Raw genomic sequence first — 72,089 nt, 5'->3', positions numbered from 1 at the left:
TTACAACACTTCATTGTAGTCTACCACAGCATGGTTAATATTTGTAAAATATAAAAATAATTGTATTACCAAGACATGCATGTCAGTGTGAGCAAGTATGGTCTAATCATGTACTTTTGAGTTCTAAAAAAGTATAGTGGATCTGTGCATAAGTGCCATTTAAGTGCTATTGTTACTATTGGCTCACCAGTATCCAGATTCGCATATGGCTTGGGTCATGCCCTGATCCCACTCCCCTTCACACATCGCTGCTAAGGAAGAGGAAGTATTTATAATATTGATTATACTCTAATTGAACAGTAATCTGAATCAGACGTACCTTCACAATTTATGCTGGCCACAGCCCTGCACACAGCATTTTACACAGGCCTTATATGTGTGCTTTAAAAGTGTGCATTGACTATTTGCCTTTCTATTCACACATAAAACTTTCATTTGACATATTAATGCTGCTGAGTGGATTAATGTGCGAGGCGCAGGGAGCTGGTTGGCAGAGGCGCCCTAACAGACACTGGAAGTGAAAAGCTGTCTCATGGTTGATTGGTTCTAACCTCCCCACAAGCTCACGCAACCTGGCAGAGTGAACTCTGACCCCCGTCTGCGCCTAAGCCGTAGTGACACGGTCAAGGTGACGCCGCAGAGTGGAGCTGACTGCGGTAAAGGCTGTGCGGTGGTCTGTATCCCAACTTGGTCACATTAACGGTCCACCAGTAAATAATTCAGACCAAGCAGTCGGAACAATGCAAACATGTTATTATTAGTGTTCCATTTCAATATTTATAGCTTGGAGTAGGGCTTAGGATGTGGAAATGTGGTTGACGGAGAGTACTGATGCGTTTATACATGTGTGGTCTGTATGCTTCTTTATGTGTGTTGAAATGGGGTGTGGGAGGGTTATGGTGTCAGGCCTTGTTCTTCACATCCACCATAACCCAGTTTAACATTAAACTGTGCTAACAATTACAAAATAAATACAATTCAGATGCAATTCTTATTATTTCTGGGCTCTAAATATGAACAGAGCTTGGTAACACATTCATCTGCTAAGCTGTTGCCAAGCCGCTTAGTGAGCACTACAAAACCATATACAATGTGTTCTTCAACTTAAATATTTTGAAAGGAATAATCTCTCCCAGATAAAGATACAGGACATCTCCGATATAGATTAGGGAGTGTTTCTTATGATGAAACTATAGATACATTCATGAGCACTGCTATGAACGAATTTTTTTCTTAACAGCGGTACAAGCTGGTTTGTCTCTCCACCCTCCCCATCCATCTATTCCCCCCACGTAAGTCTCAATCAAACTTGCTCTCTGCTTTATTTTTTAATACAAGTCTCGGCAGATTAATCCGGTTGCTTAACTGAGCATCAGCAGCTGCTCCTTATCCTAATCATTGCCGTAGCGACAGGCCAGCCGTCGGCCCGCAGAATCCTGCAGGGACCTGAATTAATACTCGGCATAATTCCACACAATCCCAGGAAAAAATCTAGTCCTGCTGCCAGGCCACTTGACTTTTGTGTTCCAATGAGCCCTGGATGGCACCAGCAATCCCTGTAATCGGTGACTAAGCCCCATGCGCTGCTCAGTTCAACTGCTTCTCTAGGGCATGTGGACGAAAAGAGCAGAGTTGCGATGCATATTATCTGTCGTGTGTGTTTATACTGTTCTGTAATTAAAATCCATATGTTCACATGCTGAGATTTACGTGTGCACCACCGTCAGCACCCAAAATGAGATGGTTGGTGTGGATTTAGTATCTTTGAAAACACTTTTTTGTCATAAAATGGGGAAAGAATATATTCATTTATACAGTATATAAAATATTATATTAAATATATATTAACATTCTCTAACAGTGTTTCCAGCCATTTTTGTCATATATACCCCTAGCATCCTCAGTAAGGCTTTCATCGACATCAAGCAATATGTTTGCCAGCAGAAGAACAAGTAAGACAAATATTTAAGTACATATATTGGGAGTTATTAACATTTGAATGAAATAGGCTTTGCTTTTCCCAAGCATTTGGATGTGATTGGACAAATGTAAAATGTGTGTTTGTTACATTTGCTCCAAAATTGGTGTCTGTGGTCACTTGGCAAGTGAGATTGTTGCAGTATTTGTTTCCAAGTCAATTTTTTTCATGGGCTATTTTACAAAATGCTTCTGATCAAAGCATCAGAGGACAAAAAATACTTAGAATAAATATAGATACAGAAACATTATGATATCATTTAAAGTATTCATTTAATCAGCATTTATAGGTATATTGTGACAAAATCAAGTCTGACAGCATAACAAGACAACTTTTTCTAAATAGATGTACATATATTACTGTTGTTATTGCTTGAAAGTGAATATGAACTTGTTTTCTTTGCAGAAGTTGAGGTTGAAAAAATAAAGAGTGTCTTTTCTGTTATTTTGAACAGTTTTCTTCATTTTCAATAGAACTTTTTTAATCTCAAATTTGGGTGAAATCTTTCCAAAAACCACCTGACGTATCCTTTGTTCAAGGATCATTGCTCTAAAGTACATTCATATTTCTTTGCTGACCCTGGTTTTGTACAGTACATTGGAGCTTTGACTTCCATTTCCTTAAGACAGTCATTTTGCTATTACTTATGCTAAACCATCAGATACATAAACCTTTTTTTCAGAAACAAAAGAAGATCTTCTGTTTACAGTCCATGAAGAAATATTATATTTTTCATCAGTACTCTGCAGTGTTTATGTGAATCAGGCGGCATATTTTTTATGTTAGGCGGCAGGTCTATAGCATTGTAAGCGGGGGGAAACAGACTGTAAATATTTGACCTCAATGTATATGTTGTGGTCTGTAAGAAGTGAAAATCAGAGTGTGGCTTTGTGTCTCGTCTCCGCTGGGACATAATCAAGCTCCAGATTTATGAGCAACCAGATCCCTCTTGAAGCTTAGTGATGTAAACAACTCAGATCAGGCCACAGATTTAAGAACATGTACCACTTGCACTTGGTACTTGGTCAAAGAAGATTAGACATGACAATTTTTAATTTGTCCCTGAATCCGTTTTATAAGACGATAATGCCTTTGCTGTCTTTTTTTAGCAGTCTGATATTCTTATGAGAAGAAGCCAAATCAGGGTTCGAGCAATCAGAGGGATGAGAAACACAGAGATGAGGATCATGGGAATCACTGGCACTTTACAAATTAAACTGGTGAGTATTCACGAATCATTCAAAGTTGTTGCTCTGTGCTCAGAAGATCAGAGAGGGTTGATCAAATTTAGGAAGTTGAATATGTCTCACTTTATATTGTTTGCCTTGCAGATAATGTATTATGGAAGAAACTAAAGCCATCTTTCCTTTCCCATTCAACCCAAAATAGAAATCTGCACCAGATCTGTAATTGTGTTTTTGTCAGCCTCACAGTATCTGGTGCAAAATGGTAACGTCTCGACAGTTTTATTTGATTGCCAGGCAGTGGACAAAAACATTCCTAACAACTATTCAGAACTGCAATAAGAGGTTTGAGGCCTTATACACGTCATTTGATATTTTAATTATGTTTTTCTCCCAGGGCTCAAACATGTCAGATGTCAGTTAAATATAAAAAGCTAAATTTGCCAAAACACTTTTAATACCTTCTTTTCATTCTCCAGGACACACTTTTCCTTTTGCAACCCATGTTTATAATTTGAAACGCTGGTGAAACTGTTTAAATGAGAAACACTTTATTTCTTATTATAGAGTTTAATTGTTGAACAGCATTTAGCAGTTTTGTGTGTATGTGTGTGCTTTAGATCCTCACAATGTGCAGCTGGGATTACATTCTTGTCACCTCAAGATTATTCCCCTCGCCTTATCCTTGCTGAAATATGATTATTATTGTCATAGTCATTTTTTGTTATTCCTGTTTATGCTCCGATTAAGTCCAGTCTTATTAATGAAAAACTCATCGGATATCAGCTCTTGCTCATGTGGGATAAGAAAATGTTGATGAGACGGGGGTGAGGCTTGGGAAGGTCCCTGAGAGATTTGCGACGTTTAAATACGTGCCAGGCCTGAATAATTTCCTCTGCATGGATCACAGATTCAATTTTACAAGATAAGCTATCATGGTCGTCTCAGGACAGGGCAGTACAGGCTGTAACCTCACTTCTGCAGCTCATGTGCTCTGTTTTTGCTGTGGGATTTTGTCATTACACATCAAAGAGAAGAAAAATGAAAAAATGACTTATACATCTCTAAGGTTAAGCGGTGTATGTTTAAGTATTAGATACGTAAACTGCACTTATATAAATATACATGAATGTAATATAATACTGTGACAAAGTATTAAAGTGGCAAGTCGGAAGGTATTTGAATGCTTAAGGAATCGATATACTTTTTCAAAAATAGGACGAAAGTAGAACTACTTTATAAAAGTACTTTATTTGTATAAATCAATGACAAAAAAATATATATATATATATACAAGTCTAGAATGCTTTGTTTGTAGATGCTTTGTTGGTTATTATTGAAGTCCCCAAATACTTAGTTCAATTTTAATACAGTATTTATGTTTGTTATTCTCACAAATTTTCCTGTATACAGAAATGTGACTAACCATTTAATATGAACGGTGATGTTTACGGGGGTAATTCTATATACTGAAAAAATTTAATTTTACAGAATTTTCTGTAATTCTTTTGCAGATTGTCCACATATAATGTAAAAAAAATATTTTTATGGAATTTTTCAGTTTTTACAGATTTTTCATGCATTTATAAAATTTGCAAAAAAAGTAAATTACAAGGGAAAAAAACGCAAATTTACAAGAAAACAGGAAATTTTAATTTTACGGAGAATCTTTTTTATTTTACAGTTTATCCCTGCTGCTGGTAAATTTCTTTTCTCTGATACAGTTTATTTGAATATTTTTTACAGTTTATTCGTAAAATGACAGGAAAAACAGGGATTTGTAAAGGGAATGTAATTTTACAGGAAACATTTTTTTTAACAGGATGTACATTAAAGAAAAAAAATTCTGAACTTTCAGACGAATCATGTTCTCATGCTTTGTTTCGCCTATATCAAGCGGAATATTTCAAAATAGTGAATGTATTTCACAAAACAGTTCCCATCAACCCAAGCAAATCCTTGAATGAAGATGAGATTATGATGGAGATCATTTGCATGCTGTAACAGGCACTGTTTTATGGTGAGGAGTGGCACGCTCTCTCGCTTTTTCATTCCCATCTATTATGCAAATGAAGGATGGCTTCTTTTCCCTTGTAAACAATGAGAGCAGGCACGGAGGGGGGCATCATCTGGGTCATGCTGGGTTTTCCAGCTCTCTTTTGTTTGGTGTTTGGCACAGTGTTACTCTATCGTAGGGTCATTAAACAGTAAAGTAGGACATGCCAGAGTCGAGAAGGATGAGCGGAGCGAACAAGGTTAGCTGGAGCTCTGCCCGGGTGGTTGAGTGGATGGTTAGAGATCACTCAATTAGCACATGTAGAATTGCATTTAAATCAGTGCAGACATTATCGAAGAGAGCGGCACAGGATGGCTTGTATGCAACCCTGTGAGCTGAATGGGTGACAATGTGTGCGATTCTGATGTCTGGAGGTGGCAGAAACGGCGATGGAGGTCGAACGGACTCTGATGCTATTAACCCTCGGCCTCTGGGTTCACAGGCTGCCGCTGACTGGACCCATCTCTGTGTATGTACATAAACCCCCACACACAAACACGCCCAGTGAGGCACATTAAACAAGGGTGACAGGTCTGCTGGTCGGAAGCCAGTCTAATGGCTATGTCGCCTGAGAACATAATGCTTTGGCTCTATGCAGTGTGTGAAATGCTCAAAACGTTCTTCCATTACTGTCTTATTGAGTAGCAGTCATACAGAAGTGTTAAGACTGCCGGGCAGAGCAACGCGGAACACAATGCAAACATAATTTTGGAATAAAAACCTACAATTTAATATGATTTTCTCATGTCATGTTACTTATACCGGAATGTCTGTTTTTAAATGTAATTCAGTTTCACTGAAACAGCCTATTTAAAGTGAGTATGGAATATACACAGGCAAAAATGTAAAAGGGATATTTCGGGTTCATAGTCAAGGTAACTGTCTCCTATAATACATGAACGAGTTTAAGATTTTATCTTTTGTATTTTTTTATGTTTAGACCTTCAATATTCAGTAGCCAATTAGTTGGATGTTGTGAGAGACGTCTTCAGCAGAACTCTAGAAGCAAGAGAGACGAAAACAAAGGTGTAGTTCTATCAATCTCATTTATTTCCTCAAAGTGATCAGTTCATATAGTTCAACAGGGCATCCTCAAACCACTTTACGCAATCACCTTGATTTAATCACAGAGAGCATTTGATTCAATTACAGAGAGAATAAACATCCTTTGTTACAGTCCAATAGAACAATCTGATACCCCCCTGTCAATCTGGGTAGGTAACATTCCAATATCATATATTACAGAGTTCAGCACGTTCTACAACATGGCAACCTCAACAGCAGTTTTCCATAGGCATTATGGGGAACTGAATAATCAGTCAATGAGTGTGTCAGTCAATCTTACTCCGATTATGGTCAACAAGGTGATAAGTTATATAGGCGAATCCTGCCAAATTAAAATAAATAAATTAAACGATGAAAATGAAAACCAGATTAACAATTGCATTATACGCACAATATGTGCCAAAATGAAATATAAAATGAAAATATTTTATTTTCATTTAAATTTTTACACTGACAATGCGTTGTCCCTGTCAAATTGAAAACTTTGACTTTTGATTGATTGATGATTTGACATTTCATTTTCACTTAACTCTCTAGGCAAGACTACCAATATGAAAATGAAAAGGCAAATGTGAAAAAACGTTTTTACAAAGGTTTTAATGTTCTGTCATGATCCTGCCTCTCCTTGTCTTGGTTTTCGAGTCTTGTGGCAGGATCATGTCAGTCCCATGTGTTTTGTGTGGAGAAAGAGCATTGTTTTGGTTTAAGAAGCGATGCTCTCTCTGTCGCGTCCTTTAGTCCCGCCCCCTTGTTTCCCCGGTTAGCGGTCCATTAGTGTTAGTCTTGTCTCCAGCCCTGATCCATCTTTCCCTTAGTGTTTCAGTCCCCTCACCTGCCTCGTGCAATCCTCCTGTTAGCTTTCCCTTAGTGTTTCATCCATGTCACCTGCCGCCACTCTCCCTGTGTCATCAGTCCTTGTTAGTGTTTCCCCTTATCAAGCCCCAGTTTCCCTCTGTCTCTTATCGGTTCATTTTGCATTTTGCTCACTTTTGCACATTTACCCTAGTCTGTCTGGATTACCCGTGTTCCTGTTCCTGTTCAAAGTTTGTGGATTATTGATTTATTATTCTAAGGACTTGGTTTGTTTTGTCCCCTTGAGGGAGGCTTTTGTTTACTGTCTTGTTTTAGTTCATGTTTTCCCCATCGAGGGTCTTTTGTTTTAATAAAGTTTTGTGATTTATATCAAGTCTGGCTGCGCTTGGGTTCTGTCCACACACCCTGACATGTTCACGCAATAATACTGCTTACAAGCATGTCAAGCATGAGAGGACAGCATGTTTAACATTATAAAGAAGTCAGAATGCATTAAACACTGTTGCACATCCCCTTTTTAAAGAATCATAAACTGTTTTTTTTATTGTGCTATCATGTTTTGAGCTATTATTACTTCAAATAAACCGCAATTTGAGTTACTTTTTCTTTACTAATTTGGTATTACTTGGCACCATAATAAACATTTTTGAAAATGTTTAAATAAAATCTTCATATAAGAGGTCTTCACGCAGGACCCGATCTACATTTTACTGGTTAGCCAGGTCCGGGTCGGTCCAAATCCTATTACTTCGGGTCCTGGGTCTATATAATATGTTTTATAATGCCTGAGTCAATTAAAATTCAGCACTGTGTGTTAGTTTCAACTAGTAAATTTAGTTTAAAAAAACACGAGCGAGCTCAGTCAGCAGCAGCTGTCACCGTCAGACTCAGAAATCAGCACAGCTATGGCAAACGGAGCTCAAGGAGTGACAACGTGGCTTTAACAATTGGCTCTTTTATTTAGAAGGCCGGACTTATTCCAATAACAGCCTGTAGACGTCTCCTATAGCCACAGACAAGTCCCTGAAGTCTGGCAGGTGGTATTTTGGCCCATTCCTCCATACAAAACACTGCTGAAAAATTCAACACCAACATAGCTTCAGCTTTGTGACTGACTCTTGAACATTCTTTTCAAGAATCTGATGATACTGAGAGGAATTCATGTGGCCCTCAACTGTTAAAAGGTTTCCATTACCTGTGCTAGCCATGCAGCCCCATAACATGATGGACCCCCCACCAAATTTCACAGTAGGCAATAAGTTCTTCTCATGGAATTCAGTGTTTTTTTTCGCAATGCATACCACCTCTTGTTCTGACCAAATAACTATCTTAGTCTCATCTGACCACAGTATTTTTTACACCATCAGCAGCCAGATGTTCTTGTAGTTCTCTGGAGGTGGTCTGTGGCTTGTCTGTGACCATTCTAACCATCCTTCGCCTGTTCCTTTCCTGTTTTTTTCCAGCCTACCACATATTTCCTTCACAAGGACTGTGGCCTTCCATTTCTGCACTACATTTCTGACTGTGGAGACGGACAGTCCAAACCTTCCAGATAATTTATTGTACCCTTCTCCTAATTCATAATTATGAATGATCTTTGTTTTTAGGTCAGTGGAGAGTTGTTTAGAGGCCCCCATGTTGCCACACTCTACGAAAGAACCGAGGACGAGCACATCCAGCAATTACCTATGTTAAACATCCTTTTTCATGATTGGTTCTACATGTATTTGTAATTGAAGGTCTCACGAGTTAATCAAATCACTTTTGTGCTGCAACCTGTCAGCTATAAATCCTTACAGGTCTTGAAATGAATGCGATTAAAAGGTTGCCCAAACTTTTGCACATCCCATTTTTACATTGTATTTTATTATAATAAAACTATGTAATGCAACTCTAAGAATGTCGGTCTGGACAACACTCAAATGTCTAAATCTCTGCTGGAAAACAAATCTTGTTGCTTTAATCTTTTCTTTTAAAGGTAGAGTAAATTATAATTAAACCTCAGAGGTGTGCCCAAACTTTTGCATACCACTGTACATAGCTAACTTGGTAAACAAACAAAAATGTATAGAGATGATAACATGTAGGCCCTAAGCAATTAGACACTAGACTGTTGTAAAGAGCACTAGTAAACCCAGTCAGTCCTACTTGTTATCACCATTCAAGGGTAAAATATGTTAATCATATAAACCTCAGGGAGACTGAAGATATAGAGTGAGATCAACCATATGCTCATCACATTACTGGTCCACTGATTCACACCAATAAGTTCCTCTGGTCAAGGACCCCAGAGTCACACCCAAGGGTTCAGGGCTTCAAATGCAGTGCCTTGCCTAAAGTCAATCCGTAGGAGACTCTTTAATCTGGACAGTGGTTAATAAAGACCCTGGGTGTTTGTACATGAACAGAGCCTCATGCATATGCATGGGTCTATGGGAAATGTCTTGGTCCACCTCTTGTTCAGACACCAGAACATTTTAATGCACTTTGGTGAACCCAGGTTCAAGAAACCGCATCAGGGAGTAATACTGTGTTTCAGCATTTCAAGGAAAGAGGTGCTTGCTAGATAGTGACCTTCTCTGATTTACAGTCTAAATATTCACCCCATGTTGAATAAAAGATGAATTTGCTTTTATACTCTGGTGCCACTAAAATGTTTGGGGGGAAAGGGGAACTAGCAAGTATGCGAATTGAGTTGAAGCAGCAGTTATATGGAAGATGCCCTGATTGAAACGCTCTTGTATTTTCGCATACTTCATGCCCCTTCTACTTCTCAATGGACTGCCTTAAATTCAACTTTACACAAACCTATGAAAGGGAGGTGAACTGACCCACAACCTTAAACCTAAGTTGTTTACTTGTGGCACCACTCACCTAAAAACAAGCAATTTCCTATTGAATATCAATCTATCCACTGATTTAGAGAATGTATGTCAAGTAGGTCAATTGAGTGCTGCTTGAGAAAAAGGCATTTGCAAAGACAGCCGTAAAAGTGCTTAAAGAAAAATACATGCTTGCTGGGGTATCGTCCAGGAAACATTAAGAGGTGGCAGGAAACTGAGGCAGGCAGGGAAGTGTGGACTCTCTGCCTGTGTGCTCTTTGTCACAAGCAATGAAACTAGTCTTCCTGACAGTCTGCAGCGGAGCACAGCCTTCAGCCTGCTTTGTTCACTCATTTGAAGGCTCATCAAAATGCAGTTTCCTCTCCAAGCCAAGCCTGCCAACACCACCTGTGGGGAGAGAAATTAGAAAAACAAAACGACCCTCCCGCTCAATATTTAGTGCTGTGTGGGTGAGTGTGGCTAATGTGAAGTGAATCCCCTGAAAGCGTTCACATTCACAAGGAATTAAATCACTCTTTATCCATCAAGGAAGGATTGGGTAGAGAGTAGACCGTGTTTGAGAGCAAAACAGAGAGAAACAACAAAATGAAGTTGATGTGTTTTTTGGAGGGATGGCGGGTGAAGGGCTGGGTGCAAGACAGTTTTGTCAGGAGTTAAAGGGTTTCTGTGTTATAAGATGTGCTTATGCATAAGGACAAAAGTTGGTTGACTGTGCACCATATTGTGCCATCTCTTTTGTGTACACACACATGCATAATTAACCATGCATACTAGATGTATTATTGCAAACATTCACAAATATTTAAAGATGATGTTGCTTCTAGGCAAAACAGTCCAGTCAGCAACAGCTGCATGATGTCACCAAGAATCAGGATCCAACTCTGCCTCAGAGCAGCACTTACTCTAAAGGCACATGATAAGAATAAGAGTGTTGGAATGTGTGCTCACGATCATCTAAAATTGTATAGACTCTTATTGTACAGTTTCAAAGGTTTTCAAATGAATTTTTTTCAAATTAACAGTCTTTTTACAGTGACTCGCGGTGAGCTTTGTATCACATTGTTGTAATCACTATAAGGATAATGATTAAAAAAATTATTTTACAGAAGTTGTTCTCACAATGGAGCTTTTCTCAGTTTGTATAATATGTGACCCTGGACAACAAACCAGTCATAAGTAACACGGGGATATTTGTGGCAATAGCCAACAATACATTGTATGGGTCAAAATTATCAAAATGATCTATTAGGATATATTAGGATATTCAGTAAATATCATGTTCTATTAAGATATTTAGTAAATTTCCTATCATAAAAATATAAAAACTTTATTTTTGTGAGTGGATGCAGCAAAATCGTGAACAAAAAATGGCACCTACAAACATTGCTTGCTGCCCGCTCTTTGGGAACTACCCCCTCAAGTTTGGTGTCTTTGAATTTCTTCTTTCCGGTTCATCTACTCTTCACAATGTCATTACAGCGGTAAGCGAATGGAGTGGTCAGAGATGACGTATTTTTGAATGCAAACACATGAAGTGAGTTAGCATTTTAAGACTTCCGGTTCCATCGCCCAAAGTGGGTTTTTGTTAAATCGCCTGAAATAAGGTCTGTAGCTAACAAAACCTCTAAATATCTTAATGTTTTAATCTATGACATAAAACACACCAGTTATTACCCGCTTGTGATTTTTTAAACCTTTATTGTGTCTTTAAAACGGCGGTTGGTAACAAGTTGCTAAAAGCGACTTCTTCCTTTTGCAGGGATGTTAGACATCATCACGCATATAAATCTCACAAATAATGTAACATAGGCATACATGTCTTCTTTGTAGGGGATTCACTCACAGAGTAATTATAAATGAACACATTTTAAATAAAGGTTGAGAAAGTTGAAGGAGGCTTGGTGGTGGTGACGTTGATAACGGGGGACCATAGTTTAGACAAAATGTGTAAACATCACGAACATTTTTTAATCACAGATCTTATTTTTTGCGATCTTCCAAAATTCAATGGGACAAATGCACAGACTTTCGGTCAAGGGAACCAGCGTGGTGCATATTTCTGGGTTAACCTACAAAAAAACGTCATCTCTGAGCCACACCATAGAGAGTGTTAAAACAAATCTTCTTCTAAGCAACGGCCTGCTAAAGCGCCTCTGATGGACAACTTTAAAGTGGCAATCCGTACGTTTTTTTTATTATTCAATATGAAATAAAACCCATTATTGAGCAAGTACATGAAAGAACGGTGTTTAAAACTATGTCACTACCCTTGCTGGATTCACCACAGAAAACTTGTAATAATGGTTTGTAATTTTCCTTATTCTGTGTCTTTCGTCTATGCGTCATTTCGTCATATTTGTAAACAGAATGAAGAGGGTCCGGCTGCTGGCCCGTGTGGGGATGCTGCGAGTGAAATGTGGTTTGTAACGTGTCCTTACAACTGCTGGGTAGGATTCTATAAAGAGAGTTTTTCCTGGAAACTATTAGTACTATTTATGTTCTTTATGGTGTATAGTTCTTTAACTTTTAAACGCCAAGCAGCACTAACGTCTGGGGATTCACCAAGCAAGTACGTGCTGATGAGAGTTTACAACGAAAAAGGGAATGTGATAGGACTTTTGGGAATATAAGAATGAATATTGGCAAGGCATTTCAAAGGTGGCGTGAACACATGATCTGAAAGGATTGAAATCGAATGCAGATTTACCTTTATTTCGTCTGAACAGGTAAGACAATTAAAATTTCAATAGATAACACCGTAGCGCACTTATTGTGTTAATACACACTGGTACAGTTTCATCGCTTGTTCTTTCTCTCTTTGTTGTTCATTTACTCATTGTGATAAATATAACTTAAGCTTGCACAGGATTTATTATCTGGGGGCCTCGTGTGATTTAGAAATTACTTTCCCACATCTGCATTTCATGTGACGCATTTGCACGGGACAAGTAAAGCCTGTAATATTAATCAAATTTAAGACTTATTTCCTGGATATGATGAAAGACGACTCAAAACATCCGACTCATCCATGCAGTTGAGCAGTGCCAAATCCAAACTAATGTAAAGAAAATACCTCTGAAAATATCACCTGCAGTAGCAATTACAAACTGAGATGGCAACAAAGAGGCCATTCTTACGGATTGCCACTTTACTGGCGATTTTCTCAATTATTTAGATATTTTCGCACCCTCAGATTGCAAATACTTGTATCTTAAATATCCTAACCACACATCTGTCATGAAAGGGGTCTGGATTCAATTGCATGGGCAACTGAATTAATTAGACAACAGGCAAAAATAAAAGGCCCAACAAAGCATAACATAGTTCAGGATGGGGGCAACAGACTTGAACACACGGCCCGGAGAGTTCTGTGGTGACCTGTATGATTGCCTCCTGGTGAATAGCTCCACTCAGTGAGGTGATAACCCTGCAGGGAGAGATGACAATCACTCAGGGAGAGAGGTGAACCATCCCGGGACACCTGAGCCCGCACAGGGGGGAGAAGTAGCTCTCGGGGGGAACCGAGTGGTAATGGCAGGAACTGCCTTATGTAGCCGAACCGAGACTATAATTGGAAGGCTGGGAAGCCATTGAGTGCAGGAACAAGTCCAACTGCGTGAGGAGGGAGATAGTCGGGGGAAACCAGGGAAGCGATCTGGGGCACAGAGACAAGAATGGCAGATAATAACAATAAACTTGAAAAGACTAGCAGTCAACGTTGAAACGCAATGGTCTGACACAGGACAAGAGAAACACAAGGAATACAAAAGGCAGAAAGGCAGAACACAAACAGGATGGGAGAGAGAAAAAAGAATTACCAAACCAAGGTAAGAGGGAAACAATAACGAGATAATTAATTGAGTAACAAGACTGTAGTGGGCAAGACACGAGACAGTCAACTTTGTGGTTGAAAACAGCCCCAGAGGGTGGTTTATTCAAAACACACGTGCACAAAGGTGAACAGGTGACAAGCTCCTCCACAATGGTGCCAGCGGGAAAGTCTGGTTCAGTGAAGGTGCGCAGTCGGGCTCTGTGTTGGTGATGTGGGTGTCAGTTCTTCCAGTCTTTGGTAGGGCTGTCGATCGTCAGGTGCTAGACTCTTTAAAAAGAAAGCAGAGAGAGACAGGGTCAATATCATCCGTTCTGTGGAGTGGAAACTCACCCTCTCTCTGCTCTGTCCAGGTTTTATGTCTGCTGGGGATTAGTCGCAGGTGTTGACGATCGGCAGGTGGAGGCATTGATTGCCTCTGTCTCCATGGCGACGCTGATTGGGAACAGCCCGACTCGCCACACTCCCCCCCCCTAAGCGTCGACCTGGTTAGGGGAATCCTTCTACTTGGGGTCCTGGGTGTCTGCGGGGAAGAGGGGGGTGATGTCCCTGACCGAGTGCTCCATCCTGACCACATCCTCGACAGACCATCCGCATTGCCATGCAAGGCCCCGGCCCGATGTTCCACCCTGAAGTGGAAGTCCTGGAGCGCTAGGAACCACCTGGTCACCCGGGCATTAGTCTCCTTGGCCTTGGCCATCCACTGCAGCGGGGCGTGGTCAGTGACCAGGGAGAAACTCCGTCCTAGGAGGTAGTACCTCAGCTCCAGGACTGCCCACTTAATGGCCAGGGCCTCTTTTTCTACCGTGGCATAGCGGGTCTCTGCTGGAGTCAGCTTCCGACTAATAAACACCACCGGGTGCTCTTCCCCGTCCTTTGTTTGGGAAAGGACTGCCCCCAGGCCGGTGTCAGAAGCATCGGTCTGGAGGACGAAGGGGCAGCCGAAATCTGGGGCATGCAGAACTGGAGAGGACGATAGTTGCTCCTTCAGTGTCTGGAAAGCCTTCTCTGCCTCAATGTTCCATCTTGTCTTCTCCGGCTGCCCCTTTTTGGTCAGGTCGGTCAGGGGGCTGGCTAGGGAAGAGAAATTTGGAATGAAACACCTATAGTAACCCGCTAACCCCAGGAAAGCACGTACCTGGGTCTTATTGGCCGGCCTCGGGGCATTCCGGACGGCCTCAACCTTCTTGATCTGGGGCTGAATCAGGCCCCGACCGACCCGGAAGCCCAGGTACTGTGCCTCCGCAAGTCCCAGATGGCACTTCTTTGGATTTGCGGCCAGCCCCGCTCGTCGTAGTTCGAGCAGCACTCTCCGCAATCGGTCAAGGTGGTCCTCCCAGCTCTCAGAATGGACGACCACGTCATCTATATAGGCCGCAGCATACTCGTGGTGGGGTCGGAGGATGACGTCCATCATCCTCTGAAAGGTTGCTGGCGCTCCGTGCAGACCAAACGGAAGGACCCGGTATTGCCAGTGTCCTGAGGGGGTACTAAACGCAGTCTTCTCTCTGGCTTCTCGAGACAACGGTACCTGCCAATATCCCTTAGTGAGGTCTAGGGTGGAGATGAATCGGGCCTTTCCAAGGCGGTCTAGGAGTTCGTCGACCCTAGGCATGGGGTACCCGTCGAACATCGACACTTCGTTCAGCCTCCTGAAGTCATTACAGAAGCGGAGAGTGCCGTCAGGTTTTGGGACCATGACGATGGGGCTGGACCAGGGGCTGCGGGATGGTTCGATGACTCGGAGCTCCTTCATACGGCTGATCTCTTCCTCAATAGCCAGCCGACGAGCCTCTGGGACACGGTAGGGTCGCTGCCGAACCACGACTCCGGGGGGCGTGCGTATCTCATGTTGCACGACTTTTGTGTGTCCTGGCTTCTCACAGAACACATCCTGAAACTGACGGACCAGGGAGGCGAGATCGGCTTTCTGAAGTGGGGACAGCTGTTCTCCCATCTGCACCACAGGGGACTCCTTTTCAGCGAAGGCGGCCATCTGTGCCGGGGGTGCCACCCACTTCTTCAGAAGATTCACATGGTACATCTGTTCTTCCTTCCGTCGTCCCGGCTGACGGATACGATAGTTGACCGCCCCAACTCTTTCGACCACCATGTAGGGTCCCTTCCAGACTGCCAGAAACTTGGAGGCTGCTGACGGTAAGAGTACCAATACTCTATCTCCTGGTACAAAGTCCCTGGGTTGAGCGGGTCGGTCATATAGGCGGCTTTGGGCGCGCTGGGCTTCAGCCAGGTGCTCCCTTACCAGGGGCATTACCCGGTCGATACGGCTCCTCATTTGCTGAACGTGCTCTATGACACTGCGGTGGGGGGTGGGTTCTTGCTCCCAGGCTTCACGGGCAACATCCAGAAGGCCCCGGGGTTGTCTCCCGAACAGGAGCTCAAATGGAGTAAAACCTGTGGAGGCCTGGGGTACCTCTCGGATGCCAAAGAGCACGTAGGGTAGCATCAGATCCCAGTCACGCCCATCCTCTGCCACCACCCGGCAGAGCATCCTCTTCAGTGTCTGGTTGAAACGTTCTACCAGACCATCCGTTTGGGGGTGGTATATTGACGTCCGGAGCTGCTTCACCTTGAGGAGACGGCAGAGATCCGCCATCAGCCGGGACATAAACGGAGTTCCCTGGTCCGTCAGGACTTCCCGTGGAATCCCCACCCTGCTGAAGAAAAGAAAGAGCTCCTTGGAAATGGCCTTGGCAGTGGCTTTCCGCAGGGGTATGGCTTCGGGATACCGGGTGGCATAGTCCACAATGACGAGGATGTGTTCGTGCCCCCGAGCTGATTTTGGCAGTGGACCCACCAGGTCCATCCCAATCCTTTCGAAGGGTACCTCGATGATGGGCAGAGGGATAAGAGGGCTGGGGGGAGGTCGGTTCGGTGATGTCACCTGACAGGTGGGACAACTCTGGCAGAACCTTTTCACTTCTCCATCCAAACCAGGCCAGTGGAACCGGTCCCGTATACGCTGGGCGGTGTTGGCTGCTCCCAGGTGTCCAGCTAAAGGGTGGGTGTGGGCCAACTCTAGAATGGTGTTCACCTTAGACTTCGGAACCACCAACAGATGTTTTTCCTCCCCCCTTCTCTGAGCAACGCAGTAGAGCAGACCATTTCGTACCACGAAGTAAGGGAGCGGGTGGGGTGCAGGGTGGTGGATCTCCTCGTCCACCACTCGAACTTGGGACCAGCAGTTTCTCAGCCGATCATCTTCCCTTTGCTCCCGTCCAAACGATCCCCCGGTAGTAACCTGTTGATATAGGTCCGAGAAAAGGTTGTTAATACGAGGCCCAGACTCACCTTCTCGCTCGCTGTCTGTGGCCAACATCACGGTCGCTGCAGACTGGGACTTGCCCATCCGAAGTCGACGGCGGCGGCGACCCTCCTCCCTCGCCGGCTGCATCGCTTGAGCCATTAGTTGCTCGAAGCCCGGCCAGTCCCTCCCAAGGAGAACGGGGACAGGTAGGTCGGCCACTATTCCGACCTCCAGAGGCCACGATCCGGGTCTGGCAGCAATAGTTACTCTTCGCGCTGGGACGCCACGGGTGTCTCCATGAACGCAGGTAATCGGGATGGCCATTTTCCCCCGAGGACGAACCACCGAGGGCTGAACCAGGGTCACAGAGCTCCCAGAATCTAGAGTTGCAGTTACTCTTCTCCCATCCAGATGCACAGTCCTCTTCGGAGCACTCCGGGGGAGGTCCAGATGTCCGACGCAGCCAGCTAACCATGCCCTGGGTCCTGGGGTGGCGGGCTCTGTTGGCATGGGCTCATCGCGAGGGGAGGGGGCCGCTGGTCTGTCTACTGGTCGCGAGGTACCCTCCGGGCGCCGCCACGGGGTCGTCACCCTCCGGGGTGGGTCCGCCCCTCTCTCTCCCGCATCCCGGGCAGCCGCCGCCTCAGCTAGCTCCACTGCTTCTACCACCTCCCGATAGGTAGTTGGATCCCTCATGCTCACCAAACCTCTAAACCGTCTGGGAAGGGCCCGCAGTAGACGGTCGATGATCACCTTTTCGGCAACCTGAGCGGCGGAGGGACCTCCCTGGATCAACCAGAGATGGGCAAGGCGCGTGAGCTGAGCCGTCTGGGCACGGATGGGAACAGTCTCTTGGAACTTCCATTCCCAGAACTGTTGAGCTGCTGTGGTCGGGGAAATGCCTACTCGGGCCAAGATCTCCCCCTTTAAGGCGTCATAGTCCTCGGTCATCTGAGCCGGCATGGAGAAGTAAGCCCGTTGGGCTTCCCCGGTCAGGAACGGCGTCAGGATTTTCACCCACTCTGACTTATCCCAGGCTTCCCGGAGAGCTGTTACCTCGAACGTATGTAGGAAAGCCTCAATGTCATCTAAGTCTCCTAGCTTGGTAAGGTGGCGGTGGGCCGTGGCGCCATGGTCTGGGAGAGATACCCTGGCGGCAGCGGATTCTGCCATGTGAGCGAAGGCTTGCTCAAGTCTCTCCTGGCGGACCGCAAGCTGCTCGTTGAAGGATTGCTGGCGGATGTTCAGATCTGTCAGGCGGTGAATGATCTCTTCCATGGTGTCCGACCCGAAAGGGATGTAGAGAGTGTTCGGGAGAGAGAGAGATGACGGAGCCCTGTAAAGCCAAAAAAAAAAAATTATCACCAGTTTCACAGAGGGTTTGTCTCGTGTCAATATGCCCGCATTCTCCACCAGTTGTAGTGGGCAAGACACGAGACAGTCAACTTTGTGGTTGAAAACAGCCCCAGAGGGTGGTTTATTCAAAACACACGTGCACAAAGGTGAACAGGTGACAAGCTCCTCCACAATGGTGCCAGCGGGAAAGTCTGGTTCAGTGAAGGTGCGCAGTCGGGCTCTGTGTTGGTGATGTGGGTGTCAGTTCTTCCAGTCTTTGGTAGGGCTGTCGATCGTCAGGTGCTAGACTCTTTAAAAAGAAAGCAGAGAGAGACAGGTCAATATCATCCGTTCTGTGGAGTGGAAACTCACCCTCTCTCTGCTCTGTCCAGCTTTTATGTCTGCTGGGGATTAGTCGCAGGTGTTGACGATCGGCAGGTGGAGGCATTGATTGCCTCTGTCTCCATGGCGACGCTGATTGGGAACAGCCCGACTCGCCACAAAGACAAAGACAAGATAGCACATGGCTGTCTAAGCAATGCCATGTGCTCACCACAAAACAAAACATCACCACAAAACTAACGCACAATAGGCACGCACCATGAAACACATCAATGGAAAGCTTATTTATTCTGCATTCAGATTATGCATAAATCCAAATTTAACATTATGACTGGTTTTGTGGTACACAGTCACATTTTGCTCAAAATGGGCTATATGCACACAGAGCAATGACGTCCTTCCACTAAAATCTCTGCCAGTTCTGTAACATCTCCCATAGGGAACAATGGCATTTCTCTTCAGGATGCACATAGGATTACAATCAACAACGTGAGTCTAATTATTCAAACACTTCGCCATATGTCGACAACAACCAAAAAGGAGAAGCACTGCAGGCTATCCGTTTCAAGGTACATCAACAAATATGAAAAAGCAACGTGAACGTTTGCACTTACTGGAGGCATGATCACAGAAGCACTTAACAATGCTCACCTGTAGTACTGTCGGTTCACCGAAATTTGAAAGTTTTCTTACTAAACACACCGATATCACTGTGTTAAACCAGACAGTACTCCATGGCAGTCAATAACAACTGAACTTTTATTTGGCAGCAATCCTTAACAGAGTCTTGACAGTAAGCGCCCTCATCTCCCTTTTTGTCACTAAGTTAATAGTTACAAAACATAAAAGTAAACAATAAATTAATAACATGAATAGGACCAGCTGCTACTAAGATTGATCTAAACAATAAATGTTGCAAACAATATTCTATATGCATCACTGAAAATCACTTCTCATTTCACAAGTCTAATCTCACTGGTGGTTTACGAATCCTTTTAGGATTTCTTGCTTCCGTGATATTGGGTTCTGTCACACTGGACTGTTCAATGAGACTGGGCTCTATAACTCCTTTGGACTGGGCATCAATTTTAATTTGTCTCCGTATGCCAGTCACGGATTGCAGGGTGAGCAATGCTTGTGCAGTGGGTAATTGTGTCTGAGTTATATGCCCCATATTCATTTGTACAGGTGATGGAATGTTTTCCAGGGGTGTGTTTCGGTAGTCCAGGAGCGTAAGGGTCCTGTCTGTCTGCTTTTGCCTTTTTAAATAGTGACTTGATCACCTGGACAGCCTTTTCTGCTTTGCAATTACTTTGTAGTTACCTTGGTAAAGATGTCACGTGGCTGATTTCATATGACTGACTGAAAACAGTCAAATCATCTGATGCATGAGCTGGGCCATTGCCCCTTACTTCAGGTCTACAGTATCTTGCGAAATGCTGCTTGATAGTTTAATGATGGTTGGGCTTTTAATATTTTTTAACTTGTCCACTTCTGTGAAGTTGGGATAGTTATCCACAAGTACAATGTAGTGTTCTGAATCAAAGTCAAAAAGACCCGAACCCATTTTTTGCCACTGCCTATATGGAATGTCATGCCCTATGATGGGCTCATTGCAGTTCTGTCTCCTGAATGTAAAGCATACAGGGTACTTAAAATTAAGTCAGTGATTTGCTTTGATATGCCAAGCCAGAACCTTGTGTCTTTTGCTAATATTTTAGTCTTTTCAATGCCTTGGTGCAACATGAATCTTTGTTTACTTCGGGGAATGACAATGTGGTTACCTTGTAGGAGTACATCATATTCGACGGTCAGTTTATCACAATAATCCCAGTAAAGTTTTCCTTGGTCAGGTAAACCATGTTTCAGGCTAGCCATTTAAGACGATACTTTTAACGACCGGCAAAACTGAGTCATTTCTTGTTCCATTTTTATTTCCAACAAGCGTGATGGTGCGATGAGCTGGAAACAACAGTGCACACTTGTTTATCGTCATCTGTGTCAGCTGCTCTGTGAAACTTTTCATTTCTGCTTAAAGCATCAGCAATGTGGAGCTTTTTTATATGACGCTGTCATGTCAAACTTCTGAAGCTTCAAAAGCATTTTAAGGAGTCTGAGATTAGTGTCAGCCAGAGGTTTCTTCGAGATAATTTCTAATGTCTTATGGTCACTTTCTACAGGGAAGTGTCTGCCAAATGTGTACTGATAAAATTTCTCCAATCCAAATTCAATAGTTGCTGTCGGGCAGTTGTTTTGGAGTAGCACAGCACCTACCCCACAGCTCGATGCATCCACACTGACGTCACTTGCTTTAGTGGATCATAATATTTGAGAGTGACTGTCTCTGTATCTTTTGTAATTTCTCAAAACTCTTTAAACTGTCATGGACTTCCTCCCAACACCATTCAGCTGTTTTTTTTCTAAAAGGAGTCTTAGAGGAGCTTTGACATCTGAATCTGGTTTAAGTCCTTCCGCAGTCAGCAAATGATCCAATATCACTTCAATCACTTCAACACCTGCCAAGTCTTCAAATGTTTGTGACACAATTTTTTGAAACATCTCTCCAGCACAGCTGATTCCAAATGGCTTTGTAGGTAAATCTTCTAAAGCAGGGGTCTCCAACCTCTTTGTAAGCGAGGGCTACCAAAATATCTAAAATCCTCTATAGAGGGCTACTTGTTGATAACATACTTTCAAACTTTAAATGTGTGATGGCTTATTTTTAATACCAATTTCAAGCTGATAAAATACAGCGGAGCCGAGCATTATATTTGCCATAGAAATCAGTTTCCGGTTCAAGGTTTTGTTAACTTATTTGAATTTTCCAGACCTGAAATGTTTTCTTAATTCTTAGACATGACCAGACTGGATATTTCCCTGCTGAGAGTAGCTACAGTAAAAAAAACATGCTACGGGTGACCACATGATGGTGCTGTAAAGCAGCCAATGATTTTGCCTTTTTAGAATAAAAAGGCTTTAATAAAACAGCAAAGGTACACCCGCTGTTAACCATTCGGCTTTCATAAAGGCATTTGTGGCCATGTCTGTGGTTTGTTAACCGCAGTAGGATCTAGACACAGTTAGCACAGCAACCGACAGTTTGGCATTTGTGTCCAAAAAAGCGGCAGAAGTGTTTTAGTAAAGAGTACTGTGCTGACTACCCTGGGTGATTATTTACTTCTAGTTACATTCAGTTAGACATACATGTAAAGGTTACCTTTAGGCGATGTTAAATGAAGTCGTTGGTTATGTTACTTTGTAAAGAATATTACCAGTCACTAAAATTGTGTATCACACAACACTATCAAATGTATGACGTTAACTGTTTATGTAATAGTGTAATCCACATCACGGTGACTATAAGCGAATTTGTGAACAACATCTGCCGCAAACTCGCAATGGTTCCGTAATATTAATCATCAACATGTCAACCAGAACGATACAGTTTGTGCGTAATGTTATTTCTCCCGATGACGGTAAATGACAACACGAAAGCCAATCAAATCGTAGGATTCACTGTCCGTAGTTTTAGCTGCCAGCAAAGTAATCCAATTATCAAACGCGCTCGGTGGATGTCTGGCCAATCATTGAGCCACTTGTACAAACTAATCCCTCCCCTTCGCCAAGACGCACAAGACTCTGAACCGAAGGATATCTTGGCCTGTCCATAGAAGCTCATTATTCGGATCTGTGTAATGATTTATTTAACACCATGATACCGTATTGATTGGATACTTAGTGAGATTGAGTCATAGAGTTGATAGATTTGTTCGAGGGCAGCTGCGTTGGCGTCAAACATGCGCAAAAATTCACGCTATCAAAGCAGAGAATCGCCGTCAACGGAATGATCGCTTCTCACGTGAAGTCGCCTTAATTTTTGTTGCTTTAAGAGGAAGAAAAACGCATCGACCCCGAAAAATCACCTCAGCCTGAAGACCGACGTGGAAAGGAACGCTGACATTCGCGGTATTTCTGGAAATGTGAGTATGGGGACGTGCGGGCCTCGGGATTGTTCGACGGGAGCTCGTGCTAAGCTAACCAGCGCGAGCCTGCGCGTGATTTCATTGCCAAGTATTTCTGGGTTTGTTGTGTAACGAGCGAGTTGACACAAGCGCGGGTATAACGATATTAGAATGACATAACCGGCAACTTTACGTTTGTCTACAACAAAGAAACAGTACGTGGTTCTTATTGTGTGTGGCTTCTGAATGTTATTGCTTTTGTTTGTCCAGCAGCAGCCTAAACGCGAGCGACAGACCAACACGCGCGCGTCAGAAATAATCCCATCGGTTTGGGCTGCGTGTTAGTAAGAATTCGTGGGATTATGTAATCACATCGGCTCTAGTTATCTCCGCTCTATTTCTTTTTCAAAAGTGACGTGTTTTAAGCTTTAGTATTTGTCTTTTAACCTAAAAGTGTGTCGGCTCACATCTACTGTTGGTTTCAGGTTTTAGTTACGTTTGCGTTTCTGGGTGTTCGTAAGGACGGCCTGAGCTCCCTTCTGGAATATCAAGGCATCATAGTGTCTGTTTATACCGTATATAGCTCATTTCCGCTGTTTTGCAAGGCCTAATGGATGGCGGGTATACATTTGGATACCCCAGAATGGCTCAAGAGACTTCTAATGGTGCTCGTTTTATCTCATTTACAATTTGTGTCCCATTTCAAACATGACTCGCATCTAAACACTTATGAGTGTATATTTAGGCTTCACAGTTATTGCAGTTTTCAGGATAAGCTAATAACTGGACTGTATACGGGCTGTATTTATGCATCAACAGTGATGTTTGGTGCACTGCAAATAGAGTAACTCAAACTTCGACACAGATTTCATCAGCAAAGAGATCAGAGGGCTGATTGTAACTGTAGATGAAGGACTTTGATCATTACTTGTTATCCTCATCTTCAAATCTAGAGACTTGTGACGGTTATCATCCATAACTTACTCTTTAGCGTCATGGTTGAACGTGTGAAACTTTGACCCAGACCGTAGTTCAGAGAATGCTGAGTTTGCACTTGTGCATCTGATACGTATTGCTATTCTGCATCGCTAAAGGAAGGGTCAGCGTTTTACGCAAGTGTCGAGTCTGAAGGACTGACAGCATAAGAAAAGCCAATGAGGCGACCCCTTTGTTTGCTCAGTGGCTTCCTCAAAGTCAGATCTGTGGCAGGCACAGAAATACTGTCGCTATATGGATAGCCAGTCTGCTATCCAAATCTCATTGGAATGGTCACTGTGGGAAAATACTTGTGAAAGTATTAATATTAGTGTCCTTTATTACGTACAGGAGGAGGAAGATAAGTGACTGCTTATGCGTGCATTCGACTACAACTTTGTATATCATCAGTTATTCGCAAAATGCAAATGTTTGTGACATTTTAGGTTAGGCTGAAATAACGTGTAGGTAATATCCTAATATAACACTTTATTCTGCATCATTATGATTGGCAGTCATTGGCAGAGTTTGAACGTATATTAGTTGTTTCCTATGTGGTGAAAATATTTGTATGTTTTATGGGTTTGGCAGGGTGGTGTTCAGAATGACTCAGAATTAACTCTTTTCTCTCCTTCGTGTTGTGTGGGCGTGTGAGAGGGTGTGTATGCGCTTGTTTGTGCTGATGTTCTGACGTAAAGAGGAGCGTTAGTTAGGCCAGGCCTAACAATTCAGCTTTTGCTCAAGTTTATGTAATGATCGTGCCGTTGTCTAGATCTGGTTATTTAAGTCCTATATCTCATTTTTGAAGATTGCTTTCTTGGATACATATACATAACTGTAATTCTCTTGTACGTGTAAAGTATAAGTTAAGAGTTTTTCCTAAAAGAATTTGGTTTGCTCCATGGGTTTACACCTTAATTAAATCCCAACTATGTTTGGATAGCCGAAGGTTGAAAATGATTTCTGAGTTGGCTTTATGGGTTATTCAGGAAAAGCAGTAGCTTAAGTTCTATAAAAAGCATGTTCAGTCACCCTGCCTTTAATAAGCAATGATGGTACATTCACTAATGGATGTTAAGTATCCCAACCATATTAGAAATCAATAGACACAGAAATGCAGTTGATTTGATTCATAGCAGTGGACATCCCAGTGCATAGTGCGTTTTTTTTATACTGTGAATTTAGCTGTTGTGTTACGTCTTATACAGCTGGCATCAGTCAAAGATTCTTTTTGAGTTATTTTTTAGTAGGCTTTGATTCAGAATTCACCAAAATACTGTCTTGGTGTATTTGCCTGTCCTCTTGTTTTGAATTTCTACTAACTTCCAACTGTAAGGTTTTTCATATGAACTTGAACAATTCTTAATAACTGACCCATTCATTTAAGGGGGGATTGTTTGGTCCCTCGCGAATGATTCTGTTCTGAATATATTCTTAGGGTCACAATTCGACATACTAATAAGCACACAGAAAACATATTACGTAGCATTTGTGCTCGGAGTCAGACTAGTGTTGGCACTTTCACTTCTAGTCTTTGAACGGTCACATATTGTATTTGAATACAACTGGGTGCCCAATAATGCCATTTTCATTGACATTTTCTGTTGACAGATATTAAAACAAGTGTTTGATTGTAAATACATGCGAACATTAGTAGGGATGTGCAAAATTATCGATACAGCTAACTATTGCGATAATTTTTTTCACGATAGTGTATCGATACCTTAAATAAGTCATATTTTGAACGGATTCAAAATGATGTTTCATCACAACCATTTTTTCTGTTCCTGTTGAAGTCGCTGTGATTCGCTGTCATACGGCCAATGTCTCAAAATTAAGCAGGTGTGAGAGAGCAAATGGCATAAAGTAGATTCATTCATATAATATCACCAACAAGCTTCCGTATATCTTAGCTCGTGAAAAGAAAATACCAGAGTCGGTGGTGTATTTTTTTATTTGTAAGGATTTGCGACAGTGTGGTTGAAAACCCGGCTTCAGGCATATGGTGAACACTATGGAGCCGTGTTATGTGATTCCGACTCGCAGGCACATAACGGACCTAGAAGTACCCAGAATTTATGAAGAGGTAAAGACAAGGGTAAAAAAAATCCCTTAGCACGGCAGAGCGAGTGGCCCTGACTTGCAATGCATGGACCTCTCAAGTTACTGAGTCGTATGTTAAGATTAAATCACAACCACAGACACGTGCAATGCATGAGACGAGCCATACTGGCATAAACATTGCGGAGTTACTGAAAACTGCACTGGTGGAGTAGGACATAAAAGAGAGGCATACTGACAATTTAAGTTTTATGACTTAATTTTAATGTACTTTGTTTTTATTTACAACATACTGAAAAAAATGTGTTTTTTGTTGGATTTGCATTTAAGTGTTTACTGACTAAATATGCACTTTAAACATTTCCGTATATGTTCGCTGTTCAGTGACACTGTGTAAGCGAGATGACAAATACCTCTTGTAAATAGCTTTGTTAATAAAATCGAATGGAATATTTTGTGTCTGCAGAGTTATCACTATAATGTGATGAACATACCAGAATACCATCTATTGTACACACCAACATGTATTTTTAGCTCACTCTTATTTTTTATTTATTTAAAACAAATTACCGCAATATATTGAACATTTGTATCGTATCGAATGTATTGTGATGTATTGTATCGGGACCCATCTATCGTGATATGTATCGTATCGTGAGGCCTTTGCCAATACACAGCCCTAAACATTAGTGCCACATGTTAAACGGCATCCTCTGACAAAAATCATCATTGACATTTACATTTAGTCATTTAGCAGAAGCTTTTATCCAAAGCGACTTACAGATGAGGAAACATTGGAAGCAATTATAACCACATAGGCAAAAAAAAAAACGTAAGTGCATCAAATCTAGTCCATTAAAGCCTAGCACAGTATACAAAGCTAAGAATAGTGGGGTTAGTATTATTATTATAATTTTTTAATAAGCAGAAAGGGAACTTAAGTTAAAATCAATCAGCGACATGTTGACGGAAGAGATGCGTTTTTTAAAGATGGATAAGAGGTGATTTTGGCAATATTACTGTAGTCTCGTGCAGCGAATGTGAGCTGGCTAACAAACTGTGCATATTTACAGAATTTGCTCTGATTCACATCCCCATGGATCGGAATGCTCTCCATACCTCCATCAGCATTCATCACCTGGTGCAGTCTTTACCTTCAACTGCCGCATAAGGCAAGTTTTAAAGTGAAAATAACATTAATTAGAAACGCACATGGCGCGTTTGAAATGCACGTGTTCACAGCGCGCGTTTAAAATCAATGAAGCGTGTGCTGTTTTCAGTGGTGCTCGTTCTTAACACAGTAACACATTTGACAAGACAGACAAGTGAGACAGCAAGGAAAGTGCAAAAACCTTATAGCATCTGTCAGTTTGAACTCTAGACATCAGTCTGTCAAGCTTTTTCCTCTGCCTGCATGTATAGGCACACAATTATACTTACTTATTATACATTCTGTCTGATTTTAGCCTACAAGGCTCTCTGTTCATGGACTTAATATGTTCAACGCATTTTCTGCCCATATTTAATACAACTATGGTGAGCATTTAGTTGTAGCTGGAGGGTAAACAAGGTAAACCGTAAACACTATAACATCTTTCAATGTTAGTGTCCATGATCATTTCACATTCACTTAAACTTCAATTGTAAATTTGTTGTGTATTTATTATTTAATAAATATATTTTAATTGGTCATATTGTTCTATAATGTCATCCACCTGTGTTTTGTGGCTCTTTTTTATCAATTTAGGCACCGGTACAGTTTTAAAAGTATCGATTTGGCATAAAAACCCAAATGATACCCAACCCTACTTGGAGTTATGTTTGGGGTTGTTATCATGTTGGAATGCTGCCCTACGGCCCAGTCTCCGAAGGGAGGGGATCATTCATGTTGGCATTCATGGTTTCCTCAATGAACTGTAGCTCCCCATTGCCGGCAGCACACATGCGGCCCCAGACCATCACACTCCCGCCACCATGCCTGACTATAGGCAAGACACGCTTGTCTTTGTACTTTCGAACATGGTTGCCGCCACACGCTTGACACCATCCGAACCAAATATGTTTATCTTGGTCTCATCAGACCACAGGACGTGGCTCCAGTAATCTATGTACTTAGTCTGCTTTTCTTCAGCAAACTGTTTGCAGGCTATCTTGTTCATCATCTTTAGAAGAGGCTTCCTTCTGGGACAACAGCCATGCAGACCAATTTGATACAGTGTGCGGCGTATGGTCTGAGCACTGATAGGCTGACCCCCTCCCACCCCTTCCACCTCTGCAGCAATTCTGGCAGCACACATACGTCTATTTCCCAAAGATCACCTCTGGATATGATGCTGAGCATGTGCACTCAACTTCCTTGGTCGACCATGGCGAGGCCTGTTCTGAGTGGAACCTGTCCTGTTAAACCGCTGTATGGTCTTGGCCATGTGCTGCAGCTCAGTTTCAGGGTCTTTGCAATCTTCTTATAGCCTAGGCCATCTTTATGTAGAGCAACAATTCTTTTTTCAGATCCTCAGAGAGTTCTTTGCCATGAGGTGCAATGTAGAACTTCCAGTGTGAGAGCGATAACGCCAAATTTAACACACCTGCTCCCCATTCACACCTGAGACCTTGTAACACTAACGAATCACATGACACCGGGGAGAGAAAATGGCTAATTGGGCACAATTTGGACATTTTCACTTAGGGGTGTATTTACTTTTGTTGCCAGCTGTTTTAACATTAATGTCTGTGTATTGAGTTGTTTTGGACGATTTTCTTTTTTTTCCACCTGCATCTCATAAAATCAAATTAAGTTATAAGAAGTGATACAGAATATTGCTTAAATTAAACATTTATTAAAGACATGTCTCTTCAAATCAGTGCACTTGATTAAGTGTTTATTACAAGATAGCAGTCTAATTCATAGTGATAAAACACTACTCAACACTTACGCACCTTCTCAAACTGTTCTGAAGCTTGCTTTTGGTTTGTTGGTTGGCAGACACTGCTAGTCAAATGGTCATAACCTAAGTGAAAACAAAAATAAAAAATCTCATATTACACAGCCTGCTGCTCATGACTGCGTTTTTAGTTATATTTAGCTTTTAGCCTCTTTCTATTTTATAGGACAGTAGAACGCCTAACAGTAAAGTAGACGCTCTTGTAGGCATCGGAGCTGAATTCCGGCTTCAAGGTTTACCGAGGTTTAAAAGAGTTAAGGATTATTATAACGCCAAAATCGTATGTAAACCCCATCAATTATCCACTTGGCTCGTCACCAGGTTTTGGTACCGTGCAAATGTTACGTTAACCTAATTTATGTGGATAAAGGCTCGCTAACAAAAGAGTTCCAAAAAGTTACCCACATTCTCAAGTAGCATCATATTTAATCCATGATATATACGAGGCTAGATAAAGAAGGGAGGATAAAAATGAAGTATTTTTATTGTGAGCAGCTTGTGAAGTTATCATGTAGTTAAAAAGTGAGCAGGACATCACAGTGTTATGCCGGTGGTAATCCTTGATTTTCATAGTGTGCAAGAGTTTTATTGTGATCGCTTTCATGTGCATGTCGAATTAACGTTAGTTCCACTTATAAACTTTTTGCGGTTAAAGTTAAAGACTGCGCCAGGTGATGAATGCTGAACTCGCCAAGATTAAGGGAGAGAGTGCGCAATTAAACTGTATTTCACTATGATCAATCAACGGCTCATGTGCGTCCCGATCCATGTGGATTATAGATCCTTCATGATCTGTTTAACCATTGTATCAGATGTCTTCAATTTGTATTATCAGAGCTTTCTGACTTGTTCTGGTGAATGAGGGCAAACGTCTCAATTGACAGCTCAGTCAGCATTTAAGTAGGACCGAAATTAAGAATTCAGTTGGTAATTTATATCCTTTTGGGTATTTTTTGTGGTGCGGTTGGTGTTGGATGGATGATATGGAACATGATTTTGCTATAGCGTCTCAAATGTAAAATTTTGTATTGTGGTGATTTAAGTTTTTATATTTAGTACTCGCATTAATATGTAAAGTCATTATTTTGTTGAAAGAGCAAAGCATAACACTCCAAACACATACCTTAATTTTGTGTGTGCCATGCATTCTTATACATGAATGTTGCCTGATGCAGCTATCTTGGAGGGTAGGAAGACATGCCTAAAAATGTTAACACTAACTTAAAGTTGTGCTCAAACAAAAGGTAAGCATTAGTTGTGGTGCTTCTGTTGGATGTCTTGGTGTGGTGCCGGAGATGACTCCTTTATGAGGACCTTGTTGTCTGTTGTAAAGTATAGAAGTATAGCAGCCTGCTTTCTCTGTTCATTTTGTATTTTTCTTCTCCTGTTCTGTCCTCATAGGAACTTCTCCTTTACATGTTTGAGCAGCATTGTGCTGAAAAGAGAACAAGTGTCTGTCTGTAGTTTGGAACTGTTTTAAAAAATGGCTTGTACATTAGGGTAATTACTGGTAATTAATTGTATATATTTAGCTCATATTACCCTATTGCATAAACTGAATGGGACAAAATGTGCTTTCGACCATTCATTGAGAATGCTTCTCAATATAATACAATATAACTTAAAATGTTGTCACGGGCGGCGGGGCTACTGTCAGACTGCCCACTACAGTCTGAAGTACAACTTACAGACTGGTAAATACGTTTTCATTCAGAAAGTTCTGTGCTTCCTTTTTCTGACACTTTAAAATGCTCCACACACTGCCGACATGTTTGCTGCATTAATAAAGCAATCACGTGGCTTGATCACATCACAATTGTTTTTGCTAATTTCGGCTGCAGAACATTCTGTGCATTCTTAGTTTTGGGGGCATTTTTGCCCTGAACCTAGTACCTACTTAATTTCTGGCTTTGATATAAAAGCATTTTAGAAGGTTTGAGAAAGTTGAGAGCTCCTTAGTACCAGTAATGAAATGGTAAGCACATCAAGTGCTTCCAAAGTTTGTATCTCAAAAGCTGTGTTTAAATACTTTTACTTTGGCTTTCTTTCCCTTTTGAGTGAACAGCTTACTTTTTAGTGAGGTAAGAAACTACAAATTGGTGACTTTAGTCTTATACAGCAGAATTTATGCATTTATGGTTGGGTTGGGCCGATAGAAGATGGTATCGTCCATCGCCGATGGCTGGAAGACATCATAATGTTGAGCCGGCATTGTGAATCCAACTGCGTGCACCACCCGATTTCATCGTCCATCGTGATGTTTCACTGTGGACATCGTTCGATGTCAAATTGGTAGACATCGCCCAACCTTATTTTATGGCATTTCATAATCTATAGCACTGCTGTCGCCCACATGAAATTGGCTGATCCTTAACGAAAGATAAAAGGTGAATTAGTGAGCCTCTCTGATGAGCCATCTTTTGTTATTGAGCTAAATAATCTAACAAACACCGTAATATGAAAACAGAATAAATATTTGCTGCTTGCTTTTAAGCATTTAGCGCATAGAGTTTGGTTCAGATGTTTCCAACATGTACTTTATTAACTGAACTGATTGATTCCTGTTAGGGCTGGGTATCGATTCTAATGTTCTGATTCACAAGCACTCGATTCGAGTCCATGATTATACATTTAATATAAATCCTATAGAAATTTCTAAAAAGATCAGTAAATATCACGTTACAATGAGCTTGGCCTTTCACGATTATGAAATTTGACTATTAAATTTAATTGTCTACTAAATAATTGGGACTATGGCGATTATCTGTTTTAAGGCTTTGACAATATAACTGTTATTGACTTCATTTATTCAATGAAGAGTAGATAGACTTTAGAAATGTGAAAAAGTTGTGTAAATTATTTACTGTAGAGTGACCTTAACAGAGATTACTTGAGTCTTGAACACAAACTAGATGTGAGGGTCTTGCTGTGTAGTTGCAGCAAGTCTGAAAACAAATCAAACGCAAAAAATACACAGCTAATACAACTCAAATGATGGAGAAATGTAATTTGACTGTGACATTAAGTGCAGATCACGGACGGTGGATTTAAAATGCAGCAAATACTGCAGATCACCCTTGTTTTCTAAGGATTCACAATCATTTGAAGTTATCTGAAATGATTGCGACAGCCCTATGAAGAGCCACCAAACTTACTTAAAACACACTTGGGTATATTGAAACAGAACAGGTTATTGATTGCAGAAGAACAGGAATTGGTTATTAAAAATAATAGATAACCTGTTTGGTCTCAGAAGACACCACCCTTCAGAAGTTTCACTATAACTGTAGGCTGGAAAACACTGTATTTTTTTAGATGCTTTGGGAAGATCTCACTTTGTTTGGCTTGAACAAATAAAGTTTACTCTTTGACACCTGGACCTTCTTTATCTGTTTTTTGAACTACAAGATCAACTTTCCACTTCATTGACAACATGCATGTTGTGGTTTTGCTCATCATTGAAATTAGTTTAATTTTTACTTAAAATACTGTTAATACGTTAAAAAAATAAATAGTCAGGTTGGGATTCAGTGGAGCTAACGGCTCCAAATAAAGTTGGTATTTCCCCCTGGTATGATATGTGGAGAGTAAAACCCTGGGGTTATAGTCCATTGGTGTCGTTTGAAATATGAATTGTAACCATTGTTTCCTCAGAAGTTCTTCCTTTGTTAGTTTAAATAGGACGGACTTCGTTTCACAATGTAGAACACAGGTTCTAGACATGATGCACACGCATCATGAATGAGCGACAGTGTTTGGGGGAGGAGAGTGAAGTTTTGCGGCAATCCCAGCAAAACGTTGGAGGGGACCATTTCTAGTGATGTAGATACGCAGCAGTTACAGACTCAGAATCACGCAAACGAGAAATGACCTATTCCGAGTTGACTCCCTTTTTTACAAGCCAATAACTTTGTTATACATTTATCTTCGGACTTGCAATTTGGCAGACTGCTTATTTTCAAACACGCCACCATAACACTGCGGGAAATGTAATTTTCCTGATCTAATTCTATTTTTGTATAATATGCTATTTTGTTACTAATTCTACCAGCGCTCCAACAAATAATCGATAATGAAAATAGTTGTCAAAGAATTTAAATATCGATTAGTTGGTCTGTGACATCACTTGTGAGCTGCACAGTTATAAATCAAGCATGTCTTCCCTTTTAAAATGACCGTTTTAGATGTGTCCCTCTGTGCAGCATGAGCTGCGCAGTTTTAAAGTCAAACTTGTCTCTCCATGCATCGTGAGGTGCACAGCTTTAACGTCAGACGTGTTTTGCATGCATCTCTTCAAGCCACACACTTTTAAAGTTTAAAGGGGAGAGGGGTTTTAAATGACAAAATTAAAGATTCTATTTGTAAAACCCAATTTGTGGCATTTGCACTTTGCAAAAAGTACATTTACTTGAGTACACTTGTACATCTGTACTATACTTGCACATATTTTTCTAGATACTGTTTACTGTACTTCACTACATTTTAATGACAAATATCTCACTTTTCATGCCACAAAAAATGTCACTTTTTCCTTGGCCAACCGCCCCTCCCAACACGTTTGGCCATGTGACTATTGTCGGCTGCTTCTAATATGACACACCAGAATCAACTCAGCCTTGGTGTGTTAATGAGGGAGACATCCACAACATTTTGGGACAAGGCAAATTGGTTCAGTTGTGTATACTTTTCTCATCTCTGATGAAGTTATTATAAGCAAATTTTTAATTACAATTTTATGAGATTAATTGGAAAAATAACTGTCCAACTAATTGATTATCAAAATAATCGGCTAACGTAGCATCACATTCCACATTTCTTGCAAGCTAATTCATTACGATGACATCCATCCATTGTACAAATAAAAGTGTCATCTAGAGGAGGGTAGTAGCAATAACAATGAATTTTTCTGTGCTTGTGGAAATATGAAAGATTTTTTTTTTTGCAGCTTTTGAGAATCGATATTGAATCGACCACATTTTAAAAAACGATGAATAGTTTTTTCAGTTTTTTTCCCAGCACAATTGAACATGCAATTTTGCATCTTTCATCATGCCTCCAAAAGAATAGAGTTTGTGTGAGTGAAAGAGATGAGGGGATGGTTGCGTTTCTCCAAACTCTGTTTATTCAGCTGAGGCTAGCGCGACAGATATAGCTCTCTCCATAAAGGGCCTGGTTTCTCATCCTTTGTGCACTCTAAAAAATAAAGGTGCTTAAAATCTCTTCAGTGATGCCATAGGAGAACCATTTTGGGTTCCATAAAGAACCATTCAGAAAAGGTTCTTTAACAAACCATCTCTGATCTTTTTAAAATCTGATTAACTTTTTTTGCCACAAAGAACCTTTTGTGAAACAGAATTGTTCTTTGGATGTTTAAGGTTCTTTATTGAACCACTTAGACAAAAATGGTTCTTCTATAGCATTGTGAACTTCCTTTATTTTTAAGTTTAGAGAGTATTACTGGAGTAGCTTCGTGACGCCACAGTGTATACTTTATTTTTAGAATGGAGTCTCACTCAAAAAAGAGGGTAGGAGTCGTAATTGTGCCTTGTCAGGAGACGAGTGTTTTTTTTTCCGGTTTAACAATTTTTTTGCCATAACTCCAATGTCCAGTAAGAAAACTGTTCTCACACCCAAACGGTTCCAATGACATTTCAGTAATTCATGTATGTGTGGTTTGAATGTGATTAAGTTCCATTTCAATCTTTTATTATTTTACAATTTCATTTTAACCTTTAATAAAGCACCAAAAATGTCAGTAAAAAGAATCTGCAACTCGCTGTTCATTTAAGTACTACATCCCGCAAGGACCTTTTTCACGCAAGCCACATAATTTAAAAGCATGCATTGTGTGTGATGCGTTATGTAGGTTGAGTGTCTCATAATATGCCCTGTCTTTAGCAGGTGTATCTGGTTTCTGTGTTAACTGGTGACTTGTAACCGTTTCAGCCTAACTTCCTCTGCTGCAGATGTGAACAAAGCAGATTCTGAAACACAAGCCATCTCATTATTTAGTTGTCTAACGCAGACTTTCTAATGACATGATTATGGTGTCCTTGTGAAGGTGACAAAGTATTTGTAAAAACGGCTGAACTATGGTAAATAAATATAACATTGAGTGTGAACAATTTAAATAAACTTTAATTTAAGTTCTGAGCATGCTTGTGCAGAGAGCCATGTCAGGGCAATGTTGTGTACTAATCAGGATAACAGTATTAAAAAAAAGTGATTTTTATTGACCTGTAATGTGTGCCTTTGAAGGGTCACTTGCTGTAAATATACCTTTCTTTTGAAGTACACTATTTCTGGACACTAATATAAGTAAATTGTTTATGTGAATGTCCTCTTTATTTCACGTTTTTTATATTTTAAAATAAAGGTAATCATTATGTTTATGGGGCATATACGTCAGTGTCTGAAATTACTCACTCATTTTCGTTCACGTCCCCATATAGGGGACTCAAATGTAATTTGCTATATAGGGAATAGTGAAGGTGTAAACGAGGGAGTGGTTTCAGACACAGCATGTGTTAATCGTTGGACTGCGACACTTTCTTTTGATACTGCGCAAGAATGTGCTCAGGCTTTCGAATGTGGCACCATTTAACCATAACTCGTTGAGAAATTTAGCATAAGAATCGCACGATTAATCTTGACGGCCCTTATTTTTAGGGAGCTACTTTTGAAGGGTAGAAGATTTTTTTTTCTTTGTATGGGGACACCTCATTTTCAATGAGAAGAAAATACTATGGGACTTCATTCTGTTGCTTGTATTTAGTGGTCATTTCATAGCAGAACAAATTAGTTTTTTCTGAGTAACATTAAGGGTAAAGCATTAAAAGAGTGTAAAGGTGCATTAAGTAAATCCTGGTCAAATTCATGTTTACTTTATTTTGCCATTTGAAATAGCTTCGGAAAATGCTCTTGTAGTAGTCATCTTATCTGCTATGCGTAGCCTGAGTGCACCTCTCTAAAATCCCCCCCCCCCCAATATGTAACACGTTTGAAACCCTCCCTCAGGTAAAAAAAAAAGCTCTGCGATAGTGTCATGTTTACGCAAACGCATTTTTTAATGAATTAAGTTAATGACCATTTCATTAGTATTTAACATTCCAAGCTGCAACAATAGTGGCTGTTTACTTGCCGCTATCATTGCTAATGCTTCTCAAACGAGCTGCTTCTTGTTTGGCTCTTGTCTTGGTTAGGCAAGCAACATGCACATGGACACTGACACCTAGTGGTCATTCCCTTTCGACGTGGACAACGATGCACAAGTATAAAGGAAAACCGCTGTGTTGCCTACTTGCCTATGGCGTAGGGCCTACACACGACCATAACGTGCCCTTTAGTCTGTAGTCACAGAGTTTTTTATTCCGTTGTGCTCTTTCCCACAAGCTTCCTCCCAGCCACATTTCCAAACCCCCCTCGTTTCCTGATGCTGTGCATGTTTATTAGTGTTTGATGTGATACATGCATTTACTGCACCTGGTCTTACGTGCCTTGTTCAAAGCCTGAGCAGTAACAAACCTCCCTCTCAGCCTATCTGCCATGCTAATGGGATGGTTTGATCAAAGCTATTATTACATGATGGATCACCCCCTTTACCCTTGACAGAGATCACCTTGGCGTCAAGGCTTTCGATAACGGAGGAGAGTTTTTGGACCGTGTGAAGGTTGGAAAGATGCCCTGCTTTCTCACATGAATGACTGCCCTAAGAAATCATAAAGCCCTGTCTACTTTCAGAAGCAAGTAACCCAATCTGACTTTGAAATGTTATAAATAGTGTCTTGCTAAGGGGGGTGGTCAGGCCGAGCCGACAGCCTGGCCAGTCGAGCCATGACACTGCACAACAACCAGTGCCCTGATCCAGCCTTGCTCTCCAGCACCCAACCGCCTTTTTTGGGCACATTCCTTCCATGCCTGCTGTGTGTGTAGTAGCAAGCAAAGAAGCTGGGTACGGGCACCACCCCTCTTGGTAGATCTAGCTTCAACCTCGATGGGCTACATGCTCTGGAACTTTCACTGGAAGCCAGCCCTGCTGACTGTTGCCAGTTCTCATTCTTCCAAAGGATAAACAGACCTGCACAGATGAGCGTATCAAGAGAATGAGAGATGGCCGGGCACACTGTTATTTGACCTATCCCATGACCCTTCCTGTAATATTGGTTGACAGACTGCTGGTTAGTCGCGTACAAGGTTTTTTTTGTTTGCTGGGTCAAGGTCCTGGGTGGCGATCGCATAGCTTACGAGGCTGCTCCTGTTCCATTGGTCTAATGGCTTATTTGGGCTTGTAATACATTTCAGTGGCTATTCCTGGAGTCATGTAATGGACTTAAGGTTGAGGTTTGCCCACAAAGCAGCTTAAAGCTGCGCCACACTTTCTAATCCTACATTCAGATGGGGACTCATGAAATACATTGGGTCTCTGTCTCCTTTATAAAATGCTTGCATGCATGTGGTTGTCCAGTACGTGCACAATTTTAATGCATGCGCTCGATGTTTGTGTATGTGCATGTCATGCAGATGAGGTAAGGATAGCTGAAGCCATTTTGTGGCTTTCAAGTGTGGTCCGTGCTAGAAATGACACTTGAGATGAAAGATGATGCAAGAGCTTGTGTTACTGCTTTGACACACCCCATCTGTCTGTGCCGCCCCTGTGTCCAGAGCCTTTTTTAATGACTACTGCATCTTTTACACTGTAAAACAGTTGGATCTTAAAGTCAAGATAAACTTTTATGCACCTGCATTGTATGAAGAGTCTTGTTTAGAAGTTTGGGGAACTTTTATTTATTTTTCTTTTTGTCCCAACAGGTTTAACAGTTCATACATTTTTTGCATTTTAACAAATTTTACATTGCATATTAAATGAGTAGCTTCCAGATAGCTTTAATTCCAAGTTATGATGACTTTTGGTTAAGTTTATCAATCATGTACTTTAACCAAAGTTTTATAGTTTAGTTTTTTTGTAGTTTTGAAAATTTTCATTTTGTCATGTGTTGTTTAAAGTCTCTGCTTTCCCTTGCAGACGGTGTCCTGAGCCATGGGGGCCTTCTTGGACAAACCGAAGACTGAGAAGCACAATTCTCACGGAGCGGGCAACGGTCTGCGCTTCGGCCTGAGCAGCATGCAAGGCTGGCGGGTTGAGATGGAGGACGCGCACACAGCTGAGGTTGGGCTTCCCCACAGCCTGGACGACTGGTCCTTCTTTGCCGTGTACGACGGTCACGCTGGCTCCCGTGTGGCCAACTACTGTTCCAAACACCTGCTGGAGCACATCATAACCAGCAGCGAAGACTTCCGTTCTGGCCCTGACTCTGTGGAGGGGGTTAAAAGCGGCATTCGCTCTGGCTTCCTGAAGATTGACGAGTATATGCGCAACTTCTCTGACCTACGGAACGGCATGGACCGCAGCGGCTCTACCGCAGTCGGCGTGCTGGTTTCACCCGAACACCTCTACTTCATCAACTGTGGTGATTCCCGGGCTGTCCTCAGTCGTGCAAGTCAGGTGCGTTTCTCCACCCAAGACCACAAGCCCTGCAACCCACGTGAAAAGGAACGCATTCAGAACGCCGGAGGTTCTGTAATGATTCAAAGGGTAAATGGTTCTCTGGCCGTGTCACGTGCTCTGGGGGACTATGACTACAAGTGCGTAGATGGGAAGGGTCCCACTGAGCAGCTGGTATCTCCAGAACCGGAAGTGTTTGAGATCCCACGTGTTTCAGAAGAGGATGAGTTTGTGGTGCTCGCTTGCGATGGCATCTGGGATGTGATGAGCAACGAGGAGCTGTGCGATTTTGTCCGCTCTCGGCTGGAGGTGTGGGATGACTTGGAGAAGATCTGCAACTCCGTAGTGGACACCTGTTTACATAAGGTGAGTAAATCTCTTAAACATTTGAACTTTCTTTCTGAAAAGACAACCCACCTTGTGAGTCTATTTGTATGGGTGTGGATTAGCCGAGTAGCTTTATCTAGTGGAATTATTGAGCCTTGACATAAGCATAGGAGTCCTGTTACTCTCATTAAACAGACCTGCTGTGTAAAACCCATGATTCTATTTAAAAAATCCTTACACCCCTTTTCCATGGACTGCTGCATATTTCAGTGCTTCATATCCCTCTAAACCAATTTAGTGATGATTTCTTTGTAGTGTCATCATTCATGGTCTTTAAAAAAACCTCCAAAATAAAAACAAACACAAACTCTATGCATGTGTCTACAAACCAGCTTTCCAGATGTTAGGACAGAGCCAAAGAACCTCTGAGTGAGGTCACTACTCTTGAGATGGATTTAGTCAAGTAAAAGGCTTTCCATTATTAGCCTGGAGTGTACACCATGTGTTTTTATGATGTATGGCTCATATGTACACTGGAAACTAAGCCCTGAGACACAAATTGTTCCCCCTTTCCATTTGGAAGATTTTTCACTGCAAAGGTCTGTTTAGTGTCTTGGATATGAAAAGATGTCACAAATTTCCACCCGAGGTAAATATTGGCGAAATAGGAGGCAGCAGAGATTTATAATTGTTTATAGTAGAAGCTGTACTATAAACACACACATGCACGCTTACTATACTGGTTGGGTTTTTATCCAGTGACAATGCCTTATTTTTAGTATGTTTAATGTGTCTTCTTTTTTTATACCAGGGAAGCCGTGACAACATGAGTGTTGTTCTAGTTTGTTTCCCAAATGCGCCGAAGATATCGGAGGAGGCTGTAAAGAAAGAGGCAGAATTGGACAAGTTGCTGGAGGCTCGTGTTGAAGGTAAGACGCAATGTTTTTTTAATGCCAGAATGACATCAGAACGCTGGAAATGTATGTAAACCACATAAACTTACTGATGGATTTATTAATAAAAGTTAAAAAAGGGTCAAAGTTTAATGTCCTTGTTAGGTCTAGTGACCTGCACTGTTTTTCTAAGTTTGAATTGAATTGAAATCATCCTCGACCCCTCCGCTTCTTTTTTCCACAACATCCTGACATGTTCTTAACTGTCTGGAGCCTCATATGGGTGTCTTTCCTTGATGTGGGAATGTTAGGACAGATCTTCAGATTCTTAAGTGTTTTCCACATGATCTGTTGTTTGGACAGCTGTGATGAAACCTGTTCAACATTGTCTTAATAGCTCTATAAACCATCTGGATGTTATTGGCTATTCCTGTGTGTGTGGGATGATTGATCTTGTGCCTACACAATTCTTGGGTTTCAGCAGACATGATGGATGAACCGTTCCATTTTAAGGCTTCCGTTTTCAGAGGTTCTTGCCCGCATTTGTGTAATATGATTGCGAACTGTTTCACTCTGCAGAAATCATGGAGAAGTCAGGGGAGGAAGGCATCCCGGATCTAAGCCACGTCATTCACAACCTCCGCCCCGAGAGCATCCCCAACTTGCCACCAGGAGGTGGTCTCGCTAGCAAGTAGGGCATTCAAATTAATATATCTGTTAAAATGGTGGTTCTCCCAAAAATATAAATTCTGTCATTTTCTCACCCTCTTGTCATTTCAAACCTGGATGACTTTCTTCTGCAGAACACAAAAGATGTTTTGAAGAAAGTTTGTAACTGAACAGCACTGGCACCCATTTACTTCTATTGTATGGACACAACACCAATGCAAGTGAATGGGTGACGTCGCTGTTCAGTTAACAACATTTTACAAAATAGCTTATGTGTTCTGCAGTAGTAAGAAAGTCATACTGGTATGAAATGACTAGTGGTGAGTAATTGATGACAGAATTAGAATTTTTCGGAGAACAATCACTTTAACGTTTCTTTGTGGCTTTCTATTGATCGAAAACATCATATTGTTGTACGTTCAGTGAAGTTTTATTTAAATAAAGGGTTTATTTAAAAAAAGTTTGCAACAGCCCCCTGTCCACTTTTAATCAGTCAAGTTCTTTTGCTGTTATAATCTCATTGTTTTTTACTTCCAGACGCAGTGTTATTGAGGCTGTCTACAACAGGCTAAATCCACATAGAGAAGAAGATGGGGTGAGTGGTTTCTTAAAGTTTATATGAATGTAAAGACTATAAAATCCAAGGGTCACTCTATTTCCCTTGTTAAAATGCTACAATATTTTGACTTAATGTAGGTCTAGGTAACATTTTCAGTACTGTTCATTCCCTTGATCATTTGAGAACATGCATTTAGTAAGTTATTAGCGTATGTCCTGCTTGGGTGTATATGGTACTCGGAGACAGGGCGTTTTAAACACCCAAGCACAACTTTTATAAGAGAAAAGCCTGTGCATTTGTGTAGATGCAAGGCATTGTGTGCCCGCCCGCCTTGCCTTTTTTCCCATCTGTGCTTTTGCCACTTTGTAAAGGTTTGTATTTGTATGTTTGCATTTGTATGTTGCATCTTCAATTAGTTTATTGTTCTAAAACTTGCCCATCGAAGAGAGATTTGTGTCCAAAAACATCATTCGCACATTCGCGCACACATATTTGCTACCGCATACCAGGAGTCCTGCTTCTCTTAAAATGAAAGCCTTCATAAGGGCAGTATAAGGTCATGGGCAGGTGGCCTGCCGTAAGCAGGGTCTCTTAACCTGCTCTGTCCACTGACACTGGGGTCTTGCACCAGGACAGCCAGGGAGGAGCAGCTGGCCGTGAGGATGAAGAAGGGAGCACTGCCGCCGCCCACTTGCTGGAGGCGCTACGACAGTTCCGGCTCTGCCACAGAGGCGAATACCGCCACGTGCTGGAGCAGGCGTTGTCCAGTTACCGGATGGCCTGCAGGACAGGCGCCGTTTCACACCCTGACCCCCAGGAGGACCCTACCTCTCCCCAACCATCCCCAGCCACTGAACCCTCTGTGGAGGGGCAGGACGAAGCTGCCACATCGCCGTCTTTGGACAAGCTCTCTGGCGCCCCCACTGCATGACCCCTATATCCACTTTAGTACTCACTAACCCTAAACCCCAACCCACTTCCCAAGCTATCAAACACCAAACCTGCTCTTGGGCCCAGTCTGCTAGGTTGCTCTTCTGATGTTGTAGTTTCATTGCAGGTATTTAGTTGTCTTTTTCGGATGTATAAAGCACACATTTGCACAGATTTTGTCTTAAGCACATAGTCTCTGTTCAGCCACTCATTGGGCTGTAAAGTTATGATTAATATTACTGACTAATTCTTAGCTCTAAAAACCTGCTCTGAAACCGCAAGCAAGGTTAACCTTGGCATATCCCAGCTCTGTCTGCATTAAGCACTTTTCTGTATCTCTGCACTTAAGACAAGTGTTTTGTATTGAGACACACAAACGGATCCCTTCCAAACTATTAAGGGCTTCTGTATCTATCCAAAGCCTTTTGTATATGGTTAAATGATTGGAAAGGGGAATGGTTTGTGGACCAAGTGGACAATCTGGGCTTTGCCAAGAATACTTGTGTTTGTATGCCCTAGTGCCATGCAATGCATGTGTACTCTGCATTCTGGGTTGTCTTGTGGTTGGTTATAGTCAAATAGGGTTATTAACATGTGCTGTAGAAATCATCAGGTATGGCTTGTATTGTTCTCTTTAATATTGTGTGTGTGTGTGTGTATGTATGTGTGGTGTGTATCAAACATAAAATGTAAGATGATTGAGAACTTTCACAATTTAAAAGGGAACTCTAATCATGTGTCTCTCTTTCTTTCTGCCTCTCTCTGCATCTTTCTCACTGGTTTATAATTTGGAACGCATATGATTGTATGCTGTTTGAGTGTTTACTATCCAGGTGTCTCCTAAAGGTATAAGCACAAATGGAAAAGCACTGGCGCTATAAGCACGGACTGAATGAGGTTACGGTGGCTCAATCAATACTATTTACCTTCCAATCTAAGCCTGCACTTTTGCTCTTGCAACATCTTTGGCTGTAAATCATTCTTGCGCTTTTGCAATCAGCAAATGGCTTTACATTTGTAATGTAAAAGTCACGCATTAATGAGTTTAATACATGCAGATGGCATTACCTTTAGAGAAACTTTTTGCCATCTACACTTGAGGCAATGCTTCTACACGATCATTCATGAATGTCTGTACTCTGCAGAATTTGCACAGATTGTTATAAGTGACCTGAAGCTGACATCTGTCTACGTGAATTGTCATCTGATGTACCAAACTGTATTGGTTCATTTGTGTTTACTTTGGCTGATTTATCACCGAAAACAATGTGAAGCTGATTACTTTGACTTGTTCTGGAAGCTAATGCGTAATGCTAACTGTGTAATCCTTTTAACGTTTAGCTTGTGCATAATGCCGCCATTGTTGTATGAAACTCATGTTATTGATATAAGACCTCAGAATGGAGTTTTATTGTCCATAGAGCATTGTTTGCTGGTTTGGTTTATGCCCGGAGTTCTGATTTGTTTCCTGGGCAAAAGATTTATATCCATTTTGTTTCATGCTGCAGTTTTGAACAAAAATAAATCCAATTCAACTATTCATGCTTGTCTTTTCTGCAGTTCATTATTAAATGTGATCACTAAAGTAGAGTCATTTTAACCCACTGGGACTGACTCGTTGAATGATAAATCTTCTTTATTGAACTATTAACCTTGTGGTTATTAGGGTGGGTGAAGTTTGGTCACCAAAAACACTCTTAATATTTTATATTCAAATATTTATAATCTTACTCCTCTGTGGCCTACATTGCTACTTTTGAGTTCATTATTGGAAATTTAGTTTAAGCTTGAGGTAAGTGCATCAGACCAGCATGAAGCGGAGGATTATGTTTTGCTGAAGAGCTAAGAAATACATCTGTCAGATTGAAAATGTTGGTCAAGCATCTTTTATCATATCTTTTCAGCTAATGTTTATTTCCCACTGATGAATGTTTCCACGGTGTTTTTTTTTTTTGTGATTTAAAAATCTTAATGGGTTATTTTCTTCTTTGCCCACAGTCAATTAACCTGTTTGTTTTAGTTTTCCTGTCAAGTGGTTACTGTAATTATATTCTTTCAGTCCAACAACTAGGAAATCATCTTTCACTTGATTTCTGTCTCGCCCCCTTCCTTGATTTTTCTTCCTTTGCATTTTTTACCTCACTGTCTCTCACTAGTCAGTGTTCTACCCTTTTTGTTTTTCTCTGTTTGCTCATTTCTTTCCCTTTCTTGTTTTCTCCCTGTCGCAGAGCGGAGGTGACCTGGACGACCCCTGGTAGCCCAAGCAGCAGACGGCTTCTTTCTCCGCACGAGAATGTCCTCGGTTCACACAAGAAAACCCTTTGCTTACACACTTTTTTGGTTTCGATTCTGAGCGAGTCATAGGAAATATTAAACCACAAGTCTGGAAAATGTACTTGTTTTTTAAGGATGAGAAACTACAGCAATGTTATGATTTTTAAAACTGCATTGTATGGTAGAGAGGTTTTTATTTTTAGTCCCTCACCCCCCTTCCTCATGAAATCTTTGTCGATTTAAAGCAGTGATGAGTTTGGCTGACCAATTGTTGCTGGATGTTGATTTGGAGGCGTGAACTCTAAGCTCATCTGGGTGGGACAGGAGGCGGGGCATTTTGGACCTCTATTGAATGTTCAGAGCCTCTGTGTGGCCTTGCTTGTTTCTTAGATGGGGATCCTTTCAACTCCTTCATACCACGCATGTGCGGCTTTTTGGAGACCATGAACACCAAACATAAGTCCCTGTTCACAGTTTATGACACCCATGTTCTAACCCTGAGATCCAGCTGGATGGCATCGCCTAATGGCCCTCTCATGCATCTCGGTCTGCTGTGTCATAACTGCTGCTGGCCACATAAATGTAATGTATCTGTTGTAGATCTTTTGGGTGGGGTGGGGGGGGGGGCGGAAGGGGATTGGTTTAGTGTCATTCATTTTTTGGTGCTTGCTGTTTAAAAAAAATTAAAAAACAACAAAAAACTAGAGCACTGATCTGACAGCAGGAGATTCTAACAAACTCACCCTGGACGGAGAGGACTTTTATTAGGAGGGATGGAGGTACTGTATACGGAGGAACTTGTTTGCAACCAAGAGATAGGGACTCTGTATTAAACAGTAAAACTTTTAATTCTTTAATTCTGTGTTCCTCTATTCTGCTTCAAATCCATATCTCTGTTTTCCCATCGGCTTGCCTTCTGGTTTGTTTTTCTCTATACAAATTGTAAGATTTGAGATGTTTTCCCCTCCAACTTGAATCATAATTTTCAAAGTTTTTCTTTTTTTACAGATTGTTTGACATAATTGGTATTGTTTGATTGCACTCACATTTGGTTCTAAAAAATACTAAAATCTATATGAAAGAAACTATGAGAAGGTAGGTAGAGTATTTCTAAAGTCAAACTGCAGAAATATGTATGTGTATATAGCTATATATTTTTTTCTCCTTTACCAATGGAGTGAAAGAGTCTCCTCGGACTGGATGATAGGTACTTGAATATTCATTAAGTGTTTTTTATCTTTTTAATCCTTAATCTAGGATTGGTTTTTGAACTGTGCCTGTAAAAGGTGGTCCATTGCTGCCGGGGCGTTCTTACAGGACAGTTGGCTATGGATGAATGTACCCCTTATTCACACTGATACGTATATTTTTAAACGCACTTGTGTACATGCTTGAGCATAACACACTTTCATATGTGCATTTATTGTTTAACTAGTTTCTTGTATACATTCACATCTTCATTTAATCCACCGATGAATTATCGTCTGTGCATATCTTTGACATAGACACATGCTTTGGAGGCCGCCTTAAAGAGTTCTTTTTCTTCCCTCCCTTTATTGTTTTTCATTGACTTCACCTGCTCTGGTGTGTAGCTTTAAAATGAGTGTTTAATTGAATTTTATGAGACGATTGTTTATGTATGTATATATATTTTTGCAGTTTACCCCCTCTGGTACACATAAATCATAGCTATATGCTTGAAAGCTTAATTTTAAGATAAATGATTGAGTTAACGTGATTGAAGTTAAAAATGGTAAAAAAATTATATTTTGTGCAGTGAGTACTCAAGGACATTCATTTACAATGTGTATATCAACAATTATTGATGAATATCGAGGCAGAGTATTTTATTTATTTCAACTTCTGGCTCAAATGTTGAGAGAGAGGCCTCTGTGTAAGTGGGCGTAACTGCCCCAGTGTGTTTTGGAGAATATGACCGAATTCTCTCGCGCTTGCATACTTCCTCTTTCTCTCTGATTCTCTCTTACCACCTGATGAGCCTGTGTAATGAACGTCCCCAGTATGATGTTGTGATGTTTCAGTAGCAAACAGTGAATATGATCTGTTCTCCTCAATAAAGGATTGCTAAAGTTTGATGTTAACACAATGATTCGCTTGTGTTTGAAGTGTTTTGTCTGACCCGCATCATGTTGTCCCAATAGATGATGAAAGTTTTAAACTATGAATCTTTTTGGTGCATCTTGTGCAAGTGCATTCAGGAAATGTCTGTTGAAAACTTTAGTTTAATGTGGACTTTGGAGGTGTGAATGGTGCTAAACTGTTATGCCAGTGGGTTAACACAAGAGGGCGTGGTAACTGAATTGAAGGAGCGCAATCTTTCATTTTGGTAGATGTGGGTGGAGACTTAAATGCAAGTGTGTTGGAATATTTTCATACACTTTTTCTCCTGTAACTTGACTTTGTTGGATATTTTTGCCATCTTTCTGTAGCACAACTGGTAGAGCATTGGATTATCAATACAAAAGTAATGGCTTCCAACATCCACACCGATCAAATGTACATTAAATGCACTCTTAGTTGCTTTGGGTAAAAGTACGTATAATACAACTGGGGAAAAAAGAGACCATTCAAAATTTTCTATTAACCAGTATTTCTAAATAGTGGTTAGTTAAATTACCACAAAATCAAACCTTAGGAGTGACAAAGTCATCCAACAGCTATGTGAAAAACTGACAACATGACAAGACGCATGAAAACTGATAAAAATCTATGTTATTACGTTTTTTTTTACCTTAACACATACACTGAAACTGTCTTTTTCCGCAGCTAGTTAAATATTCAATCAACGTTGAAGCGTTTATTAAGCAAAAGACAAAAATCGAAGTCGCAGAGCATTTGTGTCTTTCTATTTCACACATTTTCTTTATTTACACGTTTACTTCAATGCTGGGAACACGATGTTAATGGATGCTGAAAAGATCAGATTTCATTTATAAAGTCTGTCACTTTACCCCAACCCCTGTGGTCGGTGAGGATTATGTGAGAAAACTCTATTACAACTTTGCCAAGGTGAGGAATCGGGGCAAACAGTGTGCATTACACCACAGTTGACTACACACACTCACCTAACCGTGGGGTGTTGAGAGGTCACAACCTCTCGGCCCTCCTGCTAAACAACAGCCTCAATGAGCAGAAACATCCTCTCTAAAGCTCCAAGCATGTTTTTACATCTGCACCTCATTACAATGTCTCCCACTGCAAAGTCTAAATCCCCTTAATGATCCAGGATAGGCCCACACCCCTAAAAGTCTCCTGCAACGGTGACACCGTGTTGTTAGCCTGGATTAGGATGCCAAACGTGGATTAAGGTAATCCACACTCTTCGGTCTGAAACAGCGGGGAACTTGACTATATTGCACACAGCATTTTAGGTTTGTGGATTGGGAGATTAAGGGAAGTGGGATGCAGGAGTATGGGTTGAAAACGTTTAGGGTGAAGTGAGGTTTGCTTGGTGGATTGTGACAGAAATATTAGCTTTGTCTTTCTTTTGTCAGAATGTCTTTCAAGCATTTACTAGTAATAGTGAATGTGTAATGTCAGACACTGATGGAGAATTTTGTGTGTTGCGAATCCCATTGTGCTCTGAGCCATCGACATGCTTGTCTTAACCATGTATGAAGTGGTTTGTCTAAGAAGTACATTTAAAATCAAATGGCTTAGTACAGTGGTTCTCAAACTGGGGGAGCCCAAAATGGTCCTGGGGTGGCCCCATTTTTTTTTTGGGCATTTTATGCAATCAAGCAAGAGAATAATAAGTCTACCAAAATAGTTAATGCTCAAAAATTGTATAATGTTTTTGGTTTCCTAAAAATTTTATTTCTTAGATTATTTTGCATACTGCTGCACACTGATGGTAGAGAGCGAGCCCTCTCTCATATGATTGTAAAGCACTTTGGGTGTACAGCAATACACTATAAAGCGCTATATAAATGCCTCATTCATTATTATTCTTTATTTGGTGGCTACAAAGTGATACACCCTACAGAAATACATAGTGTTACTTTGTACATACACCCTACAAAGAAAAAGTTTGATAACCACTGGTTTAGAAAAACGTCCAGACAAATCTCATTTAAGGAGATGCCTGCTACATAAATAAAAAGCTAACTAACGTGCAGATGTTTGCCTAAATGACCCAAGTGTGGGTGTTTTTCAAAGTAATGAAAAGCAAGTGTGAACCTCCAAAGTTTGCTTGTTGCAATGTGATTCTCTTGGGAATTATTCAAAAATACCTGCTGTGAATATCACAATCAACATCTGTAATGTTCTAATAAAATACTTTAGCCCATAAGTGTGTGTTGTTAGCAGCGGGGGTCTGAGTGGTAGATCGGAAGGGGTGGGTGTGGGGTTGTTTGGGGATTACCCCTTTTCCAAAGCCTAGTTACATTGCAGAAGTAAATGAGCTGTTGAAAGAATGAACCCAGGGCTGGAACAGCCGAACGTCCTGGGGGCCGAAGCTTAACCGCACCCCGATTGGTGGGATTACAGAGGAAATGAGAGGACAGAGCGGGGGACCGTGAGCCAGGTAATTCAGCTCTAATTAACCACATTCACTAACCTGCATGTTGTCTTCCCCACCTTTTCTTCATTCCTCCAGGATTTGCTCCTACCTGTTGAGACATACTGTTGCTCTGTGCATTCTCAGACATCATTGTTATAGAAGAATGCCGGTGGTTCGCTGCAAGGTGGTCCAAGATTATTTTGTGTACTGCGTCCATTTAGTCATACAGCAACTCCCTATTAATGTCTGTCGTGTTAAAATCTATAAATTATTTGGTCATGTGATCATTGTGAACTTTCACAATGACTTTGTATCTATCAAGTGATGATAATTATGACTCTCCCCCCAATTTCTTTTCCTCTGTTTCTCCCTCTCAGAGCTGTCACCTCCGTGTCAGTTGATATCCCTGAGTCCCAGCATGCAGCGTCCATTGGAGCTGAACGCCCCCTCCCTCTCCACCACCGGCCCACCAGCCGGCGCTGTCCTGACATGACAGCCCATTGTGTTTGTCCAGCCAGGCCGAAACCCCTGGCCGCAGGAAAGAATTAAGAGTGGATAGGAGGGGAGAAGTAATTATGTTTAGTCACTGAATTCTGTAGATCTCTGTGTTAATTATGCGATTCACCACAAAACACTGTCAAGTCAACTGAAAAGAGCAGGAATGCTGGTGAGAGCGTAGCAGAACATGACACCTCAGACTCAGAGCCCCTGTGAGGTCAGGGCAATACTGGGTTTGTAAGGGTAGGATCCTCACGTATGCCGGGCTCAAATTACAGGCCTGCCCGTTCACATGTGGCTTAGCTTGTCTCGTTTGTCATTAATTTTAGCGCAATTAATAGAGCATGCGAGTCCATGTATTTTCAATAAGTTAAAATGTGTGTTTGCTGTGTAAACACTATCCAATTTCAGAAGTTCACCATGAAACAGAAGTTGCATTTTACTTATTTACATATATCCGAGTGCAATGGCTTTTGAAATTAGAAAAAAAGTAGGGCAGGGCTTTATTTAGACCTTTTAAATGGTTTGTTGTGTTTGTAACAAAATGGAGGCAGATTTGAATGCCGCTTTAACAGTCTGTTGTGGAGGGTAGGGCTAAAAATGCCAGGCCATTGGACAGTCAGTGTAGTTCTACCCCTTTTTGGTTGCTTAGGGCATGTGTCGAAGAGTTGTTGTTGAGAAGGGGAGCTTAATGTTTTTGATTAAAGATGATTTTTTTGAAAAAAATATTGGTGTGCACGGATAAATCATTTATAATAATCACTGGAACATTGTGTAGAACACTTAGAATGTTCCTTTTTGACTCGATGGTGATTTCAAAGGAACATTTTAAATAATTTTATCATGTATTCATGTGATTTCAAACCTGTATGACTTTCTTTCCTCTGCAGAACATAAAAGATATTTTAAAGAATGTTAGTAACCAAACAACATTGGTTCCCATTCGCTTGTTAACAGTTTACCCAAAAATGAAAATTCTGTCTTCATTTACTTCATTTAATGCAGTTCTTTGTTCTGTTGAACACAAAAGAAGATATTTTGTGAGTAAATGATGACAGAATATCTATTTTTGGGTGAACTGTACCTTTAAGCCTGACAAGCACCACCATACATGAAAGGTCGTATAACGTTCCTCGGCCCAAACGCTCTATCAGATGTCATAGGCAAAATAAAATGCTGCTATACACTTATTGTTTTCTGTAAAATCAAAACCTTTTTCTCGAAAACCAATTCACTGTTAATATTGTTCCTTTAATATCCCCAATTTAAATTTGACCTTGAAAGTCCTGCTTGGCAGATGTGGTCACCATTCCTTTTCACTATATGGAAAGGATCACCTTGGTTTTCCTGTTAATAATAACAGCTTTTGTGTTCCGCAAAAGAAAAGCAAGTCGTGACGACAAGGTAATTCATTATTTTACGTTTGTTGAATTATTATTTTTGTGTGAATTAAAAATTTTAGAGTCAAACATATTTGCAGTGTACTGTAGTCCTACTAGTATCAGTGAACATGCCATTGTATAAAAAAATGACACACCAAGAGGAATGTGAATCAATGCTTAAAATCCCTTATATTCTCCTTTCCAGAAGTGCTCTAGCCTGAGGAACCAGACCGGTGTGCTCCTAATATCCATCCCCAGATTATGGTTTCCCTTTTGTAAGTGAGGAAAGAGAGACAGATACGATCAGGTGCAGGACCCATGGTCCTCAGGCTTGGCCGGGGAGTGGAGGAGAGAAGACAGCAAAGGAGGAAGTCATTTATGGGCTGAGCATGTTTCATGCCTCAGAAACCATGTTGAATTAAATAGAGTAATCACAGCTTGAGGCCTCTTCTCTCCGGTTCACTCTCTCTTCTGCTCTTTGTACCTCATTTGCTGCTGAGAGGAGTGGATTATCACTAGATCACTGTGGAGGCCGGCCCAACAAATGCACACACACTTTTACCACAATGCTTCTCATCGGGTGTTTGAAGACGCTGGGCTGGTTCCTTTTTTGCCTTTAAAGTTATGCATTTTTCCGTATTTGATTGATCCACCAAATCTTACCATCTTGCTTAACAGTTAAAGTTTCCTTCTTAGCTTCCGTTGACTGCGATTTGCCCATTAACACCAGCAACCTGTTAGTTATTTGACACTTCGTCCCGCAGCCAGCTGAAGGAGAAGAACCACAAGGTCAGAAAGATAAAAATAGTTTTGATTCAAATCAAATCAAGCGTTTAATTCTGGAGGTGCCCTCGGGCCACTTCCCTGAATGCTCTTAATCCACTCTATAATGCACATTGCCCAATTGTGTATGTGCATTATCTGGACGCAATGTGCGCTCCTTTGGGCAGTCATTGTGAAACACAATGCTAAGTGTCTCCCATGAGCCGTATGAATTTAGACGATGACAGCTGAACGTAGAGACAAGGCCATATATCTTATTTATGGGCCAACGGGAAAGGTAGCAGCAGGACATAGGTGTCATATTGAGAGACCGAGATGGGGAAGCAGGGAATGACACAGCAACCGCAGTAAACTGCGATTTCCAAATAAGTTATAGCTGCTGAAATGCTTAAGGGGATAGTTCACCCAAAATGTTTTTTTTTCTTTGTTTACCCACCCTCACGTCATTCCACACCCGCCTGAGTTTCTGTCTTCTGCAGAACACAAAAGAAGATATTTAGAAGAATCTTGGTAACCAAACAACACTGGCCCCCATCGAGTCACCTGGTATGGATTCGAAACCACCGACACATTTCTCAAAAGTGTGTCCACAAAGTAAAACGGGGACAGGTTTTAAAGGACATCGAAAATAATCGGGAGTAATTATATGGTATATAGGATTATATGGCATATAGCTTTATTTAACACATTAAATGTCATTACATTAAAAAAGTAAGACACGAGGCTGCTCATTCATGGCTATATCTAGCACACTTATCATAGATATGAAACTGCTGTCAAATCTTTTTCAAAGTAACTTACAGTCTTTTTTGCCTTTATCTGGCCATATCTCTTCGAAATTGGATTGGTCACAGCAAGTGTTAACCCAACATGCCAATAGCCTGTGGGTGTCAGGGGATAATCTTGAATCATATATTAGAGCAGATTCCACTATATCATTTGGACATTTACTGATCACTGGCTTTAAATGCTTTATCCTGATTTACTGTTCAATGTTAATTGTTGAAATCCAATAACAAGTACTTTGCTGTTTTTTATGGCAGGACGTGCTGCATAACCATTTGCCGCCAGGCGGTGGCAGCAGTCTCCACTTTTTGCCTGGTGAGTTTATTTAAGGGCCCGGGTACGTTTGGAAAATGTGACAGTTTGTGGCGATAAATGTCCTGTAGGTATAGTCCTATTACATACAGAATGTATTGCAGGTTACCTCAGAGAGAAAGTATTCTCCGCAGAACACAACTGAGAAAGGTAACTTGTTTTCTGCGTGTGATTGTGGAATATGGGGATTCGTGTTTTGGTCATGTCTGTTTAAAGGCGTTGAAGTTTTCATACAGGTGTGGACTGTTGAAATGACAGCTAAATAACCATGAGCCCGAGGAGGTGTTATGAGAAATACAAGATCCTCTGCTCTCGAGGCCACAGTGCTTTCAATGGGGATTTGGATTTGCTAAAGCTATGAAACACAAGAGGCCGTTCTTTACATTGATTTTACCGCGAGAACACCTTTCATCCAAATCACAGTAAGTCAGGCACATGCGTGGATGAATGCTTTCTTTATTTGAAAACGACTCTTCACATTTAATAAAAAGTTAGCCTATAATTAATATGAATTAATAAACGCTTCCTTCGCTAATTAATTTAAGACCTCTTGAAGGTCGAGTCAATTTTATTTTTATAGCGCCAGATCACAAGAGAAGTCATTTAAGGTTTCCTTTGGGCCTATAACATGTCAATACCTTGTTCTTCTATTAAACAAACTAAAATAGTAGTATGTTATTTATCTTATTTACATGGAGGCATTTCATTTATGTTTCTACATGGTCGCGCGTATCGAATTCCACCCGACGCGCGCACACGCATAGACACGTGCGCGCACTTACGCAGGAAAGCGCACTTCCTCCAGCGGACCGATTTTCGAATATCTTGATTTTGCGCCAAACGCGCTTCGTTTGATCCCTGTCGCGTAAAGACCTGCAGACACCAAGAGCAGGTAAATACATGGACACTTTTACTGTAACGCTTAAGTAAACGAAAATGCAGCAGTAGCCTAATAAAGTAATTACTTGTAATTACTTCTGATCATGATCATTTCGTTTATGGAGTTACTTGTTGTCTATAGTTTATTTTTATTAAAATTGACCAATAGGATTTCGCTTCAGCACCAGAGACAACACATTTTCTCAGTTACCAGGCCTTCTATGTGTCATACATAGGCCTACTGTGTCTATCAGAATATAAAATAAATGGCCTGATAAAACATTAGATGGATTGATAAAATATTATTTATTAAAAAAAGTATTGTCCGGACTTTCGCTGCAAAGAAAATATATAGAGGCCGCATAACCAACCCACCCCAGGAGAAACGCTTTTGTTCTATTACAATAATATTCTTCCAATATTCTTAACATATATAACATTTATATATATCTTTTCTTATATATATTTATATATATACATATATATATATATATATATATATATATATATATATATATATATATATATATATATATATATATATATGTTCCCCATCACCATTTTATCTGTTCAATCCATATTTATTTCTATAGCGGTTTGAACCAATTTTCTTTGTTGCAAAGCAGCTTTACATGCATAGAATTGTTTTTGATTTTCTCCAAAAAGAATACATGGTATTATTCCAATGTTCTTATTAGCCTGCAATGTACTTTGACAAAGCCGAAGTTGTTTAAGTATTTGAAAATTAGCAGTGCTAATAAGAGTGTATATCAATTTTATGGGATCTACATAGCACATAGTACATAATTCTCTGTAAGATTGTAATCAGTTTCTATTTAGAAAGATGACTGGATGACAAAGTGCTACCATATTTCTCTCACAGATGGGCTTCTCTCTTTCCCAATTTAATCTCTGCACTTTGTCACCTTCAAAAATCTCCTCTTTCCCTTCTTTCTCACTCTCTAGGATGCACCTGTGGCGGTCTTATCTACACCTCTGCTGTGTGAGTGTGGTATTATGAGATTAAGGATGGAGCTCTGATGATCGGATGCAGGATTTAATTGGAGTGGAAGGTGTGCTTGCCTTTAGCCACTGGTTTTGGCTGACAGTCGAGAAGAGCTCAGAGCACTGATACAGGACGAGACTGCACAGGTTGGGGGAAAGATGTCCATATAATTCTCTAATCATTTCCGATTGGTCCAGGGAGCTTGGCGGAATAGCTGGATAAGGAGAATGAACCCCTGCTCTCTTGTATTTCGATGTCTTTGCACTCTGTGTAAAGCTTAATGACTGGCTGTCCATCATAATGCAATCATAAGTGAAAGGTGTTCCCAATCAGGATTGTGGATTAAGAGATTATGCTCGCATTGTCATAGCCCATTGTCAGAGGTCAAACCCACATAATTTTGGTGATGGAGGACCGGTGCGTTTACGTGGACTGTTTCCCAGGTCACCCTGAACGAGGCGGACGTGTGGCAGGTGTGACCTCTCTAATGACAAAAGACCATATTGATATAATTGCGCTCTTTTTGTGATTAATTTCATATTGTAATGGGACAGGATTTAGAAAAGCTCCTCCAAACTCTAAACCGACAGTGCAAAGCTTCTCATTACAGGAAGAGCCATGTTATAGTGTCTCACTGCAATGGTTTATAGGTCACTGTTGTAAACGAGCGGCCATTAAGTTATTGTATGTCATTGTCTTTATTAAGCACCAAAGCAACCCAAATTAGGGGAAGAGTTGGTTTTAAACCAGAGTTGATTCCTCTCATCACTTCAGCATTTAAAGTGACCTCCCACACTTGAACAAGTCCCCGGTTGATGTGTTTAGAGACTCAGGGACCATTTCAAGCAGGTGTTCTTTCGGTCGTCCTCTGCACAGATTGCTCTTGCTCTAGGGCATCCTGCAAGCATCTACCCACCCAGGCTCCCTCTAAAAGCATGAATCAGAGCCTCTGAATATTACATGCATTTAATGGGGTTTTAATTTGGAAATCGCCTATATTGTTCATTATTCAACGAAGCGTTTTACATGACCAGTTGTGGCGTCGTAGACAGGATGAGTTTAAAAAGCCCTGCAGGTAAAAAGTGGATCGTAATTACAGCACAACCTCCTATCAACTAGATAGAGCTGGTCAACCCTATTCGCTTTGCCTTGTGGATTGTGAAAGGCGGCCGTTAACTGAAATGGCCTTTAACAGACCCCCTTGTCACAACGCACTGCTTATTGTGCCTCCTCTGTCCTGTGCATTACGTCTTCCTCCACTGCTCTCCATTCATTCGTTCCTCCTCAGCAGGCCATTATAAAGAAACAGGCCCAACCGTTGACCCCACCATTCAGACTGGGGCTTTCTGCTGTGCCCAGCATGCTGCCCCCATTGCTGTCTAACACGCCCTGCCTTTGCATCTTTAGTGCCCTATTTCTGATGGCTAGAAATGCGTAGTACCCCAGGGGTCAAATGCAGGCCTGGCATATGCCCTCAATTCACACCAACTTGGAGTAGACACACCTGAACCCTCGCCCACTTAATCATCCTTACGACTCATCTTAAAGCCACAATCGTCCGCAGACATTTTACTGTCTGTCATAAGTTTATCTCACCCGTGATGCAAGCACTTCTCAACTTTTGAGAGCACTTATCCCCATATCAATTAACGCGGGCGCATCAACTTACTCCTGAGTTAATCATTGCAAAATTATGCATTCTCAAGTGACAAGGTAACTGAAATCCCGTAAAACAATAACCGTCATTTCTTAAAACTTCTTAGTTCTCATGAAATCATAATGCGCCTGTTGCGTCGCTTCAAAAAGCTGCGGCACGAAGACATTACTCAATTATTGCTCTTAAGTGCCTCCTTAAAATTTAAGTGCCACGCTGTCTATCAAGCTGCCATTATGTTTAAAGGCTGTTCCTCTCGTGTGTGTTCATCTCATCACTTTTAGGGCAATTTCATAACAGAGCAATTTAAGCCAATGTGTGCTTTCAATCCGTCGAATCCCAACGCGATATCGGTGAAGTATAGATGCGTGTGCTCACGGGCAGTGAAGCAGGAGAACACAGTGTTTTCTACAGTTTGTTGATGGCCAGTGAGGTCACACGCTCTCCCTCTCTCTCTCTGATAGTGACGAGTGGAAGATGAGCAGGTCTCTGTGGAGTGAATAAATGTGTAAATGCAGGTCGTTCTTCTCTAATCCACAGAGGTGGAAAGGCACTGAGCCGTTAAATAAGCAGAGTGCTGAGCTGCTTTGCTCTTCGCCTGCATATTGACCAGAGACTTAAGATGATTAATGCAGCACTTTAGCACTGCAGAGGAGAAGGTGAGAGATGAAGAAGAAAGAATAGAGACGTAGAGAATCTTAATTGTTTTATTTTAATGATAATGGATGCGTGAGGTGAGAGATGGTAGATGTCATTGTTAATAATGAACGGGAGTTTGGATATGCTTTGGATATTTAAACTCTGGGAGCAAAACATACTCGCCGTCATAAGTTCTGCTTTTTGGTCCGCTGTTATAATGTACAAATATTACTACTTTATTGCTTACGAGTGAATATGAACTTGTTTTCTATGAGGTCTGAAAATTCTGTTATTTTCACCTGTTTTCATTTTCTGAAAATAAACAATTTTTTTAGTTTTTTCTGAGGCTGTATGTCAAAATATTTGGTTTTATACATTTCTTGTTTAGTTCTATTTGGCCTCTTCTGTCCTATGAGCAATGTCTTCCTCCATTGCTCTCCATTCATTCGTTCCTCCTCAGCAGGCCATTACAAAGAAACAGGCTCAACATTTGACCCCACCCTTCAGACTGGGGCTTTCTGCTGTACCCAGCATGCTGCCCCCAATGCTGTCTAACACGCCTTGCCTTTGCATTCTCAGTGCCCTATTTCTGATGGTTAGAAATGCGTCACCAATACTGACCTGTAGTCAGATCTGTATTCACTGTCACAGGTGATTTTTGCTAAATGTCGAGCAAATATGAAGTGGTTTTGGAAGACCATCTACATCTAATAATTACATTTATTGATACATTTTATACTTATAAGATTTGCCACCCTGTTTTTATGTGTGTGCCCTCATAAATGTAAAAACAACACAAATATTATTTTAAAATTATTAATAAATAATCATTCTAATAAAATTTCAAATAGTGGTCAAACATTGCTCACAATAACCAATTTTGACACTGCTAGATAACAAGATGGCCATCTGATGTGAATACAAGACCATTGTCATAAAATTCCCTGCTTGTTTGCACATAACCAAATAGTGAACAACTCCCAAGATCGTGAGATGAGAGAAATGACAACAGGCTAGTAAATTGCGCAAAAGGGGACGAGAGGTTTGATGCTGTTTTATCTGAATTCTGGAAGTTGCTTTTGACGTCCCAATCCCAAGGTTGCTCCACATTCACAGAAAGGGGTTGTAATTGGCTACTGACAGCGGGGTGAAGGGTCAGATGCAATCGGGCCTCAGGTAATTTACTGTTGGAAGTGATTTATGTGTGTGTTTGTTTTTCATATTCACCACTCCAGAAATTGCATTTTTAACAGGGCAGGAGAGAATACAGAACAGCTGGGTGCTGATTGCAGATATTCTGTGTGTGTTTACATGTTTTCTATGTGCATATTTATGCGGGCGTTTTGCCAGGGTGTAGCTTCTAACACAACCTCGCGGACGCCTGTGACAAAGAGTACGAGAATTGACTTTTGCACTGCATAAAAATCTGAATAAAGCGGTAAATCTAACAATTTGATGCTTTTTGAGGTGAAAACGTTGAAATCGGAAATACTCAAAGAGGTTAAAAGAATACCATGCAAAGCATTTGATAGCAGGCTTTTCATCGCTGTGCGCTTCGCTCTACAGTGCATATAGACAGACGCAGTTCTTTCAATGCGACTGCATGTCACAATAAGCTAAAAGGTGAATGCCAGCAGCCATAGACTGAACCAACCAGGCAACGTCAGATCTCACAAAGCAATAAACCTTTTATAATAAGAGGTCATTTTTTCTGTCCCTAGATTACCTGTACACCTGCAGATCCATTAACCTTGCAGAGCACGTGACCATTCTCTGAGCCCTTCTGGTTTGGAAGCCAAATCAAACTTGTTAGAGAGAAAATGTGAGCGAATATCAAGCTGTGAAATATTGTAAAAGGTTGCTAATAGACCTATTTTTTGTTTGCAAACAGTGTGACACGATTCAGTAGGCGGAGCTGAACTGGTGGCAGAAAGCGCCAAGGGTCAGCACTAAAATCAGCCTAACAACATAGGATTGTCTGACTCGTTTATATAGTTTACATATACAAAATCTATTGTCTCACATTAATAGGCCGAGTTTACCCTTAGCTAAGGAAATCGGTTGTCTTAATAAGCTAACTCTTAGCAACAAGGGGAGGTTTCCTGACCCGTACCTACTCTCAGATCAATGGTTGAGGTTCATGGATGTTATTCCTTAGACTCCGCAACTTTATATTAGCGATCTTATCTTTGCTCAAGAGTTTGTGGTTTTAAAAGCAGTCAATGTTGTTCCTAATATCTGTATATTTTGCTTGATATACTATATTTTTTTTAAACAAAACACATAATAGTAGAGAATACACAGTATACTTGATATGAATATATTACATTTCCACCCTTAATGTTGTGTTTGTTTTAACAAAATGGGTAGTGGAAACTGAAACATTGATTTGTCTACATCATTAAATTCAATGTTAAAGAAACTTTAAATAATCCTAATGCACCCTTGTGAACTGTTGTACTCTCTGTCAGAAGCTGCGCTTCAAGCTCACTGTAGATGGCTTGAGGGATCACAGCATCTTTTTCATCTGGAGAGAAAACCTAATACGTTTGCCAAAAAGGGTTTACCGTACTACATGATTTATGAATAATCTGCAGGTCAAGTGCAACATTGATCATTTCATTTATCAGAGGTGGATAAATGTTAGACCAGCAGACTGCACTTTTGACTAACTAATTGAGCAGGAAGGGGCAGATTACCGTGAATCTGCGTTATCACACATAGAGGATTCAGGCATGTGTGAAACTCTTACTGGTACAAAGCTTCTCTTGATACTCTGAAGCTCAGAGTCTGTTGTAGGCTTCACAGTGGAGGAACCTGAAGCTGCTGTAAAGCTGTTTGATGTGTCAACCAGAGAGAACCTGTTGATGGATTCAGCCCTCTTTCTCTTCTAACTAAACCTATAACCAGAACAACAAACGACCAAAAAATATTACTTAACGTATGCTACCACCATTTATTTGGTAAGGTAAAATTACAGCAAATCATGGAAAAAGGTTACCTGTTTATTTGTTTGAGCTTCCATACACTGACAATGGCTTAAAAAAGTGGACAACATGGAAACGAAGTCTGGACATTCTGGATCCATGGACGTCTCCCCTGTTAGACATCCTCAGTCATTATGTTGCAAGGCCAATGACATTATGTGATCCCAATGTTCATCTATGAGCTCTTTACAGTGTACAGTACATGTCATATCACACATATTATATTACCGTATGTCCCGTTGATTAAATAAACTGAATGATGTCATGGCTAAACTTTAACATACAAATATTGCTAATGTTGGTCAATGGTGTGTACCATTATTCAATAGCCCACAATGAAAGCCAGCTTTGTGATTGCATCTAAATTATCGTTCTTAACTACATCAAATATTTTGCATTTGAGTGTGATAAACAGTGGAGAAAACCTTACCTGAAATAAAACACAGAGAAAAAAGAATTCTGGATGATTTCATTAGTCCATTAACCTGTTTCGTTAAATGTCTTTTTTTAGCTTAAAATGGCATATCCAACCGCGGTATTCCGTAGGAAATAATCGTATACAGTCTATTGAAATAATACCATAATTTTTGTCTTTACTATTCTGACATTCAACAATACAAAAACACGTTTTTGAAGGAATTGTCTCCTCTGTTAACTTATTGCTGATTTGTTTCCTGTCATGATTCTGCTGCATCATTTCATGTTCCTCTTAGTATAGTGGCAGGATCGTGACAGAACCTCATGTTTAATGTGGAGAGGCAATTATTGTTCTTATGGCCTTCCATACTCTCTCTCCGGTCTCGTCTTTGTTCCCATCCTCTCGTTACCCTCGTTATTGATTAATGCCCTTCACCTGTTTCCCTCTTGAGTATGATTGACAGGCCATCTGACCAATCATAACGCCGATATTACGTGCCCCTGTGTCCGACAAACATGATTAATATGAAAGAATTGCTTTTTGATTATTGTAATAGTAAACGGAGACATATATACCAAGCTTTAATGTAAGTTCACACTATAAGGATAAAAGATAACTAAGTTATACATTTTAAAAATCATTCTAAGTGAAAGAGAATAGCGGAGTTTTGATCTGAATTACACAATACATATACAAGATGAGACATTGTTGGAATCATTAATGTACGATTTACAGACGGAAGAGTTCGGGAAGTAGTGTTTTAAGGTCATCCTTATATATTACAAGGATGAGCAAGATACAGTATGCTTTGCGTCCCTGTGATGTGATGGGCGCCTTCAGAGAGCCGCATTTGCAGTGGCATTATAAGGAAAGACGTTTTCAGCAATGAAGTCATAAAGCAACTGCTGTACCGTGTTTGTTGAATTGAATACAAATAAAGATTAAGATACTGAGGACCGTTATTCTTTTCTGTAGAGTAAATATAAACACTTAATACACCATATTTATGTTAGCTATACATCCATTCGCGTGACAGTTAATTGTCTAGTTTCTACTGCATCGTTTAGAATTAACGTAACGTTATCGTCTGCTGGTGTGGTTGCGAAAGGTCAATTGGTCTATAAAAGTGGACTCTTGGACTAAAAATGACATTCTGATGTTTGTTAGACTGGCAAAACAATTAAGAGATTCTTAGCACTAAGGACTTCTTACCATTTGTAATCATTACCTTAGAATGTACAATAATATTGTGGATGGCAAAGTTAAAGGGAAAATTCTGTTATTATTTACTCACCCCTGTGTTGTTCCAAATCTGTATAAATGTCTTTGTTCTTAAGAACACAGAGAAAGATATTTGGAAGAATGTTGTAATCAAAAGTTCATGGACACCATTGAATACCATTGTAGAAAAAATTAAAATGCCCCAGACTTGTTTGCTTTCCTACATGCTTCAAAATATCTTCTCTTGTGTTATAGTTTGAACAGAACAAAGACATTTTTCTTTAAGTGAGTAGTATTTGGCTGTCATGTGATCTCAACAAACCAGCTGCATAATCTAAAGTGTGACATTTAGTAGGCAACAAATATTAATGTATTGTATGTATACATGATTTAAGTAAGTGTTGTGTACGTTATTCAAAAGTGATGTAATGCTTCGTATTATTAGAGTCACCAAATCAAACACTTGTTTTATTTATTGCATCTCTTCTCTGAATGACGTGTATCTCACTGTGGGGGTGGGACTATTGTTTGTCCAATGGCCAGGTTTCCAACTTCCAACAATGCATTCAATTGCCAAAGGATAAAATCATGTCCTACGTTTGTTCTCTGTCCTGAAGCCAGTTCACTATATAATGTACTTTACAATACAGAAAATCACCATTCCAACTTTCTTTTCATGCTGGTTTACAGCATGTCTCAAAGATATGTTTCAAAGATATGTAAATTGTCAATATTTAATTCTAATACATATAATGAAATAATACATTCACATTTATTAATAGTACCATTTACAAAAATCAATAAAAAACTTGCAACCTATACAAATCCCATCCACCCAGCCATACAAATGACAAGTGTGCTTGTTCTATTTCATATATGACTTTTTATCATATTTTTAAAGCAAAGAAAAGCAAATACTATTTTTGGCATTCAACCAAAACAAGCAGGGGTTTTCCTCAGATGTAGTTTCGTTTTCTGGTAATCACAGTATCGCAAAATGGCCTTCTTTGATAATTTTTCAATATATGTATTTATCTTTTAGAGAGATTTTATGCAAAGGAATCTTCAGAAGTGGGAGCCTGAAGCCTTAACTGACAAATTTGCAGGTAAAAGATTAATGTATGAAAACCTCCTCTTAGTACAGTCATGTGAAAAAGGACCTTACATTTTTTACATTTAAACAGATATGTAATGAAAAGTATATATAATAATACATTAATATAACCTATATATCATATGACATAAGAATTAAAGTTAACAGGAAAAGTGTGACCCCACAGGTCATCAGGCTAAGATTGTAAAGACCTATGAATTCTTCATTATATTGAAGTGTGCTTGTACTTTTTCCACATGCCTGTACATCATTTTTGACAATTCAGTTTTAATTATAAAAAATATTGTAATAATAATAATTATACTGTGTATGTGTGCATATTTACAAAAGATAGTATCTGTTTATAGGTTGGAACAAACATAATCCCGTATCAGGAGGAACAATGGACCTTCATGTTCTGCAGCTTGGGGATAAAACCGGTTCCTCTTAAGTCTTCGGTATTGTGTGAAGCATTATGCTGGAGGAGAACCGTCTTTCACAAGCAGTTGATATGTGTTGTTTATTTAAATTTTGGAGTATGCCAAAGCCTGCTGTTGCTGTTGTTTGGTATCTTTTGCTAAATGGTTTAAATGGTTAAAATGGTTTATAATTGTATAAGCTAGATAAGCCTCTGTTCTGTTTATTTATTTATTTGATTCTTGTAAATTGATACTTAATTGCTTGGAACTTTATGACAAAAGGAAGTACATTAATAAAACAACTGGACTTATTGCATTTCATAACACAACAGTTGGGGTAAACTTGTAAACAAATATGTTGGATTAAAATAACCCAACAATGGTTACCCAGCAGTTGGTTATTTGTTGGGTCAATTTTAAGCCAACTGTTTATAGTGAGTACAGTTACAATCATGCAAGTTTCTGTGCCAATTGTGTCTCCTGTAATTAGGGGTGTAGGGAGGTGGAAAATTGTGAATGTTGAATCTGCCAGGCAGTGACGACGAGCGTCTGTGGGGAATAGCTGGAAAGAAAAGGCAGGAAAATGCAAAGTGCTTGAGGGTCCCTGGGAGCCATTTCAGCACTCTCACAAAATCATTTCGGCAGATAAAATATTCAAAAAGGCAGTTTTGTTTTCATTTAAAACATCATGTCTCCTGTAAGTTCTGTTTAATGTCAAACCAAGTGCTTGGGTTTATCTCAGAACTTCCATCATTTTTGTGGCTCGCTGTTCACCATCCCTTTTAACCAACTAACAATAGAATTGTTGAATCCTTTGTACTTGTTTGGTGGTTTGATCTTGACACTATTTAAAAAACACTTTTGAGCTACGTTTAATAAGTGTTCATGCTGGATATAAAATGCATGCTCAGTTATTACAATTCTGTGTTTAAAGATTGGGTTTGCATGATGTCGTCTCATATTCACTCTCATTAAAAATCATTGTAAATACATTTAACCAATATGTTTTACGCATGTCCTTGTGGATCCAAAATATTTCATTATTTCCTTAACTTGAGAAGCAGAAATGCTTTACCTATAACTCTGATATGAGTGTTTATTTGTTTATCATTTATCTCTAACCTCGACAACAAGCAAATAGAATAAATAGATTAAACGCTTAAGAAACGAGACAAAAATAGTCTAATGTAGAGAAAAATAATTCATATTCTCTCCTGGCCGTCATGCACTTTTGTCAAGTGGTAATTGGGGCCAGTAATTACTGCAAGTGGAGGGTTAACAGGCAATTAACCTGAAAGAAACAGCGGAGAATGTAAAAGATCAAAAGAATGACAGACAATTCATGATGAGTCAAACTAGCGAAACACATTTTCTTTTAATATTCTGATCTTTGCCTCCCCTGTCAGCCAAAGGCCAGCTTTGTCATACAAAAAGAGAGCTCATGATCATAAAGGCAGTCATCAGTGCTCAGGAAAATCTCGACAAGGTCATCACAGACAGGTCCGAGAATATGTGTTTACTGTGATTTTAAAGAGGCGACTACAACCGGTGTCATCTGGCAGTCAGTGAATGTGCACCGTGTCAGAAAGCGATCTTTTGTCTGACCGTATATGAACAGTAGATGTTTTTAATGAGCGGTCTGAGACGTTCTCAAAACCTTGCAGGTCAACTAGTAAAATTGAGTTCAGTCTTGAGGAAGTAGAGACAGGCCTGTCCGTTTGTTAGCTATTGGCTGTAACATCTCAAAGAGAATTGTGGGATGTGTTCCCAAAGTGAGCCCTCGAGGTCCTTGACACACGGTAGAGCTTTAAAAACCTTAACCTAAACTGATGTGAACGATCTCCCCCTGGCTCCTGTGAGAATGTGTGTGTGTCGGGGAGGGGGTGGTTAGTTTATTGAAGGCGAAATGATTTTAGCCCACCTCTATGTAAAGATGTGCTTTGCCAAGCAGACTGGCTGAATCTCATCTTATTTCTATTCTTTATACGTTTTCCCAACACCGAATTTAAAATCCCAGAACCTGCTTCGCTTATTTATTATTATTTTTCCACAGCCTCCACTCCACTTCATTAAACTCCGTGATTTGAATATGGAGTGCCGGAGATACTGTATATTGCTCTTCAAAAGCTCTCTCATAATCAGGATGTCTTCAGACCTCTCTGGGCTTTGTGCGGTTTCATGAGGTTCTGTAATCGCGAGTATTCAGCGCCGAGCTCCTCACCTGTTCCCTCACTCTGCTATCAGAAACTCATCCGTCAGTAACCTGGACAGTGTTAGACCTCCTTTAATGTATCTGCTGTGGCTTATTGTCCTTCCGGCTTTACCCCTCAAGTCCAGTGAAGTGTGGAGCAATCACAGGCGTCTGTGGAGAACGGATAGAGCGATTTTTTTTTTTAAGGGGAGGGGGAATGGTTACAGTAGTTTGTGCATGCACATTTCCAGAGTAGCAATCTTTCCTTCCCTTTTTCCGCTCTGAATAAAGGTGTTGAAATCCCTCTCGCTGCCACTAATCTTGAACTGACAGAGAGGGGTGCTATACAAGACTCTCTCTATCTGTTGTGAGAAGCAGTGGACGCCTGCTTGTAAGCCGCTTATGATATTGACTGTCTGCTTCTTTTCCTTTTCACCGTGTGGCCAGGCCACTTTTGGGTATACTCACACACAGACACACACTCACTCTCACACAGCATATGTTGTCATGAGGAAATTCTTATTCGTCATGCACGCCTCAAAAAGTATAAGCTACGGTACGAGAATTACTTTTTTTGCTGTTGACTGGATTGCATTGGCTATTGATTAATACCATAGCTGAAGGTCAGTCCATCATTGCTGCTCTGATAATTCTGTTTGTTGGGAATGAACTACGCTAAAAAGCCTTGAGTGGTGTTGTGTTAAAGGTAAGAGATGACTGTTGCTTCAAAGACAGTGAGGACATATAGGTAACTGTCACACAGCTTCTCTCCTGAATGTCTGTGTTACAGTGTCGGCTTTGGCATTGAATTGTTCAAATCATACTAATAAGAGCAAAGAGGACAAAGATGAAACCTTTTCTGCGATGATGACGGCTGGGGAAAGCGGGGGGAGCAAATTGTCAGCGAAGAAAAGATGACAAGAGGTGGGGGGAGTTAGAGAACAGGTTCATAAAACACAATCAATTCACTTTGGCCTGGGCTCAATTATCCCAATCAAGGTTAATTCTTTTGAACCTGGGCACTGGTAAAGGGCACGGATACAAAGCGAGAAAGAGTGGAATGTAAAGAGGATTTGCTGGTAGAAGAGGGACACTGTGATAGAAGACCATAAATCAATGATTTTTTTTCAGAGGCACTCGGATCAACGTTCTACTGAGGAGGGATGTCTAGAATTGTGACACCGATTGAGTCTGAACTATTGATGGGCACATTTACGTTTAATCTTTTACAGTTTTTATGAGCATCCGCACAGGAATAATTTAGCGCATTAAAGATAAGACGTTTGCTTTCATTGTAGACACTTTAAGAGGTTACAAAGATTAAGCAGTAAGGTCCAAATGTCTGAGATCACAGTCAAAATTTAGTGGACATGCAAGTGCTCTTTGTAAAGCTTTAATGTACAATGAGAGATGTTATACATTACATTAGGTCAAACGTCCTTAATTCTGTTCAAGCACATAATATGTTAACATGTTGTAGTCATACTGTGATAACATGGATCATAAGGGAGTGCTGAGTCAATGCCCGCTTACGTGTGTGCTGTTGTTAATGTAAAAGACAAAATACCAAAATTAAACGAAATTATGTTATTTGTATATTTCCAGTTCCTTTTTTACTAATATCTTTTTTTATTATTATATAATTGTTTTGAAAATGTGGATAGCTTATCAATTTTCTTTACAAAATAATAATATAGTAAACAAATAGTACACAAAATGCACTTTATTTAATTGCACATAGTACAAATCCATAAGAGCTCTATTTTCACACATTGTACTGACAGGTCCAATGTATGAAATTTACGGCATCTAGCAGTAAGGTTGCGAATTGCAACCAACGGCTCACTCCACCACTCCCCGCCTACTAACTTAGATAGAGCACTTTAAATACATTTAAAGAATGGGTAACACACTCAGTTTCTGCCAATCCCATATTAATCTTGAGTACTTATACTGTAGTATTGTACAAGTCATTTATTTGAATAGTATTTAGTTTGTATAAAACAGAGATAAAGCTGTACGATTATTTGTGGAAAAACACGAGCTGCTGGAGGCAGTGGGTCCGAACTACAGCACAAGCACACAACAGCACGAGCACACAATTATGCACGTACGTGCCGAATTCCAAAAAAACACAGACATATGACTTAGTTTAACTTACCACATGCAGTTCATGTCCGGCATCTTTAAGCACCGATAGACCGATCCATCTTTTAGTTTCAATTTCAAACGATCTCCAAATCCAGCGTTATATCCACCGTTTATATAACATCCATCACTGAAATGGCGTGAACAAACAGACACACCTAAACTTCTTTAACAGTAATGAGCTGCAGCGCAGCGCACACAATCTTGATGGTGAGTGGGTCTCGCTCGTCGGTTGGTGAGTGAGCGGGCTCTTTTTCACCTTGCCGTGCTTTTCCAGGACAATTGCCCAGTAAAAGGAATAGACTTTTAAAAAACTTTCCAAAAAAAGTGCTGGGGAGTGTATCAAGCACAGAAATACTACGTCGTACATATAGTTTTTTTAACAAGTTGACCATTTTAAGCATGAGAAGCCAGCACGTTTAACCGTTTAAAGAAGTCAGAAAGCATTACATAGCATGTTACCTCCACTTTAAGTGTACTTTAGTGCAATTTTTTCACCTGGGTGCTATTGGCATTGGACAGTCAAAAATTTCAGAAACTGCATCAGTGTTAGTATGAATCTTCCAACAGACGCACACCTCTAGTATAAACACTGGTATATAAAATTGCTGTCGCGCAAAGTTACACGAAGGACATCAGGCGGTCCGAGCAAGCTGATGGCAGAGTGACAGCGCTGTGCGATGGCTCTAACTGATAAACGCTTACCTGCAAATAAAAGGCTCTTCAGTCCCCATCATCCCCTGTCACAATGCAATTACTCTACAGGGCGATAGCAAGATAGAGGCTCGCAGGCAACCAGATAATAAAGCTATTGACTGATGTGACTTAATGATTAGAATGTAAGAAAAAAGAACATAAGGACAGAAAAGTGCTGGGAGATTGACAGGATTGGTGACCGTTTTCCATACAGCTCTCTCTGACACAGATACAGTTTGGGCCAGTTGAACAATACTATCTCTATACTATATGAATATGTCCTGCCGTACTGAGCTGAATGTATGAGACAGAGGCAGAGAGAAAATATGTAGCTTGGTAGAAGTGGAGATGTTGAGGTTCTGCGTTAGAGTGTCCTTCAGAAAGCTTTTGACTTTGAACTGTTGAGCGGTGCTCCGCCTCTTCAACCACGCCCATCTTGTCATGTATTTACACTCAGAGGGGAGATTGAAGACGTAAACGTGTAATTAGCCTCCATTGTTGTCTTTGCAGATTAGGAGTACCGTCGGAGCATGTAGTTTGGAGGGGTCCGTAAATTCGGAGCGTGATTGGCTGAAGGGGGGCTGGTAGGGGCACCCTGCCGTGGGCAGAAATGGTGTTTCCCCCAGGCGTAATTTTAGTGTAGTGAGTGTGAATAACGAGTGATTATTAATCAGAGCCTGGACGCTTGATCACAGCTTCCCGTCTGAGGGCTCAGGGATGATGTTTGAATTCCCATTACTCTGTAAAGGACTATGATGGTATAAAGAAAGGGCCAATATAATTTGGGTGTGACGTCGGCCTGGAAATCAGGCCAAAATGAAGTGAAATATATTTTAATTAAATAATAAGAAATCTATTCGGACTGGTTTTATATTTAACATATTTAAATGATACGTATTTAATTATTTATTTTACTGCACTGTTCAATTAAAAAAATGTGAAGTTAAGTTTTAGAGAAACTTTCTGTTAAACTTTCTGGCTCTCACCTTGAACTTCTTTTCTGGCCCATTGCATGATTCAATGTAAACCTCTTTTGTAGCAGCTTGGGCAGTGTTAGCATGTTTACATAATATACAGTTGTGGGTACCAAAAGTGATGCTCGACTATATATACGGTATATATTCTTCCCTGCCGTTTTAGTATATTAGAATAACAATTTTCCCTGAAATATAGTAGTTTTTCCAAATAATTTTGTCCGATAAATAAAGCTTAGTGTTTCATCCCTGATATACACTGTAAAAAATACGGTTAGAACTGTACAATTCCGGCAGTTTGGGTGCCAAGAAATACCGTAAAATAAAAGTTTTGCAATTCCTTGCAAATTGTTTGCAAATTTCTTGTAATTTTGTCTCTTTACAAATTTTCCCGCAGCTGGGGCGCAGGTCTTATCATGTAAATAAAAAAATCCTGTTATTTCATACACCTATCTTGTGAATTTACAGTCTACTTCTGTAATGTTACATTTTATTACTGTATTTCAAAAATATGTGAAAAACTGTGAAAGAAACTGAAAAATGTAACAGTAAAATAAAATAATTGGGAATACTTGTTAACTGTTGTGAAATAGGCAGAATACCTATGAAAAAGGGGAAATCAGAACATTCCATATAATTCAGAGCGGTATAGAATGATTGACAGACAGGCTGTGAATGTTTATTCACGTAAAAGGCCCATCGCTGTCAGTTTTTTTACTTTGATGCTGTGTCGCTCTTATTCTTTGACACGTGCGGTGGCTGAAGGCCACTGTTGAACTGCCATCACTAGTGAAGACGTGTTCTGCCACCTCTTCAGTGCCTCGGGTGTCTCTCTAGCCCTGCACCACCCGAGAAAGACATTTATCAGATGGTCCCTGTAACAAAATGTATTGCATCACACCATTGACCCTCTAGCTTGATATGCCATGAAAGTCATTCTTTCTTTTATATTCTTCATGCATCAGTAGGCTGGAAACAACCAGTGCGTATGGCAATATAAAACAGACGATTACGCAAAGAGGCATGAGCCCAACAGAGAACCAATGTGTTAATGGTGCGTATAAAAATCAAGAGAAATCATTGAAACTATATTTTCTGAAGATCTCTCATGAGCACAAGTGCAAAGGAAATATTTATCATAACCTAACCCCGAAACCTGTGACATTATTAGATTTAAAGCAAAACAAGATTGGGCTGCTTTATAAACCTTTTTAGAGGTGAAGACTATGACAAATGTCCTTTTATTCCTTTCATCTATTGAATGGTTTAGATGTCCAGTTGTATAAGTCATTTCTTATGTGCTTCTTTCATGAAGCGAAGGACATTTTTTTACGCTCTTTGCTCAACACAACCTTGGCTTTCCAGTAAAGAACCGGCCTTGTGGTGGTGTTCCAAGTATGAAAATGAAAAGCAATACTCACATTTAGAGATTTTTAGACACTTAAGCTGTCTCTAGTAAATGCAAAAAAAATGTCTTGAGAGTGTGAGAGTCAAATCACAAAGCGCGTTAAATGTGACACTATAATGGAATTATATGTCAAAGCTTGGCTTTCTTTGGCAATGGATCTACCTGAGAAGGGCCGAAGATTGAGAGTGTCATGGTAAAACAGAATGAACTGCAAGCTATTACTGTACTATCATAAGAGTTCCTGTTGAACATGTCTGCAAACCGAGATGAAAACAAGAGACGATTATGCAAAGAAAAAACAGATCACTTCACTTATAATGTACTCAGTGTAAGTGAATGAACAAATCCAAACCTGTCAACCCAATTATTTCCACATGGCCACATATATCCATAAACGCCTAATCGCCTATAACATCAACTGGTAACGTAACTGACTGTCGTAAGTGTCTTTAAGCAGAACCATATGATTTTAGCTGAGTAATTTAGTAAATGCTCTTCTCGCCCATTGTTCCCGTCGATCACTCTGGTTTCATCGCTCTGATTAGGTGAGCAGAAGAGAGATTAGAACAGATTATGGGGAGATGTGCGACCAGCGTGGCAGACATCAGAGATGACCTGACAGCGCTTCATATTCCCTGCTGAGACTCCACACGATGGGTTTAGGGGCCCCCGGACCAGTCCCCCACTTTCACGACTGTGGAGGTCAGAAGGGGTTCTGACACATTTAATGATTCGGTTTTAGTGTTTAAAGTACTTTAAAGATGCAGGGACTATATGTCGAGCAGCTGTGGCTGGCAATGGAAGCAGGCGCTAATAGTTCCATCGGTCTTTGATATGTGTGGTGTAATTCCTCTCAAACCCATCACACGATGAGGTGTCCTTATTATACCAAGCGGCTCGCTCACTGCCACTCAGCGATTAAGATAAATAATGCAATGACCAGATTAATACATCATAATGCTTTAATATTTTTCATATGCAATTTGGATTTATAGTCTTTATCCGTCTGATGCCTTCGGCTAATCTACGCGAAGACCCTTGGCACCCAGGCGGCGAGATAAGAGAGGGCTGAGTTGGGTGCAGTGCAATGGGAAAACATTAAGCGTTGAATGAGATTATTGTTTATCTTTCCGAGGTTGGACTATTCACTTTGATAAAGAGACACATTTGTCTGCGAAAATAAGAAGCAAATTGAATACTCTCTGGGGGCCGTCTCTCATTTGTAACCCTTTTTGGAGGTACACACACACACGCACACACAGAGTGAATCAAGTTCAAATTTACCTCACTCATTTCTCAATTTTTGCACTCGAAAATCAAGATCACAAATTGAATCTCTATGTTTTTTCCTCAGCGAATGATTACATCCTTCATGTTTTTCACATGGACATTCACATGGAAATTTGTGTAGATCGTGTTTGATGGAGGAGAAATCTGTTATCATGTCATGAATGTGAACGGCATAAAATAATTGTATTTTGATTGCTGGGGTTTATATTACAGCCTACGAGTGTGCGTGGTGAAAACATCAAGGTTTTGGAAACAGCTGTGTGTAGCACAACAGACAGATGTTTTTGAACATTTGTTTGTCAGTCTTAAGCCATCCTATAATTAAAAACAGCCACAATAACATAACATAACGTTATCATGCCAAATGTACAATATTTAAAAACTAAAAATGGTAAACATTTGCCCAATCATCTAAACGTAGAAAACATATCAGCATATTAGAGTGAAGTATTGGCTTTAAAAATGTTTTATCTAATTGCATACAATGAAAAATAAAAATCTGTTTTATCTCATTAGATTAGTATATTAATAAATTATAATAGTTGGATTTTTAAATCATGTGGGAAATTTAAATTAGCCTATTTAGTCATTAGTTTATTATAATAAAGCCTAGCTATAAACACGTAAATTGAATACTTAATAATTAGTATTAATATTACTGCTATTGTCATTTAATGCAATCATTTATTATATTGTTGTTGTTGTAATAATTTATTGTTCCTGGGACATTCTTCACTTTATCATCATGTTGTTTTTGGTTTCAAGGCTGTCAGATTCTTTTTTATCAGAGGAGTAAATGCTTCTGATGAAAATTCTCTGAAAAGGAATTATCTACTTTATGCATTAAATAAGGTAAAAACATCGCACTGTATTGCAAATGCTATAAATTAAAACACATTTACAAACCTCTGCTCTCATTTTTAAATCAGAACAGGATAAAGGTTTGCAGTGCATGTATGGACTTGCTTGGGTGTGA

At 40.4% G+C, this 72,089-nt stretch overlaps 1 protein-coding gene across 2 annotated transcripts; it reads left to right on the top strand.

Moving 5' to 3' along the window:
* The first annotated feature begins 22,283 nt into the window (after positions 1–22,283).
* Positions 22,284–45,916, top strand: ppm1bb (protein phosphatase, Mg2+/Mn2+ dependent, 1Bb). 2 transcript variants are annotated; one of them, XM_079477227.1, is made up of 6 exons: positions 22,284–22,693; positions 37,676–38,521; positions 39,294–39,411; positions 39,955–40,066; positions 40,582–40,639; positions 43,762–45,916. In XM_079477227.1, the coding sequence occupies exons 2-6, from the start codon at positions 37,691–37,693 to the stop codon at positions 43,789–43,791; spliced, it is 1,149 nt and encodes a 382-aa protein (XP_079333353.1). In that variant the 5' UTR covers positions 22,284–22,693; positions 37,676–37,690; the 3' UTR covers positions 43,792–45,916. The 2 variants fall into 2 exon arrangements, with proteins under 2 accessions (XP_079333353.1, XP_079333352.1); XM_079477226.1 differs by lacking the exon at positions 43,762–45,916 and adding an exon at positions 41,235–43,072 and having other exon boundaries at positions 22,329–22,693.
* Positions 45,917–72,089: the final 26,173 nt, after the last annotated feature.

This window comes from Barbatula barbatula (genome assembly GCF_947034865.1).
Source record: "Barbatula barbatula genome assembly, chromosome: 16".
NCBI lineage: Eukaryota > Metazoa > Chordata > Actinopteri > Cypriniformes > Nemacheilidae > Barbatula > Barbatula barbatula.
This window is presented reverse-complemented; position numbering and strand designations above follow the sequence as displayed.

What these genes read in the sequence shown, in the direction of transcription:
- ppm1bb (XM_079477226.1), top strand. Translation starts at nt 37,691, where the DNA reads ATGGGGGCCTTCTTGGACAAACCGAAGACTGAGAAGCACAATTCTCAC. An exon ending in GGAGGTGGTCTCGCTAGCAA is followed by an intron (nt 40,067 to 40,581) that starts GTAGGGCATTCA and finishes TTTTACTTCCAG; the next exon opens with ACGCAGTGTTATTGAGGCTG. An exon ending in CACATAGAGAAGAAGATGGG is followed by an intron (nt 40,640 to 41,234) that starts GTGAGTGGTTTC and finishes GTCTTGCACCAG; the next exon opens with GACAGCCAGGGAGGAGCAGC.